Raw genomic sequence first — 72,089 nt, 5'->3', positions numbered from 1 at the left:
ATCACGGGGAAGCTCCAGGACATGGTTGGTGTCAAGATGAGGAGGAAGGAGATGAGCACAGTGGCCGGACCAAGCCAGAGCTTGCACTATGTGTGACGCCAGCGTGATCACCACGGGCACTAGTGCAAATGGCGTGTTCTGGCCGGGTCGACCATGTCCAGTAGATAGATCGTCGTGTCCTCAGTCAAGATGAGGAAATAAATTGGTCCAGGGGCAAAGAAGAGATTTGCACTTAGCTCCAAAGTAAATCAACAGGAAGGTGCTTGTAACTTGCTGTGGTGACACTAGCTTTGTAACGTGGTAAATAATTTTTCTGGTGATGATCACACACTAAGGTGATTTTGGTCACGAAAAATCAGACTAAGAGGAGGAGTTTAGATGAGGGTTGCTGTAGAAAGTGCAAAACTGGCCAGATTTGAACATTAGGAAGTGGCACTGACGTACTTGATTTTCATGAGCTGAAATTTGGCATGGAGGGGTTATATGATGATATGAAGCTGCTATAAAAGTTTCATGCCATTTGTAAATACCAAAGTGACACTTGCTTCACAAAGCTTCATTCTGGACAGAAAGTTGGAAAAATTGCACAGGGCAATTGGATTAACTAATTGAGCTAAAACTTGGTGGAAGGAGTTGATATAGGTAGAAGCATGTCCTGGTAAAGTTACAGCTCAATTGAAGCAATATAAAATATAGTTGCTTCACAAATTGAAAATCTGACCAGAAACTAAGATTTGGAGCTGGGATGTCATAAGTAATTTACATGCGCTCAAATTTGGTGGAGAGTCATGATTTTATCATATTAAGGACCTTGCAAAATTTCAACTCCTTTGGATATGCCTAGCTTGTACTTCCTTCACAATCACTTCCCTCAGACAGGAACTTTGAAAATTTGCTCAGGAATATTTACTAGGTAAATTGAGTTGAATTTTGGCATGAGGCAATTATTTGTACAAGAACATATGTACAAGAAGTTTGGGTTGAATTGGGCAAAGATAAATGGCACTTGCTTCACAAATTGCCATTCAGGTCAGAACAGAAAAGGAGTTAACTGAGCATGATGGGAAACATGGACAATGAAATATTTTGCCATATTTGAGGAAGATATGACCCAAACAATTTATGAGAATTATTTGGTAATTTTAGGAGTGACAGGAATATAGGTTGCTTCACAACTCAGGGTTTAAAAGGGTTATTCCTTTATGAGAAAAGGAATATTCCCAACAAAAAGAATTTTGGGTTAGGTCAAGGATGGAAATGACATGATCTTGGGATGATTATGAGGGTGACAAGCCACTATAAAACCTAGGAAGATATGATCTTCCCAAGTTTCAGAACCACATAGCCACGGAAAAGCAAATCAAATCTGGAAATCCAAGAAAATCAAAGGAAAAAAGAAAAGGGAAAAAGTCCAGGCTGTTACAAACCTTCCCCCCTTAAAGAAATCTCGCCCTCGAGATTCGGTTGCTCAGGGATAAATAATCTTTCTGAATCGAAGAAACCGTTTCCAACTCGGGTTTCTTTTATTCATTCTCATATAATATTTCCACTAAATTGGATCTGACTGTCTGTCTTGATCTGGGGTGGTTTGCTTCAGCGGATCTGACATACTGACAGGACTTACCTCATATATTCTTGTTCATCCTGACTCAAAATTTTCTTTCATATCTATTGGCTGAGCTAGGGTCCGAAAGGCCTCCTGACATACGTGTCCTTCTTGATATTTATCCTTGCTGAAAATGTTATTCTCGTACTGAGTACCGAGAATATTCCATGGAGTTGGGGAACATATCTTCCCATGGAACAAAGAATCTCTTCTATCTAGGCATTGGGTTCCTTGAATATATGCATGCCTTCTAGGTTCAAAAACAGTGAGGTGGATCATACCTATTTTGCTAACAGATTCTGACAACTTGTAGGAGTTTCTGACTTATCTTGACTGGCTTCACAGTCTTGAGTATCCAAGTTGTACCAAGGTTTGACTGTTGCTTGCCGTGACTGATAGGAAAAATGCACCATCTCCTAATGATAACATTTGCAGACTTGACTGGCAGTGATCTTGGCAAAGAATCCCATTCACACAGGATATTATTTTAATTGCTTCCCATATGCGAGAGATAACAATCCTCAAAGTATGTGTTCTCACACTAATTCTTCATCTTTGCCGGTATCCCCATGGGAATAACAGTCCGTGCGATGTCCATCGCGGGTGTTGAGGACAATATATTGAGTTGTCCTGGGTTTGGACTTGACAGACTCGGGCATTTAACGCTGACAGTGCCAGGTTTAATAGTATCACCTTGTCGGATATGCGGGGTTGATCTTGATAATCACTGCCAAGACTATTGCCTCAACATTGTCTTTCCTTCAAGACTTGTCGATTATTGCCTCACCCACTAGTTTTTTGTCTCTTGAATAACCGGTGGGGTTGTCGGATGCATGCCGTGAATTCTTCCTTATGCGAGGGACTTGCATGGACTTGGCAGCATACTCATTGTATGAACAAATAACTGATTCTCGAGGCATAACTTTGTTCTGACTGATTTTTGTTTTAGACCAAACTGTTGCAGACCTGCCACTTGGAACACTGCCACATGCTGACAATTCATAATTTAATGTCCTGTATTAGTACAGTACAGAAGAAGTCTGGGCAGCTTGCGTTCGGAAACAACCGGGGTATCACGCTGAGGAAGGTTGGATGATTTGTGCCCGAAGCCTTCGGTGGATATCTTATTGAGGAAAACGAGGTACCGTACCTCATAAGCTTCCCACCTTAAAGACTTTGCTAGGGAAGACTCGGTACCTTATGCCAAAAGATTTTGCAGTATTTTATTAAGAAGACTAAATATCTTGCATGGGAATCCATTCATTCCCTACCGATGCAGACTGGGAACCTTGTCTTTGTACACTTCACCAATAAAATGTGGAGAAGGACGGGACTGATTTTCTTGGTGAATGGAATGACATATATATTTTCTTGTTTGTCTGGTAGCTGATTATTTGTATGGCAAGAATTGTCTGACTATCCTTGTTGAATTCATTGCGTATTTGGACTGACCTCTGGGTGCCGCAGTGTTTTAATTGTGAATTGTGGCAGATTCAGTTATTGTGCATAGCCCATACCTTTGACTTGAAATGCACTGCTGATCCAATTTTGTCCTCTTTCTGATTTAATCTTTGCTGCGATAAAGGTGTATCTCTGACAGGTACTTGTTGTTGAAAGTTTGAGTAGAATATACTTGTATTCAGATCGGATGTCTGCAACACAATGCTGTCAACCGAAAACCTCGTTGCTTTTAACGGAATTCCTTGATGTATATCTGTACTGCTTACGGCTTATTCTAATCCGGTGTCGGTCGAGGATTAATTTCCATAAGGGGCTAACACCGAGGATTCAAAACAAAGAAGCACAAGAAAATGATTTATTGCAACAAAGCATACAACAAACAAGCTACAAAGCTGGTCCACACAGGCACACACAAGCATGATACTACAGCAGATGCACATGCACTACACGAAGGACTACACCCTACGCTTGAGCCAACGCTCGCGCATTGACGAGGAAGCTAAGGGAGTAGCGAGTGGAACTACTAACTTCGTAGCTCCGGATGGACGAGGCGGGGGGGGGTTGGAGAAGCTGGCGGAGGCTGAGGTAAAGCGACACCAAGCAATCTCCTGGCTCGAATGGCGTCTCGGACTAACTCAAAAATAAGTAGACACTCGGCTGTCATGTAACAAGACATGGCGAGGATAGCTGGGTTGTCTTGAGGGTTGATGGAGGGAAATTGGATCCACCTAGGATTCTCGACGATGTTGGGATAATATTGATAAGCACGGTTCTCTTGCACCATGCTCTCTTGATGACGAAGACCGGTGACTCCTGCCATTGCGGCAAGCTGAACGGCACGCTCGGGGGTAGCACCGTAACCACCATGGAAACTGTAGGTGCGCTTACTGACAGGAATCAGGGCTGATAGATGAATATGAGCAACATATTCCCGGATTCTTCCTCCAGCAGAAGACTGGAATACTTGATAATGAGGTGGATCTCCGAGGGGATAAATATTGCGCCACATGTCGCCAAGGAGGGCGACTAAGCTGAGAGGTGCAGGAGTGGGACTGAACTCAATAGGAACAGCGCCGGGAGCTATGGGGAGGGCACTGAACTCATGGAAGTTGACCGCCATCTACGCATGAAACAGGGATTAACGGTAACCGAAGTAAGACTATATGCAGCAAACATATGCAACAACCAAATGTAGCAAGCAAGGGCAACAACCAGACCCTATACTACCGTTTTCTAACATTCCAGCGGACTAGGACGCTCTACAGCCAGATTTGCTCTGATACCAAGCCTGTGGCACCCCGGCTCAGGGAAAACCGAAACGCCCTGTATTCCAGCCCGGAGATCGAGGTGAAGTCTTCTGGAATACGGCACTTCTTAGCATAGAACAAACCAGCTCTCTATTACAACACAAATATGAATACAAGAGGTTTCGATATTACACTGAATAACATCAGCACAGCGACACTACGCCATCCTCAGTTGCTCTATGCAAGCAGCGTAACGATCTGGGGCAGCGGAACAACTACTGGCAGCGGAACAACGAATGGCGATGATGGACTCCAATCCGCAGGGACTCTGGCTGGAACGTTTATCCTAGATCGCGAACACAGGAATAACACCAAACAAGCAAGCAATCCCGGCACGACCTACAAACTGGCATGACACGCCAGGTCAGTACATTTAATGTACTTGCAAGCTCGCAATAACCAGAAGCATTCAAGACAAACAACAGCATGGCAATTACAGGTTAAGCAGGAATTATCATGAGATCATTAGGATAACATGGCATGAACAATATGAACATAATATCGCTAGAACAATATGGGCATGGCATGAACATATAATTCTGATGATACTAGCATGCAACATGATGACACTATACGCACCACTTATTCTGCTCGGGTTGTCATATGCATCACTTACCAACCTCGGACATTACACGATCATCTCAGGATCAACTCAAGCTTGGTATAAACACTACCGTAGTAATCATTAAATGACCACAATGAGCTTGATCTTTACCCATGATTCTCGCACAACATCACGAATACTTATCAACTTGGTATCCTCGATACCATGATGATCATCTCACGATCACAAGTGGAACCATTCTTGGCTCAACGGGTTACTTTGTAACCACACGGTGATCATTCACGGATCATAGCACCAACTTATCTCATCATCGAACCGGGGTTGTTATTAAGCACATTATTATTATTATTACTGTTGAACCATAGTGTGACCGACACGAACTGGGCCCTTATCCACGGGCATGGCTATCGATAGATTTAATACACACTATGCAGAGGTTAGCACACTATACCCACACCACGGAACCCATGGCCTCACACTCCCATTCGGGCAGACCAATGACGTTCCGAAAAAATCGTCATACTGCCATGACTCTCTCCCGGCCACTCCGACCAACTCCCCTTTGGGCTAAGTCATGGCAAAACATAAACGGTCCCAAATGGGGACAAGCGTGCAAAACAACTCAGGCACACAAGGCTTATGCCATCCTACCTGATCAGGGTAGCGCCCACGCATAACCTTCCCTCGTTGGAGGCACCGGCGAGAGGTATGACTATAGACCCAGTTAGGACCTTCCCAATAGGTAAGCTTGGTTGCACTGGTTAGCTCGATATGGTGGCACCATGACTCAACCAACAGTTGTTCAAGTTCAATTTAATCAGGTTAAACTTGAATGCAATATGCCGAGCCATGATAAAAAAACATGATGCAAATTACAATGCATGAACATGATATCAACATAAACATGGAGGTGCAACATAACTATTAACCATATCGACAATGAATCATATCCAACTGAGCATGACATACTGACTAGCATGAACATCACAAGTACATACTTCTAAGAAACATAGCATGAACACTAGCATCACAATAAATATCATGTAAGCACATACCAACAATGCCATCAAGCATTTAACCAACTGGATGCAATGGTACATGCATAACAACGGTACTCGAGACAGACGACAGTCATGCACCAAAGACCATCACCAACATCAACATGTACTACTAGCAAGCATAAGCATATGAAAGGAATACCAGAAACTAGCAGGGCACAATAACCAGGTGCATATCAACATAGCAAGAAAGTAAGCACTAACCCAGAAGCATTACCGAAACAACGATAACCATATTTTAAACAAGCAAACAATTAATAAATATTCAAGTTGAAAACCATGGCTACTGCATGACTATCATGCAAGTGGGTATTGTGGCTTTCCTGGGGTGATGTAGACTCCAGGAAGAACTGTGGTGAAGCCGCGGAATGAAACGTCAGGCGGTTCTTTCTAAGAGGGGGCTGATTAGAGGCAAGGGCATACTGGTCATTTTCACTGTGAAAGCACCTTGTGTAAATGTTACCAAAAGATAGAGCTCGACGAGACGAAGAAGCGAGCGCTGGTTTCACCTCGGTCGGAGTTACAGTTGAAAATTTGTGAGGGGTTGAAGATTAGGGACTTTTCTGTAAAAGAATATTCACAGCCGGGTCCCTGAGTGGATAAGACAAACAGATTTGAGCAAATACACTTTCTGATTTAGAAAACGCACTTTGGAGAAAAGAAGAAGGAAATATGCTTTCGGGCAAATGAAAGCGTACTAAAGGAAATACGCCTTCAGAGAACTGAAAAGCACACTCACCCGAAACCGTTTCCACTTGCCACGTGGGATGAGGCACCTGGGCCACTAGCGCGTGGGGCCCAGGGGCAGGGGGAGGGGGTCGGGCGCACGTCGTCTTCCTCCCTCTGTTCGCTCATGCGAGGAACAGAGGAGGAACGAGGCCAGGCAGGGGCGCTCAGGCGAGGGGGCCGGCCGGCTCAGGCCATCACCAGCCGAGTCGAGGCCACCAGCCGAGTCGAGGCCACCAGCGGGTGCGGGAGGCCATGGCGCACCCGTTCAGAGGGTAAGGCGGTGCCGGGGAGGAGTGGAGAGGAGGGAAGATCGCGGTGATGGGAGACGCCAGGAGCTTCGGTCGGCGGTGGCTCTCGGCGATGCGGGCTCTCCGGCGACGAACGGAGGAGATGTAGAGGCTGGCGGAGATGTGGGGAGTGCCATGGTGGAGACGGGAGAGAGGGAGAAGCTCTGGACTGTCGAGACGGGGTGGTGGCCGAGAGGTGGAGGCGGTGGCCGAACATGGAAGCCGTGGCCACAGTGCACTCCGGTGAGGGGCGAGGTGGCGGAGCGGCTCAGTGGGACTAGGGGGACTCGGTGGACGTGGTAGGAGGAGGGGAGGAGGCTCGGGTTGGTCGGAACCAAGCCGAGGCCGAGGCGGCTATGGTGGACGGCGACGAACTCCGGCGAGATGAGGCGACTCCAGAGAACAAATGAGGCGGGGGAGGGATGAATGAGCTATGGAGGGGTTCGGGGGTCCTTAAATAGGCGCGGGTAAGAGCTCTAGAGCTCACGAGCGAGCTCCTGACCAAGCTTTAATGGCAGACAGAGGCTGGGCATGGCACGGGCATAGCATTTGCGACGCATTTAAGGCGAACCACGACGAGGAAGCGACGCTCCAAAGTAAATCAACACGAAGGTGCTTGTAACTTGTTGTGGTGACACTAGCTTGGTAACGTGGTAAATAATTTGTCTGGTGATGATCACACACTAAGGTGATTTTGACCACCAAAAATCAGACTAAGAGGAGGAGTTTAGATGAGGGTTGCTGTAGAAAGTGCAAAACTGGCTAGATTTGAACATTAGGAAGTGGCACTCACGTACTTGATTGTCATGAGCTGAAATTTGGCATAGAGGGGCTATATGATGATATGAAGCTGCTGTAAAAGTTTCATGCCATTTGGAAATACCAAAGTGACACTTGCTTCACAAAGCTTCATTCTGGACAGAAAGTTGGAAAAATTGCACAGGGCAATTGGATTAACTAATTGAGATAAAACTTGGTGGAAGGAGTTGATATAGGTAGAAGCATGTCCTGGTAAAGTTTTAGCTCAATTGAAGCAATATAAAATATAGTTGCTTCACAAACTGAAAATCTGACGAGAAACTAAGATTTGGAGCTGGGATCTCATAGATAATTTACATGAGCTAAACTTTGGTGGAGAGTCATGATTTTATCATATTAAGGACCGTGCAAAAATTTCAACTCCTTTGGATATGCCTAGCTTTTACTTCCTTCACAATCACTTCCCTCAGACAGGAACTTTGGAAATTTGCTCAGGAATATTTACTTGGCAAATTGAGTTGAATTTTGGCATGAGGCAATTATTTGGACAGGAAAAGATGTCCAAGAAGTTTGGGTTGAATTGGGCAAACATAAATGGCACTTGCTTCACAAACTGCCATTCAGGTCAGAACAGAAAAGGAATTAATTGAGCATGATGGGAAACATGGCCAATGAAATATTTTGCCATATTTGTGGAAGATATGACCCAAACAATTTATGATAATTATTTGGTAATTTTAGGAGTGACAGGAATATAGGTTGCTTCACAACTCAGGGTTTAAAAGGGTTATTCCTTTATCAGAAAAGGAATATTCCCAACAAAAAGAATTTTGGGTTAGGTCAAGGATGGAAATGACATGATTTTGGGATGATGATGAGTGTGACAAGCCACTATAAAACCTAGGAAGACATGATCTTCCCAAGTTTCAGAACCACATAGCCACGGAAAAGCAAATCAAATCACGAAATCCAAGAAAATCAAAGGAAAAAAGAAAACGTCTAAAATCCAGGCTGTTACAAATAATTGTATTACATATTTAGGAACATAATTAAAAAAAGCCACATGCGGCAACGCCCGAAATACAAAAGGGCAAAAGAAGAAGGAAGACAACGATCTAGCACCACTGATCTCTACTTTCTTGATGTTTTGCTGCAGGCCGCGGGAACTAGTCTCCGCGGGGAGCGGCGACGAGCTCTTTCTTGTCCTCAAGATGCTGCTTGAGAGCATCCACGGATTCCTCCACCAGCCTTCTGCGCTCGATGCGCAGCATGGCATTCTTGTCCATAAGTTCCTCGACTATGACGCCAGTCCTCTTTGATATGTCTCCGTTGTATCTATAATTTTTTATTGTTCCATGCCAATATTCTTCAACTTTCATACACTTTTGGCAACTTTTTATACTATTTTTGGGACTAACATATTGATCCAGTGCCCAGTGCCAGTTCCTGTTGGTTGCATGTTTTTTGTTTCGCAGAAAATCCATATCAAATGGAGTCCAAACGGGATAAAAATGGACGGAGAATGTTTTTTTGGAATATATGTGATTTTTGGGAAGTGAAATCAACATGAGACGATGCTCGAGGGGCCCATGAGGCAGGGGGCGCGCCCCAGGGGGGCAGGCGCGCCCCTGACCCTCGTGGCCACCCCATAAGGCGGTTGGTTCCCTTCTTTCGCCGCAAGAGAGATAATATCCGGATAGAGATCATGTTAAAATTTCAGCCCAATCGGAGTCATGGATCTCCGGGAATATAAGAAACGGTGAAAGGGTAGAATCTGAGAACGCAGAAACAGAGAGAGACAGAGAGACAGATCCAATCTCGGAGGGGCTCTCGCCCTCCCACGCCATGGAGGCCATGGACTAGAGGGGAAACCCTTCTCCCATCGAGGGAGGAGGTCAAGGAAGAAGAAGAAGGAGGAGGTGGGCTCTCTCCCCCTCGCTTTCGGTGGCATCGGAGTGCCACCGAGGGCCATCATCATCACCGCAATCTTCACCAACAACTTCACCGCCATCATCACCAACTCTTCCGCCCTCTATGAAGCGGTGTAACCTCTCTCTTACCCGATGTAATCTATACTTAAACATGGTGCTCAACGCTATATATTATTTCCCAATGATGTATGGCTATCCTATGATGTTTGAGTAGATATGTTTTGTCCTATGGGCTATTTGATGATCGTGATTGGTTTGAGTTGCATGTTTTATTATTGGTGCTGTCCTATGGTGCTCTCCGTGTCGTGCAAGCGTGAGGGATCCCCGCTGTAGGGTGTTGCAATACGTTCATGATTCGCTTATAGTGGGTTGCGTGAGTGACTGAAACACAAACCCGAGTAAGGGAGTTGTTGCGTATGGGATAAAGAGGACTTGATACTTTAATGCTATGGTTGGGTTTTACCTTAATGATCTTTAGTAGTTGCGGATGCTTGCTAGAGTTCCAATCATAAGTGCATATGATCCAAGTAGAGAAAGTATATTAGCTTATGCCTCTCCCTCATATAAAATTGCAATAATGATTACCGGTCTAGTTATCGATTGCCTAGGGACAAATAACTTTCTCGTGACAAAAAGCTCTTTACTAAAACTAACTTAGTTGTGTCTTTACCTAAACAGCCCCTACTTTTTATTTACGTAATCTTTATTATCTTGCAAACCTATCCAACAACACCTACAAAGTACTTCTAGTTTCATACTTGTTCTAGGTAAAGCGAACATCAAGCATGCATAGAGTTGTATCAGTGGTCGATAGAACTTGAGGGAATATTTGTTCTGCCTTTAGCTACTCGTTGGGTTCGACACTCTTACTTATCAAAAACTGTTGCGGTCCCCTATACTTGTGGGTTATCAAGACCTTTTTCTGGCGCCGTTGCCGGGGAGCAATAGCGTGGGGTGAATATTCTCGTGTGTGCTTGTTTGCTTTATCACTAAGTAATTTTTATTTGTTGTTCTTAGTTGTTTTATATCTTTAGTTATGGGTAGGAAACGCAAAATACCAAAAAAAATAGTTCTACCTACTAAACCAATGGTTGAAGAACCACTCTAAATCTATCACACTGCCGAAGCTTATTACTTGGATCATCTTCGATCCCTATGTGCTCGTGCTAAAACCCCAACTAGCTTAGTTGAGGGCAAATCTTTACATGAGCATGCTTTTTATGTGCGACACCGAATATCTGAAAAAGGGAAAATTTTACTGGGTCAAATTCATCGTTTGCAATGCTATGCTTGGAATTTATGTGAAATATATGATTTTACTTGTTGTTCTGAAAACCCTAAGAAACACCTTCCCTATCAATGTGAGTTTAGTGATAATGGAATCGTATCTTTGTATGCTAAGGGTGTTTATAGTTACTATGATGTTAAGAATGTGTTGCTTTTAAGGGTGCTTATGAAATTGCTTCTTTGATTGAAAAGTATGATGCTACTCTTTAAAAATCTGAAAATTTTGCCATACTTAAATATTGCTATGATAATTATGCTTCTAATGCCTATGTTTAACCATATATTGAGGACTACTCCGCTATCCCAGAAGAGACTAATATTTTGCAGGAGTCTATGGAAGAAGAAATTGATGAAACTCTGAGCTCATTGGATGAAAAAGATGAGGAGGAGAGCGAAGAACAAAAGGAGGAAGAGCGGATTAGCTACCCGTGCCCACCTTCTAATGAGAGTAACTCTTCAACTCATACATTGTTTAATTTCCCTTCGTGCTTACCGAAGGATGATTGCTATGATGATTGTTATGATCTCGTTGATTCTCTTGAAATATCCCTTTTTGATGATGCTTGCTATGCTTGTGGCCAAGATGCCAATATGAATTATGCTTATGGAGATGAACTTGCTATAGTTCCTTATGTAAAACATGAAATTGTTGCTATTGCACCCATGCATGATAGTCCTATTATCTTTTTGAATTCTCCCGACTACACTATATCGGAGAAGTTTGCACTTATTAAGGATTATATTGATGGGTTGTGTCTTACTATTACACATGATGATTTTGATGAATATAATATGCATGTGCTTGCTGCTCCTACTTGCAATTATTATGAGAGAGGAACTATATCTCCACCTCTCTATGTTTCCAATATGATAAAATTGCAAGAAACTGTTTATACTATGCATTGGCCTTTACTATGTGTGCATGAATTGTTCTTTTATGACATGCCGATGCATAGGAAGAGAGTTAGACTTTGTTGTTGCATGATATATGTTACTTTGTGCTCACTACTAAATTACAAATCATTGTTAATTAAAATTGGCTTTGATATACCTTGGGATCCGGGTGGATACATTACTTGAGCAATAGATGCATAGCTTAATGGCTTTAAAGAAAGTGCTGCCAGGGAGACAACCCAGAAGTTTTAGAGAGTCATTTATTTCTGTTGAGTGCTTTCATATAGTTTAAAAACAACAAAAATAAAGAGGGGAACCCAAAACTTTTTCAAAAAGGAAAGTGAAAGTGAGAAAGACAAGCATTGTTGAAGTGGGAGAGCTCCTTGAACTTCGTTCATGCTCACGGCAACTTTGTGAATCTTGATTACAGAAATTTTTCAACAAAAATAATTATCCCCTTGTACATTCCATTGTATTATAAAAATAATGTGCCAAGGTTTGCCTTTAGGATGTTTTGAGTGCTTGTTGGTTTGTACGGTGCAGGACAGAAACTTTGGCTGTAGTGCATGATTTTACATTTTTAGATGGAACTTCAAATGGTTCTGATTATTTTTGCACTGTCTTTCTGTACAAATTGTTTATTTTTCCTAAGTTTGGTAGAATTTTTCAAGTATCATAAGTATGGTGAATGTTCAGATTATTACAGACTGTTCTGTTTTAGACAGATTCTGTTTTTGATGCATAGTTTGCTTGTTTTGATGAAACTATCAATTTATATCAGTGGATTAAGCCTTGAAAAAGTTATATTACAGTAGACACAATGCAAAAACAAAATATGAATTGGTTTGCAACAGTACTTAGAGTAGTGATTTGCTTTATTATACTAACGGATCTTACCGAGTTTTCTGTTGAAGTTTTGTGTGGATGAAGTGTTCGAAGATCGAGGAGGTCTTGATGTGAGAAGAAGGAGGAGAGGCAAGAGCTCAAGCTTGGGGATTCCTGAGGCACCCCAAGTAAATATTCAAGGAGACTCAAGCGTCTAAGCTTGGGGATGCCCCAGAAGGCATCCCCTCTTTCTTCAACTAGTATCGGTATGTTTTCGGATTCGTTTCGTTCATGCAATATGTGCAATCTTGGAGCATCTTTTGCATTTAGTTTTCATTTTTCTTTTATGCACCATGCTGGTATGAGATAGTCCTTGGTTGATTTATAGAATGCTCTATGCACTTCACTTATATCTTTTGAGTATGGCTTTATAGAATGCTTCATGTGCTTCACTTATATCATTTGAAGTTTGGATTGCCTGTTTCTCTTTACATAGACAACCACCATGTGTAGAATGCTCTTTTGCTTCACTTATATTTGTTAGAGCACGGGCATATCTTTTGTAGAAAGAATTAAACTCTCTTGCTTCACTTATATCTATTTAGAGAGATGACAGGAATTAGTCATTCACATGGTTAGTCATAAAATCCTACATAAAACTTGTAGATCACTGAATATGATATGTTTGATTCCTTGCAATAGTTCTGCGATATAAAGATGGTGATATTAGAGTCATGCTAGTGGGTAGTTGCGGATTAGTAGAAATACTTGTGTTGAGGTTTGTGATTCCCGTAGCATGCACGTATGGTGAACCGTTATGTAACGAAGTCGGAGCATGAGGTATTTATTGATTGTCTTCCTTATGAGTCGCGGTCGGGGACAAGCGATGGTCTTTTCCTACCAATCTATCCCCCTAGGAGCATGCGTGTAGTAATTTGTTTCGATAGCTAATAGACTTTTGCAATAAGTATGTGAGTTCTTTATGACTAATGTTGAGTCCATGGATTATACGCACTCTCACCCTTCCACCATTGCTAGCCTCTCTAGTATCGCGCAAGTTTCGTCGGTACCTTAAACCCACCATATACCTTCCTCAAAACAGCCACCATACCTACTTATCATGGCATTTCCATAGCCATTCCGAGATATATTTCCATGCAACTTCCATCATCATCATATTCATGACTTGAGCATTCATTGTCATATTGCTTTGCATGATCGTAAGATAGCTAGCATGATGTTTCCATGGCTTGTCCGTTTTTTGATGTCATTGCTACGCTAGATCATTGCACATCCCGGTACACCGCCGGAGGCATTCATATGGAGTCATATCTTTGTTCTAGTATCGAGTTGTAAGTAAATAAAAGTGCGATGATCATCATTATTAGAGCATTGCCCCAGTGAGGAAAGGATGATGGAGACTATGATTCCCCCACAAGTAGGGATGAGACTCCGGACGAAAAAATAAAAAAATAAAAAAGAGAAAGGCCAAAAAAAGAGAAGGCCCCAAAAAAGAAGAAAAAAACAAAAAAATGAGAGAAAAAGAGAGAAGGGGCAATGTTACTATCCTTTTACCACACTTGTGCTTCAATGTAGCACCATGTTCTTCATATAGAGAGTCTCTTGAGTTATCACTTTCATATACTAGTGGGAATTTTTCATTATAGAACTTGGCTTGTATATTCCAATGATGGGCTTCCTCAAATGCCCTAGGTCTTCATGAGCAAGCAAGTTGGATGCACACCCACTTAGTTTCAGTTTGAGCTTTCATATACTTATAGCTCTATTGCATCCGTTGCATGGAAATCCCTACTCACTCACATTGATATCTATTGATGGGCATCTCCATAGCCCATTGATACGCCTAGTTGATGTGAGACTATCTTCTCCTTTTTGTCTTCTCCACAACCACCATTATATTCTACCTATAGAGCTATGTCCATGGCTCACGCTCATGTATTGCGTGAAAGTTGAAAAGGTTTGAGAACGTCAAAAGTATGAAACAATTGCTTGGCTTGTCATCGGGGTTGTGCATGATGTGAATATTTTGTGTGGTGAAGATGGAGCATCGCCAGACTATATGATTTTGTAGGGATAACTTTCTTTGGCCTTGTTATTTTGAAAAGACATGATTGCTTTATTAGTGGGCTTGAAGTATTATTGTTTTTATGTCAAATGATAGACTATTGCTTTGAATAACTCGTGTCTTAATATTCATGCCATTATTAGATATGTGATCAAGATTATGCTAGGTAGCGTTCCACATCAAAAATTATCTTTTTTATCATTAACCTACTCGAGGACGAGCAGGAATTAAGCTTGGGGATGCTAATACATCTTCGTCGTATCTATAATTCTTGATTGTTCCATGCCAATATTCTACAACTTTCATACACTTTTGGCAACTTTTTGTACTATTTTTGGGACTAACATATTGATCCAGTGCCCAGTGCCAGTTCCTGTTGGTTGCATGTTTTTTGTTTCACAGAAAATCCATATCTAACGGAGTCCAAATGGGATAAAAATGGACGGAGATTTTTTTTTGGAATATATGTGATTTTTGAGAAGTGAAATCAACGCGAGACGATGCTCGAGGGGCCCGCCCCTGACCCTCGTGGCCACCCTGTAAGGCGGTTGGTGCCCTTCTTTCCCTGCAATAAAGATAATATCCGGATAGAGATCGTGCTAAAATCTCAGCCCAATCGGACTTACGGATCTCCGGGAATATAAGAAACGGTGAAAGGGTAGAATCTGAGAACGCAGAAACAGAGAGAGACAGAGAGACAGATCCAATCTCGGAGGGGCACTCGCCCCTCCCACGCCATGGAGGCCATGGACCAGAGGGGAAACCCTTCTCCCATCTAGGGAGGAGGTCAAGGAAGAAGAACAAGGAGGGGGCTCTCTCCCCCTCGCTTCTGGTGGCACCGGAGTGCCACCGGGGGCCATCATCATCACCGCAATCTTCACCAACAACTTCACCGCCATCATCACCAACTCTTGCCCCCTCTATGCAGTGGTGTAACCTCTCTCTTACCCTATGTAATCTCTACTTAAACATGGTGCTCAACGCTATATATTATTTCCCAATGATGTATGGCTATCCTATGATGTTTGAGTAGATCTGTTTTGTCCTATGGGCTATTTGATGATCGTGATTGGTTTAGGTTGCATGTTTTATTATTAGTGCTGTCCTATGGTGCTCTCTGTGTCGCGCAAGCGTGAGGGATCTCTGCTATAGGGTGTTGCAATACGTTCATGATTCGCTTATAGTGGGTTGCGTGAGTGACTGAAACACAAAACCGAGTAAGGGAGTTGTTGCGCATGGGATAAAGAGGAGTTGATACTTTAATGCTATGGTTGGGTTTTACCTTAATGATCTTTAGTAGTTGCAGATGCTTGCTAGAGTTCCAATCATAAGTGCATATGATCCAAGTAGAGAAAGTATGTTAGCTTATGCCTCTCCCTCATATAAAATTGCAATAATGATTACCGGTCTAGTTATCGATTGCCTAGGGACAAATAACTTTCTCGTAACAAAAAGGTCTTTACTAAAACTAACTTAGTTGTGTCTTTACCTAAACAGCCCCTACTTTTTATTTACGTAATCTTTATTATCTTGCAAACCTATCCAACAACACCTAAAAAGTAATTCTAGTTTCATACTTGTTGTAGGTAAAGCGAACATCAAGCGTGCGTAGAATTGTATCGTTGGTCGCTAGAACTTGAGGGAATATTTGTTCTGCCTTTAGCTCCTCATCGGGTTCGACACTCTTACTTATCGAAAAATGTTGCGATCCCCTATACTTGTGGGTTATCAAGACTCTTCAATAAGGCAGTGGTCTGCTCCTGCTGCTCTGCACTTCCGACGATCTTCGCCCTCAGCAGATCGCGCTCGGCCCGGAGCTTCGCATTGCTCTCATTTAGTTGCCGGATGATGTCGGTAGACTATTCAAATGAGGCTTTCAGGTCATCCTGCAACCTCGCCCACCTAGAGATCTGATCCATCTGCCTAAGGACGAGGGCACGCATGCACCTATAAGAGTCCTCGCCAGCCCGCGAGACATTTTCCCATGCCGCCGTGGCGCGGGAGACATCTCTGCTACATTTGCGGCACGGCAGGACATCTATTCTGCTTCTGCGGCGCGATCGGACCAGTCTGCTGCATCGACGGCGCAGCGTGACCTCCGTGCTGCTTCAGCGGCGCGGCGGGACCTCTCTGCTGCTACGGCCGTGCGGTGGAACTTGTTGGCTACTTTCGCGATGAGGCAGGACATCTCTTGTGCTTCCGCTTCCAGGCTCGCCTCTCCCTGGTGGCAATCTCTCGACCCAGAACTCATGCTGGCCATGGTAGATGCAAGGTAACGATGATGAATGACTTGTTTGTTTTTGTGGATGAGGAGTTGAGGAGGAATGTGCAGTCATCTTGGAGTAGTAGTATTTATAACCGAGTAATAATACGCTCCTAAGTGGGAAACCGTTTAGGTTTTGATTGGTGTGAATAGGTTCGCAATTTGGAATATGACGGGACGCGGCCTCCCTGTTCTTCTAAAAAAATTGTGACGGGATGCATGCTAAAAATTTACTGACGGTTATAAGTGTGGCACTATTCCCAAAAGGCGTAACGTGGGCACATACGCCTTCTCGACCGCGTACGTGGCGTTTGCACCATAGGGTGCATCGCAATAGGGAATGTCAGCACATGTCTTGTTCCAACAACTGTGCGCGCTCGTTATTACCATCGCACAAGCTTCTTTTAATTAGAATGTGTGTGCCCGTCTAGCGCACACACGTTGATCCATCTAACTATTTCAGTTTGTTGTGGCTAATCGCAAATAGTTCATCCATGTGATGTGTATGCCATCAATCGCAGACACTTTGATCTGGCTGACCCGTTTCTGTTCTGTTGCCTAATTGCAAATAGTTAATCCTTCTGAAGCGTATGGTCTCAATCACACACACCTTGATCTGGCTGACCGTTTCTTTTGTGTTGCCTAATCACAAACAGTTCATCTGAGTGAACCGTATGCTCTATATCGCACATGCCTTCACCAGGCTGCCCGTTTCTTTTGTTCCGCCTCATCGCAAACAGTTCATTGGACTGAACCGTATGCCCTAGATCGCACATGCAACTTAAATCTGAACCGTGTTTGATGGCTCTGCCATCGCAAACGTTTTGCACCTTTTTGACGGTTCTTTTACACCACCATTTGTGATTATTGCATCGCACACAGTTTCGTCGAAGGGTCTCTGATCATAGTGTCGCGTTGGCAGCATCCTACAGTAGTGAACTCCAATTTCAAGCGATTCCATTTCCAAGATCCAATATCATCGCATAGCCTATACCATGCTAACGCTTTTCCCTTCAAATATAAAGAGAAAACCTTCTTCATAACTTCATCTACAGGTAAACCTGTAAGCTTGAACAATCCACAAATTTTTTCTACATATATCAAGTGCATATCAGGATGTTCGGTTTCATCTCCTGCATAAGGATTAGCTAGCACTTGTTCTATCATACCCGAAGGAATTTCATATTCAATATTTTCAGTAGGTGCAGTAGGTTGAGGGGTAGCTAATTGTGGTTCCGGTCGAGGTGAAGATACCCCGAACAAACCCCTCAAAGGATTGTTTTCCATATTAACAAGTGACAATAAATTTCAGCACACTATATAAATGTTTCCTTACCAAATTCCACTTACCAAAGGCGCTTCACTCCCCGGCAACGGCGCCAGAAAATAGCCTTGATGACCCACAAGTATAGGGGATCAATTGTAGCACTTTTCGATAAGTAAGAGTGTCGAACCCAACGAGGATCACAAGGAAATGACAAGTGGTTTTCGGCAAGGTAATGTCTGCAAGTGCTGAAATTGTAAGTAGCAGAGTAGTTTGATAGCAAGATAATTTGTAATGAGCAAGTAACGATAGTAGTAACAAAAGTCCAGCAAGGTAGCCCAATCCTTTTGAGGCAAAGGACAGGCCAAAATGGTCTCTTATGATAAGCAAAGCGTTCTTGTGGGTACACGGGAATTTCATCTAGTCACTTTCACCATGTTGGTTCGATTTGTGTTTGCTACTTCGATAATTTGATATGTGGGTGGACCGGTGCTTAGGTGATGTTATTACTTGAACAAACCTCCTACTTATGATTAACCCTCCCACAAGCATCCACAACTACGAGAAAAGTATTAAGAATAAATTCTAACCATAGCATTATACTTTTGGATCCAATCGGTCTCTTACAGAATAGCGCATAAACTGGGGTTTAAGCTAATGTCGCTCTCTCAACCCATCATCTAATTGCTACTCCACAATGCATTCCCTTAGGCCCAAATATGGTTAAGTGTCATGTAGTCGACGTTTAGATGACACCACTAAGGGAATCACAAATACATACTATCAAAATATCGAACACATATCAAGTTCATATGATTACTTGCAACATGATTTCTCCCGTGACCTCAAGAACAAAACTAACTACTCACAAATTATAATCATGCTCAAGATCAGAGGGGTATTAAATAGCATATTGGATCTGAACATATAATCTTCCACCAAATAAACCATATAGTAATCAACTACAAGATGTAATCAACACTACTAGTCACCCACAAGCACCAATCTATAGTTCCCATAACAAGATTAAACACAAGAGATGAACTAGGGTTTGAGATGAGATGGTGTTGTTGAAGATGTTGATGGAGATTGCCCTCCCCATGATGGGAGAGTTGTTGGTGATGATGATGACGATAATTTCCCCCTCCGGGAGGGAAGTTCCCCCGACGTAATCTCTCTGCTGGAGGGCAAAAGTGCTCCTGCCCAAGTTCCGCCTCGAGACGGCGACGCTCTGTCCTAAAATTCGTCTCATTATTATTTCTAGGTCAAAATGACTTAAATACCAGAAGATGGGCACCGGAGGTGGGCCTAGGTGAGCACAACCGACCAGGGTGCGCCCAGGTGGGTTGTGCCCACCTGGTGGCCCCCTCTGGTAGTTATTTGCTCCAATATTCATCATATAATTGATAAAAAATCTCCTTGAAGTTTCAACTTGTTTGGAGTTGTGCAAAATAGGTGGCCTGTGTAGCTTTTCCAGGTCCAGATTTCCAGCTGCCGGAATTCTCCCTCTTTGTGTATACTTTGCATATTATCAGAGAAAAGGCATTAGAATTACTCCAAAAAGCATTATTACGGATAAAAACATCATAAATAACAGTAAGAAAACATGATGCAAAATGGATGTATCAGAGTTCCAGAAAGCCACAGATGCCCTGTGCATTGACGGGGGTGCATCTTTGCACTCCTCTCACCGCAAACTTAAACAATGGGCGCATGAAATCAATGTTGTGGAGCCAGCGACAGATTCTCGGAAGCCGCTCAAGTGGTCCTGCATTCCCATCATCTTTGATGAAGAGGATCACCCTGGCCACAAGACCACAGTAGGGTGCTTGCTGTTGTTGGTCTTGATATGTCCATTTGCATCATGCTTTCATATTGATATTTATTGCATTATGGGCTGTTATTACACATTATATCACAATACGTATGCCTATTCTCCCTTATTTTACAAGGGTTACATGAAGAGGGAGAATGTCGGTTGTTGGAATTCTGGAGTGGAAAATGAGCAAATAGTAGAGACCTATTCTGCACAACTCCAAAAGTCCTAACTTCACAGAGCTTACTTTTTGAAATATATAAAAAATATTGGGCGAAGAAAGAACCAGAGGGGGGCCATCAGCAAACCACAAGGGTGGAGGGCACGCCCTACCCCCCTGGGCGCCCCTGACCTTGTGGGCTCCCTGGCAGGCCTTCGGTGCCCATCTTTTGCTATATGTTGTCTTTTACCCTAGAAAAAATAAAGAAGTTTTCATGACAAAGTGTCGCCATCCCGAGGCAGAACCTGGGCAGAACCAATCAAGGGCTTCGGCGGAGCTGTTCTGCCGGGGAAACATCCCTCCGGGAGGGGGAAATCATCGCCATCGTCATCACCATTGATCCTCTCATCGAGAGGGGGTCAATCTCCATCAACATCTTCACCAGCACCATCTCCTCTCAAACGCTAGTTCATCTCTTGTATTCGATCTCAGTCCCAAAACCTCATATTGGTACTTGTGGGTTGCTAGCAGTGTTGATTACTCCTTGTAGTTGATGCTAGTTAGTTTATCCGGTGGAAGATCATATGTTCAGATCCTTAATTATAATTAATACTCCTTTGATTATGATTATGAATATTCTTTGTGAGTAGTTATGTTTGTTCCCGAGGACATGGAAGAAGTCTTGTTATAAGTAATCATGTGAATTTGGTATTCGTTCGATATTTTGATGAGATGTATGTTGTCTCTCCTCTAGTGGTGTTATGTGAACATCGACTACATGACACTTCGCCATTATTTGGGCCTAGAGGAAGGCATTGGGAAGTAATAAGTAGATTATGGGTTGCTAGAGTGACAGAATCTTAAACCCTAGTTTATGCGTTGCTTCGTAAGGGGCTGATTTGGATCCATATGTTTCATGCTATGGTTAGGTTTACCTTAATTCTTCTTTCGTAGTTGCGGATGCTTGTGAGAGGGGTTAAGCATAAATGGGAGGTTTGTCCAACGAAGGGCAGCACCCAAGCACCGGTCCACCCACATATCAAATTATCAAAGTAACGAACGTGAATCATATGAGCATGATAAAAACTAGCTTGACAACAATTCCCATGTGTCCTCAGGAGCACTTTGCTTTATATAAGAGTTTGTCCAGGCTTGTCCTTTGCTACAAAAAGGATTGGGCCACCTTGCTGCACCTTAGTTACTTTATTTACTTGTTACCTATTACGATTTATCTTATCACAAAACTATTTGTTACCGATAATTTCAGTGCTCGCAGAGAATACCAAGCTGAAAACCGCTTGTCATTTCCTTCTACTCCTCGTTGGGTTGACACTCTTACTTATCAAAAGGACTATGATAGATCCCCTATACTTGTGGTTCATCAAGACTCTTTACTGGCGCCGTTGCCAGTGAGTGTAGCTCCTTTCGTAAGTGGAATTTGGTAACGAAACATTTATATAGTGTGCTGAAATTTACTGCCACTTGTTACTATGGAAAATAATCCTTTGAGGGGTTTGTTCGGGGTATCTTCACCTCGACCTGAACCACCATTAGTTGCTCCTCAACCTACTGCGCCTACTAAAAATATTTATTATGAAATTCCTTCGGGTATGATAGAGAAACTGCTAGCTAATCCTTATGCAGGCGATGGAACATTACATCACGATATGCACCTAATCTATGTGGATGAAGTTCGTGGATTATTTAAGCTTGCAGGTATGCCCGAGAATGTTGTCAATAAGAAGGTCTTCCCTTTATCTTTTAAGGGAAAGGCATTGACATGGTATAGGCTATTGGATGATGTTGGATCATGGAACTACAACCGATTGAAATTGGAATTTCATTAGAAGTTTTATCCTATGCATCTGGTTCATCGGGATCGGGATTATATTTATAATTTTTGGCCTCGTGAAGGAGAAAGTATCGCTCAAGCTTGGGGGAGGCTTAAGTCAATGTTATATCCATGCCCTAATCATGAGCTCTCCACAGAAATTATTACTCAAAATTTTTATGCTCGGCTTTCTCATAATGATCGATCCATGCTCGATACTTCTTGTACCGGTTCCTATATGAAGAAGGATATTGAATTTAAATGGGATTTATTGGAAAGAATTAAACGCAACTCTGAATATTGGGATCTCGACGAAGGTAAAGAATCGGGTATAAATCTTAAGTTCCATTATGTTAAATCTTTTATGGATACCAATGGTTTCCGTGATTTTAGCACTAAATATGGACTGGACTCTAAGATAGTAGCTTCTTTCTGTGAATCATTTGCTACTCATGTTGATCTCCCTAAGAATAAGTGGTTTAAATATCATCCTACCATTGAAGTTAAAGTAGTTGAACCTATTAAAGTTGAATAAGAAACTATTAATTACTTATAATGTTGATCCTATTGTTCCGACTGCTTATATCGAAAAACCAACTTTCCCTGTTAGAATAAGGGATCATGCTAAAGCTTCAACTGTGGTTAAAAAAGCAATATTAGAGCACCCAAACCTTTTGAAAAAATTAAAGTTGAACCTAGTATTCCTATGGTTAAAGATCTCTTGGTTGATAATATTGATGGGCATATTCTTTATTTCTGTGATGAAGCTGCTAGAATTGCTAAACCCAATACGGAAGGTAAACATAGACCTGTTGTTGGCATGCATGTTGTTTCTGTTAAAATAGGAGATCATTGTTATCATGGCTTATGTGATGTCGGTGCTAGTGTGAGTGCAAATCCTTATACCTTATATAAATAAATTATGAATGATATTGCACCCTATGAGATAGAAGAAATTGATGTTACTATTAAGCTCGCTAATAGTGATACTATATCACCAATTTGGATTGTTAGAGATGTTGAAGTCTTGTGTGGGAAAATAAAATACCCTACTGATTTTCTTGTTCTTGGTTCCCCACAAGATAATTTTTGTCCCATTATATTTGGTAGAACTTTCTTTAATACTGTTAATTCTAAGTTAGACTGCAAGAAATATATTGTTACTCTTGGTTTAGGGGATATGTCTCATGCTTTTAATTTCTCTAAATTTCATAGACAACCCCATGATAAATAATCACCTAGTAAGGATTAAATTATTGGTCTTGCTTCTATTGCCATGCCTCCTAATGATCCTTTAAAACAATATTTTTGCTAGACCATGAAAATGATATGTTTATGAATGAAAGAAGGGAAATAGATGAAGTATTCTTTAATGAGGGACCTAGTTTGAAACACAATTTGCCTGTTGAAATCCTTGGAGATCTTCCTCCACCTAAGGGTGATCCCGTGTTTGAGCTTAAGCCATTACCTGATACTTTGAAATATGCTTATCTTGATGAAAAGAAGATATATCCTGTTATTATTAGTGCTAACCTTTCACAGCATGAAGAAAAGAAATTATTGAAAACTCTGAAGAAGCATAGTGCCACTATTGGATATACTCTTGATGATCTTAAGGGAATTAGTCCCACTCTATGACAACATAAAATTAAATTGGAGAAAGATGCTAAACCAGTTGTTGATCATCAACGATGGTTAAATCCTAAGATGAAAGAAGTGGTACGAAATGAAATACTAAAGCTTCTGGAGGCAGGTACAATTTATCCTATTGCCGATAGTCAGTGGGTAAGTCATGTTCATTGTGTCCCTAAGAAAGGAGGTATTACTGTTGTTCCTAATGATAATAATGAATAGATTCCTCAAAGAATTGTTACAAGTTATAGAATGGTAATTGATTTCCTCAAATTAAATAAAGCTACTAGAAAAGATCATTACCCTCTGCCAGTTATTAATCAAATGCTAGAAAGATTATCCAAACATACACATTTTTGCTTTCTAGATGGTTATTTTGGTTTCTCTCAAATACCTGTGTCCAAAGAGGATCAAGAGAAAACCACTTTTACTTGCCCTTTCAATACCTTTGCTTATAGATGTATGCCTTTTGGTTTTTGCACCTGCTACTGTCGGTGTACAAAAGTAGGGGCCTTTGTGTACCCCTTTTACTTGTGCACGGGCGCTCGTAGCCACACCTGCGGCCACGCTTGGAGAGGAAGAAGAAGGAAAGGTACGAGACTGCCAAGGCAGCACTCAAGCCAGAGGCATGAAGAGCGAAGGGGCAAGATGGGCTTCCCCCGGCAACACCCTTGTCGGGTGATACGTCTCCAACGTATCTATAATTTTTTATTGTTCCATGCTATTATATTATCCATCTTGGATGTTTTATATGCATTTATATGATATTTTATATGATTTTTGGGACTATCCTATTAACCTAGAGCCCGGTGCCAGTTTCTGTTTTTTTTCCTTGTTTTTGAGTTTTATAGAAAATGAATACCAAACGGAGTCCAATTGACGTCCAATTTTTGATGATTTTTTATGGACCAAAAGAAGCCCCCGGAGTAAAAGAGTTGGGCCAAAATAGTCCCAAGCCATCCACGAGGGTGGGGCGCGCCCTACCCCTTGGGTGTCCCCCTATCTCGTGGATGACTCGGAGACCCCCTGACGTGAGACCTATGCCAAAAATTCCTATAAATACAGACCTCCGGAAAATAACCTAGATCGGGAGTTCCGCCGCCGCAAGCCTCTGTAGCCACCGAAAACCAATCAGGACCCTGTTCCGGCACCCTGCCGGAGGGGGGGTCCCTCACCGGTGGCCATCTTCATCATCCCGGCGCTCTCCATGACAAGGAGGGTGTAGTTCACCCTCGGGGCTGAGGGTATGTACCAGTAGCTATGTGTTTGATCTCTCTCTCTCTCTCTCTCTCTCTCTCTCGTGTTCTTGATTCAGCACGATCTTGATGTATCGCGAGCTTTGCTATTATAGTTGGATCTTATGATGTTTCTCCCCCTCTACTGTCTTGTAATGGATTGAGTTTTCCCTTCGAAGTTATCTTATCGGATTAAGTCTTTAAGGATTTGAGAACACTTAATGTATGTCTTGCATGTGCTTATCTATGGTGACAATGGGATATTCACGTGATCCACTTGATGTATGTTTTGGTGATCAACTTGCAAGTTTCGTGACCTTGTGAACTTATGCATAGGGGTTGGCACAAGTTTTCGTCTTGACTCTCCGGTAGAAACTTTGGCGCACTCTTTGAAGTTCTTTGTGTTGGTTGAATAGATGAATCTAAGATTGTGTGATGCATATCGTATAATCATACCTATGGATACTTAAGGTGACATTGGAGTATCTAGGTGACATTAGGGTTTTGGTTGATTTGTGTCTTAAGGTGTTATTCTAGTATGAACTCTAGGATAGATCGAACAGAAAGAATAGCTTCATGTTATTTTACTACGGACTCTTGAATAGATCAATGAGGAAGGATAACTTTGAGGTGGTTTCGTAACCTACAATAATCTCTTCGTTTGTTCTCCGCTATTAGTGACTTTGGAGTGACTCTTCATTGCATGTTGAGGTATAGTTATATGATCCAATTATGTTATTATTGTTGAGAGAACTTGCACTAGTGAAAGTATGAACCCTAGGCCTTGCTTCCTAGCATTGCAATACCGTTTGCGCTCACTTTTACCACTTGCTACCTTGCTGTTTTATATTTTCAGATTACAAAAACCTATATCTACCATCCATATTGCACTTGTATCACCATCTCTTCACCGAACTAGTGCACCTATACAATTTACCATTGTATTAAGTGTGTTGGGGACACAAGAGACTCTTTGTTATTTGGTTGCAGGGTAGTTTGCGAGAGACCATCTTCATCCTACGCCTCCTGGGGATCGATAAACCTTAGGTCAACCACTTGCGAAATTTGCTACTGTCCTACAAACCTCTGCACTTGGAGGCCCAACAACGTCTACAAGAAGAAGGTTGTGTAGTAGACATCAAGCTCTTTTCTGGCGCCGTTGCCAGGGAGGTGAGTGCTTGAAGGTATATCTTTAGATCTTGCAACTGAATCTTTTTGTTTCTTGTTTTATCACTAGTTTAGTCTATAAAAGAAAACTACAAAAACATGGAATTGAGGGTGCCTCATATGCTTCATCTTTTTAATATCTTTCATGAAAATAAGGATTCCGAAAATTGTGCCAAAATGATCGAAGAAGAATGCATTAAAATGTTTGGCACTAAATCTTTGAATGATGAGCATGATTGCAATATTGTTAGTACGAACTCTTTGAATATCCATAGTACTAATGATGATTGCACTAGTCATGATGAAAATGTCTCTTATAAGCATGTCAATTTTTATGGAGTGCATAGAGTTTGCAAGTACACACCAAATATGGAAGATAGATTTTGCAAGAGGCATAAGTATTTAGAAACTAAATGGTTGCAAGAAAGGCTAGATGTTTGTGCTGAAAATTTAAATTTTCTTAGCCATCCTTGTGAACTTTGCAATGAACGTGGTCATTTAAATATCCAATGCAAATTGTTTCATGATCGAAGCGTGTCCAAAAATTGTGATGACTTGATTTCCCTTGCATATCATAATGAACTTAGTTTGCTTGTGGGTTATGAAGAAATGAAACCTTCCAGAATCTGTCCTTGATAAAGTTCTTGATTTTGATCTAGAGGAAATTTATATGTATTGTGCGGCGAATTGCATTGAAAATCCTTATATTGCCAATTACATAAAGACTAGAAAACAAATAAAAGATGAAGAGAATACTAATGAAAGGGAAGAGACTTCCCAATATCCTCCTATTCTTTCTTACGATGAATCAGGTAACGAGTAGGAGCCTTCTATTCAACCAATCTCATTAATAAGGAGCTTAAAATAGGATTAAACTCACACATAATGTGCAGAAGAAAAACAAAAGACGGAGAAGCAAAGGTAAAAAGGTACCCCTCCCAAATGATGTTGCTCCTATTACTCATTTTGATGATGATAATTGCTATACTATTGGTGCTATCCATACTATTAAGGATGAGAGTGATTATGCTTATGATATGCAAAGGCCCAAGCTTGTCGGGGACGCCCACGAGACCCTGACAAGACCCTTGCTGGGGGCATCTGCGGGGCCATAGCTAGGCCCGCGCCCACAAATGTTTCGCTGCCCCGCGGCCGTTCCGACGTGGCAACTAGCTCGCCAATTAGGCAAGTACCTGCGTGGCGGCATGCAGCTTCTAAGCCAACTAGTCAAGCACCTGCGTGGTGGTGTGCAGATCTTTGTGAAGACCCTGTCACCGCACCAGCACAGCAACCAGCCAGCCAGCATGGCACTTCATGCCTCGTCAGCTTGGACGCGCGTCGAAGCATTAAATGCTTCTATCCTACGGTGTTAGAGGATAAACTTGTACACTGTAGATACTTTCCACCTCTTGTGTGCCACTTTGGCGACCCCTTTGACATATAAAAGGAGGCCTGAGGTTGTAACACCCCGGATGTAACTTGCCATATTTGTAACTCCGACTCTTGCCTTTTCCGGAGATGTGATTTGATATTCCCTTCGTGGTTGGGTTTTGTCTTTGTTTTGAATTTTGTTCATGTCATGCATTTCATATCATGTCATCATGTGCATCGCATTTTCATATGTGTTCATCTCATGCATCTGAGCATTTTCCCCGTTGTCTGTTTCGCAATCTGACACTCCTACATCCACCGGCACACCCCTCCTATCTCTTTTCGTGAGCGGGTGTTAAAAGTTCTCGGAATGGGTCGAGATTTGCCAAGTGGGCTTGGTACACCACCGGTAGACCTCATGTCAAATTTCGATCCATTTGGAGGCCGTTTGATGCTCCAACGGTTAACTGGGTAATCGCAAAAGCCCCTTGCGTGTTGCATCCCAACACCCCTCCAAAACAGCCCAATAACCCATCTAAACCATCTCCATGTCCTCCGTCGTCGGATCACGATCGTGTGGGCGAAAACTACACCTCATTTGGACACTCCAAACTCCCTCTACCTATAAATATGTGATCCCCTCCGAATTTTCGTGGATGAAACCTAACCTCCTCCACGCGTCCGGACGCGTCCGCGCCGCGCCGGACATGTCCGCCGCCCTCAGCCACGTCGCTTCGGCCAATCATGGAGCGCCATGTCATCCCCTCCGCCGCTCTCCTCCAACTGCGCGCCACGTGTTGCCGCCGTCCCCCTCCACCGCGTGGGCCCGCGAGCCTGGAGCAAGCCCGCCGAGCCCGGTCGTCGCCGCCTGCACCGCCCGGCTCCCCGTAGCCTTGGCGTCGCCCGAGCGTGCCTCGCTCCTCCCGCCGGTGAACCTCGCCACTGCCGCTGTCGACCCCAGCAGTCACCGCCGTCCAGAGATCTCGCCGCCATCTTTGACCCCGGGCGGATCCAGCCGCTTCCCGGTGCCCATGCCAAGATCTGCCGCCGCCATGGCGTTCGACCTCGCCCTCCGCCCCGGATCCCGTCGCGCTTGCTCTTCCGGCCGCCCTAGCCTTCGCCGGAGTGCCGCCCCGCCTTGCCGACGGTGCGCCGCCACCCCTGCCTCCCTTGATCCAGGCGGGATCGAGGAGGAGGACGACGTCCTCGCCCCTGGGCCTCTTCCTGCGTCCATGGGCCGGCCCAGCCCCAGATCCACCGGCCCACCGCACCGCTCCATGTTTTGGGCAGAGCCCACTGGGTGAGCTGCCCCTATGTCTCGCCCTGAGCACGTTCTCCAATTCCCCGCTCGTCTCTATTTTTTTTAAACGACTAAGTCCTCAGATCCTCATAATTTGTGCCCCTCTTCATCATGTCACATCTCCATGACCATAGTTCCAAATGATGCATATGATATGTCGAATTGTTCGTCTCATTGAGCTATGCATGCAAGAAGCATTTCCATGCATGTGCATGTTCATTATGATGCTATTTTCATTGATGCAATAGTGCTATAAAATGTTAGCTGCTGGTACTTATCCGATCATGAGGTTTTGTCATTTTTGTTGCATTTGATGTGTGCATCGTATAAGCTTTAGGTCTACATGTGTTTTGAACTACGTCATGCCATCTTTACAGTGGTGCTTGTATTGTATTTTTTTGGTCTATGTGGTAACTAGCACAAGCATGCAAACTAGGCTTCGTGATGTTGCTGTTTTCAAGGACTTAGGATTTTGCCAAGTCTTTTCCTGCTGTTATTTTAATGCCATGTAAACTTGATGCTACAATGAGATCCATGCTTATTTTGGGATACTTCATTAAGGGTGTTTTCAACATGTGGTTATGATATATCCATCCATGCCCATGTTTGCAATTATGGAGTTGTCTAGCATGTCCTTTTCTTGCTCTACTTTTGCTATAAAATGTTCCTGTCAGAATGTTAACATGTTAATCAATATTTCAATGGTTGTTGCTAGTGGTCCGTCCATCCTATGAACTTTATCTTGCCATGGTTAGCTTCACAAACATGTCATCTTGCATTTGGTATGCTTATTTTGTAATGCAATGATTTGTGGTGAGTGTCATGAGCTCGCAAAATTGCTATCGTGAATCTGTTTATGACATGCTCTGTTTTTCTGCTAAGTCTGAAACTATTAATACAACTTGCTATGTTTACGTGGGTGCCATCATATCTTGTGTGCCTTTTTAGCTCATGTTCAGGAAGGGACTTTTGATCTATGAATCTAGTAGAATCATGACATGCCTTTGTTTGCTATGTTATGTTCCTGTAGCATGTTGTTTTCTTGCTCGAAACATTGCTTCCTAATATTGTTTTTGACATGTTAGTATTTTCACCAAGTCTGTGATGCTGATATCTTTTGCACTTTTGCCATGCTTGTTTGAACCTGTTCTATTGTGATTTAGCCGTAGCTCAGTGTTCATGTTTTGTCAAGCATATCTTGTAAATCACTGCCATATGCTTTGTTGATATGTTGGAGTGCAGTAGCTTAGTTTCTTGTTGCATTCTAAGTGCCATCGTGCTGTTAATCGCAGTTTTGCTTCATCCTTGTTTTGCTTGCCATTTGCAAACCGTGCATCCGTTTTCGGTGATGTTTATATCGCTTTCGACCGAAATCATCCCATCTTTCCAGAGGCACACTTGATTTTCCAAGTTGATGCCTTGACCTTTCTTTCCCTTCCGGAGCACGCATATGCATTTCATATCATATCTTACATATCATGCCATGTATTGCATCATGTTGCTTGTGCATTGCACCATGATTGATTGTTGGTCCTTTGCTTGTGTTCTTGCTTTGCGTAGAGCCGGGAGGTGAGTACGTGAATGAGGAACTTGTTGAGGACGCTTACGAGGATCAAGCTTTCGACAACTCTGAGAACTTTGCAGGCAAGATGACCATACCCTCGAAATCACTTCTATCTTTGCTTGCTAGTTGTTCGTTCTATCGCTATATCGCGCTACCTACCACCTGTTATATCATGCCTCCCATATTGCCATGTCAAGCCTCTAACCCACCTTCCTAGCAAACCGTTGTTTGGCTATGTTACGCTTTTGCTCAGCCCCTCTTATAGCGTTGCTAGTTGCATGTGTAGATGAATCTTGTTCCATGTTGGAACATGGATTTTGTTGGGATGTCATTATTATAATCTTATTTAATTTAAAGCATCTATATACTTGGTAAAGGGTGGAAGGCTTGGCCTTATGCCTGGTGTTTTGTTCCACTCTTGCCGCCCTAGTTCCCGTCATACCGGTGTTATGTTCCTTGATTTTGCTTTCCCTACCATTGCATTGCTTCTCTTCTCACTCTCTTTTGCGTATGTTAGCCATCATATATGCTAGTGCTTGCTGCAGCTCCACCTCACTACCTTCTCCTACCCATAAACTTAAATAGTCTTGATCTCGCGGGTGTGAGAATAATGAGTCCTCGTGACTCACGGATACTTCTAAACAGTTGCAGGTGCCGAGGATACCAGTGCAGGTGACGGTACCGAACTCAAGTGGGAGTTCGATGAGGATACGGGCCCTTACTATGTTTCTTATCCGGATGATCAGTAGTGGTCCCAGTTGGGACGATGGGGATCTAGCATTTGGGGTTGTCTTCTTTTATTTTGGGTTCCGTAGTCGGACCTTTGATTGTACTTTGGATGATGTATGGATTATTTATGTATTGTGTGAAGTGGCGATTGTAAGCCAACTCTTTATCCCTTTCTTATTCAGTACATGGGATGTGTGAAGATTACCCCTCTTGCGAAAAGCCTACCATGTGGCTATGCCTCTAAGTCATGCCCCCACATGTGGGAGATATAGCCGCATTGTGGGTGTTACAAGTTAGTAATCAGAGCCATCCCCGACTTAGGAGCCCTCTGCTTGATCGAATCACTAATGTTGTTGAGTCTAGAACAAAATGTTTTGAGTCTTAGGATTATATATATCGGAGAGTAGGATTCTTTTTACTCCTCAGTCCCTTTGTCGCTCTGGTGAGGCCTCCTGACGTAGAAGTTTTGACTCTTCTTTCCTCAAATTTCACGATTTTTTTAGGATCACGCCGTATCTTGGAATCGTTCCAATGGTATTGTGACGAGAACATTGTTCTTGGTGCCTCCTGACATTTAGGGGTTGTGGCAGTATCCCGGAGAGTTGAGCTCCGAGGTGATGTCGTCACAATTTTATCGTTGCAGTTCTGGAATACCTGAGTTCGCCGACATCGAAAATATCTTTTATGCAGTTGTTAGTGAGATAACCTTGATGCCACCCAGTACTGGGGCGGGAGTTCGGGAGTATTGCCATAACTCGTATAACGGATACTTTTCAAAGGTTGAGGTACACGATTCCCGAAGGTTTCTTGGTTATGTGTCGAAGGATGGATACAACTGGATGTAGGGATTGTTAGTTTGGGTGAGATATTATGCTTCCCCTGTGTCCCCAACACCTGATTGCATAACCAAAAAGTTTTAGGAGTTTATAAGTGGGAATTCAAGTAGCTCCTAGAACAATCTTTCCAACAGACACATGATACGATATGGGATCTATCATATGTTTGTTTCCAGCTTATTTTGCAAGCCAATCCTTTGTTTTGTTTTGAGTTGTGGTATTCGAGTTGCTTCAATGTCAAGTGTTGATTCCATACCTATCCTAAGTGATGCTCTCATATTTCTATGAGAGTATTAATCCTTCTTGATCATCAAGGTTGTCATCTCAATTCTATTTTCCAACCGGTGTGCTTCTCTTCAAGTGGGTCCGGTCATTTTCAACATCTGCAAGATCAACTCTAAGTTTTTCCTCAACGGTGTTCGCTTCATCCGTCCCCAGTTGCCTTTGTTTTCCCGCCCTCACACCCTTTTCCTTCAAGGAATTAGATGTCTTAATCAAGTATCCATTTTATTCATGTGAAGTATCTTCATTCTTTTCAATCAATGTTCTTATCCGGTGATTCTCAGGAAGATGCTAACAGAGCTTCAAGTTCAACATTCTTCGTTCTCTTTCTTCTTCGGTGGATGCAATTCAAGTTTTTGGTGTTGATTATATCCCTTTCCTCATTTCAAATGTTTTCTCATGCCGGTGCACCTCTTAATCCTTCATCTCTCTCTATTTATATCCGAAGTGCTGAAGATATCTCAGAAGATTCAAGTTTCCATTCTCAATTCGCTCAAGTTCTTTTGAGGATGTTATCTCATTCAAGCCATTTAAATCAACTGGTGCAATCTCCCTTTCAAGCAATCGTTCGAAGGTGTTTCTTTTGAGTGGGACCTAACCCACAGGTCTTTTCCCAGGATCTTACCTGACTCTTCTATTTTTCCCGAAGCTATCCTCAAATTCTTTTCGAAATTTGACGTAAGAATGACTTATCATCAGTCATATGTCTTTCTCCAACATCTTTCAAATTGTTTCATCGTTGGCTCAACCTCTTCGCTTTTGATTCTCCCGGAGCATCTAAACAATTCTTAGTGGTGGTTTTCGTCATCATTTTCAACATTTGAAGACCGAAGAAGAGTTTCTCTACAATCATATCCGTTCTTCCAAAGATTCATGGTTCTAGCTTAATGCCATCCTCTCATAATTGTTTTCGATTGTGAGAATTCTTTCCACCCATACGGAGCAATTCAGGGGTCTTTTCAGTTTGATTCTCCGGAGCCCATCATCTCAGAATTATTCATTCTCATCTTGTAGCTATCATTCTTCAAATCTTACTGGTGCATCGTTCAAGTATTCTCTAGTCCGCTCGTGATATCGTCGTTCTCATGTATCCAAATCCCCTAAAGTTTCTTCATTCGTTTTCCAATTCTTCCCGGTGAATTGTGCCTTTGCTACTTCCATTTTCAATTCTTACGGTGGTTCGTTCAAGAGTTCTCTTCCATGGTTATCATATCAATTCATTCGTTCTTTCCAATCCTACCAGCGGATCGTTGAAGATTTTTCTCAAGTTTGTGCTATATCTATCTTAATCCTTTCTACGAGAATAAGTAGTATGCCAAATCCGTTGCTTGTCATCAATTTATATTGGTGAAGGAGGAGCATAACATAATTCTTATTCTTGTTTCATCCAAGGGATTAATTCCTTATTCCGGAGGCTCATCAAATTCTTGATTTCATTTGTTCATCTTTCTTTTTCGGAGCTCCAGGTTTTCCCCATTATCTCGTCGCGAAGCTCCATCTAAATCATCGCAGGCTTCACCTTGTGTTTTCAACTTCTCTTTCTTTTCGTTATCCTTTTTATTACCAGAGTAATTCAGGGAGGCTCTACATGATGGCTCGTCAAGGATTTAATTCCTTCTCGAAGTTTTCATCGAGATTCTTTTCAAAGGAGCTCAAGTATTCTTCATCTTGCATTCCGAAGTGCAATTTTTTCTATCTTATCTTTTTCAGGTGGTGTTATGTCATTCTTGACAATTTCCCTTCGTGTTTCATGATTCACAAGTTGTTAAGAATGAGATATTTAAACCCATCACTTTTTTCCTTGGAGTTATCTTGGTATAGATTTTACCTAAAGTCTTTGGGAATGTTGCTCTTTGTGATGATTACCTATGATCCAACTTTTCTTATCACCTCGGTGGTAGAACCTTTCTATCTTTTCTAGCTCTCAATCAAATCTTTTCCCCGTGAGTGGCAGGTTGTCACCTCATAATTTTGAGATGTATTCCATAAGCCCATATCAAGCTTATCCTTTCGTTGTTGATAATCCAACAACTCCGTTCTAGCATTTGATGTAAGCGTGCTCTCTCAAGATCTTGTCTCCCTCCGTTCATTCCATTCCATTCTTTCATTTCTTCCGGAGGCATAGTGATGTTGCTCCATTCTGTCATCATCTCGAGTTGTGAGGATCATGTTCTTTTCATGCTTATCCATTTAACCGGAGTGTTGTGTCCTCTGCTCAAGTTCTTTTCTTCTCATCTAGTCTTGCATCTCTTTTCAACTGCAGTGCTATCCGAATTTGTTCTTCCTTGTTCCTCTTTTCTAACGGAGTGTTTTCAACTTCGATCATCTCCGTTGTATTCTTTTCTCGAATTTTTTTAACCTGTCAAGGTTCTTTGGTTTCACTCGTTTGTCAAAGAAGCAACATAGTTTTACCTCTTCTCTTCCTCTTCTGTTTTTCCCTCCGGTGCCATCCTAGATCTCGGGACAAGATCCTCTCGTAGTGGTGGAGTGTTGTAACACCCCGGATGTAACTTGCCATATTTGTAACTCTGACTCTTGCCTTTTCCAGAGATGCGATTTGATATTCCCTACGTGGTTGGGTTTTGTCTTCGTTTTGCATTTTGTTCATGTCATGCATTTCATATCATGTCATCATGTGCATCTCATTTGCATATGTGTTCGTCTCATGCATCTGAGCATTTTCCCTGTTGTCCGTTTCGCAACCCGACACTCCTACTTGCACCGGCACACCCCACCTGTCTCTTTTCGTGAGCGGGTGCTAAACATTCTCAGAATGGACCGAGATTTTCCAAGTGGCCTTGGTACACCACAGGTAGTCCGCCTGTCAAATTTCGTTCCATTTGGAGGTCGTTTGATGCTCCAACGGTTAACCGGGTAACCGCAAAAGCCCCTTGTGTGTTGCAGCCCAACACCCATCCAAAATAGCCCAATAACCCATCTAAACCATCTCCATGTCCTCTGTCGTCAGATCATGATCGTGTGGGCGAAAACTACACCTCATTTGGACACTCCAAACTCCCTATCCCCTCCGAATTTTCGCGGATGAACCCTAACCTCCTCCTACTCTGCGCGTCCGGATGCGTCCGCACCGCGCCGGACATGTCCGCCGCCCTCAGCCACGTCGCTCCGACCAATCGTGGAGCGCCACGTCATCCCCGCCGCCGCTCTCCTCCAACCGTGCACCGCCACGTGTTGCAGCCGTCCCCCTCTACCGCGCGGGCCCGCGAACCCAGAGCAGGCCTGCCGAGCTTGGTCGACACCGCCCGCACCGCCCGGCTCCCCACAGCCTTCGTGCCGCCCGAGCGCGCCTCGCTCCTACCGCCGGCGAACCTCGCCACTGCCGCCGACGAGCCCAGCAGTCACCGCCGCCCGAAGAACTCACCGCCATCTTCGACCCCAGGTGGATCCAACCGCTTCCCGGCGCCCACGCCAAGATCCGCCGCCGCCATGGCGTTCGACCTCGCCCTCCGCCCCGGATCCCATCGCGCTTGCTCTTCCGTCCGCCCTGGCCTTCGCCGGAGTGCCGCCCCGCCTTGCCGAAGGTGCGTCGCCGCCCCTGCCTCCCTCGATCCAGGCAGGATCGAGGAGGAGGACGACGCCCTCGCCCCTGGGCCTCCTCCTGCGTCTGTGGGCCGGCCTAGCCCCAGATCCACCAGCCCACCGCACCGCTCCATGTTTTGGGACGAGCCCACTGGGTGAGCTGCCCCTAAGTCTCACCCTGAGCATGTTTTCCTATTCCCCACTCGTCTCTGTTTTTTCAAAAAAACAACTAAGTCCTCAGATCCTCATAATTTGTGCCCCTCTTCATCATGTCACATCTCCATGACCATAGGTCTAAATGATGCATATGATATGTCGAATTGTTTGTCTCGTTGAGCTATCCATGCTAGAAGCATTTCCATGCATGTTCATGTTCATTATGATGCCATTTTCATTGATGCAAGAGTGCTATAAAATCTTAGCTGCTGGTACTTATCAGATCATGAGGTTTTTTCATTTTTGTTGCATTTGATGTGTTCATCATATGAGCTTGAGGTCTACATGTGTTTTGAACTACATCACGCCATCTTTACAGAGGTGCTTGTCTTGTATTTTTATGATCTATTTGGTGACTAGCACAAGCATGCAAACTAGGCTTCGTGATGTTGATGTTTTCAGGGACTTCGGATTTTGCCAAGTCTTTTCCTGTTGTTATTTTGATGCCATGTAAACTTGATGCTACAGTGAGATTCATGCTTATTTTGGGATACTTAAGTAAGGGTGTTTTGAGCATGTGGTTATGCTCTATCCATCCATGCCCCTGTTTGAAAATGTTCCTGGCAGAATGTTAACATGTTAATCAATATGTCCATGGTTGTTGCTAGTGGTCCATGCTTCCTATGAACTTGCTCTTGCCATGGTTAGCTTCATGAACATGTCATCTTGCATTCGGTATGCTTATTTTGTCATGCAATGCTTTGTGGTGAGTGTCATGAGCTCGCAAAGTTGCTATCGTGAATCTGTAAATGACATGCTCTGTTTTTCTGCTAAGTCTGAAATTGTTAATAAAACTTGCTATGTTTACTTGGGTCCATCATATCTTCTGTGCCTTTTTAGCTCATGTTCTAGTGTGATTTAGCCATAGCTTAGTGTTCATGTTTAATCAAGCATCTCTTGTAAATCACTGTCATATGCTTTGTTGCTATGTTGGAGTGCAGTAGCTTAGTTTCTTGTTGCATTCTAAGTGCCATCATGCTGTTAATCACAGTTTTGCGTCATCCTTGTTTTGCTTGCCATTTGCAAACCGTGCATCCATTTCCGGTGATCTTTATATCGTTTTCGACCTAAATAATCTCATCTTTCCAGCGGCACACTTGATTTGCCAAGTTGATGCCTTGACCTTTCTTTCACTCCCGGAGCACGCATATGCATTGCATATCATGCCATGTGTCATGGAATTAACACGTCAGATGTCCTTAGTGTCAGGACTTAGTCGTGAGGCCAACGCATCTATGTGGTAGCTTGAGAGGGGTTGATCGGGACGAGAGACGCAACACACAAGACAAAGATTTAGATAGCTTCGGGCCCCGGGAAACATCATCCAGTAACAACCCTACATGCTGTTTGAGGCTAGATCTCATTATCATCACGAGGGAGTTGTCGTAAAGCGGCTCTCCTCTAATTGTGTCTAGCCCTAAAGATTTGCTGTTTGCTTGTCCCTCTTTGGGGAGCCCTGCCCCTCCTTATATAAGTTGAAGGGGCGGGTTACATGTAGAGTCCATCTCGGACTAAGATTTAAACTATTTTGACTTCCTTTCCTGGGCTTCTTAACGTCTGCCGGTTTAACATTGTCTGTCGGTTTAACATTGTATTGCATCATGTTGCTTGTGCATTGCACCGTGATTGATTTGTTGGTCCTTTGCTTGTGTTCTTGCTTTGGGTAGAGCCGGGAGAAGAGTACGTGAATGAGGAACCTGTTGAGTACGCTTACGAGGATCAAGCTTTTGACAACTCTGAGAACTATGCAGGCAAGATGACCATACCCTCGAAATCACTCCTATCTTTGCTTGCTAGTTGTTCGTTCTATCGCTATGTCGCGCTACCTACCACTTGCTATATCATGCATCCCATATTCCCATGTCAAGCCTCTAACCCACCTTCCTAGCAAACCGTTGTTTGGCTATGTTACCCGTTTTGCTCAGCCCCTCTTATAGCATTGCTAGTTGCACGTGTAGATGAATCTTGTTCCATGTTGGAACATGGATTTTGTTGGGATGTCATTATTATATCTTAATTAATTTAATGCATAGATATACTTGGTAAAGGGTGGAAGGCTTGGCCTTATGCCCGGTGTTTTGTTCCACTCTTGCCCCCCTATTTCCCGTCATATCGGTGTTATGTTCCTTGATTTTGCGTTCCTTACGCGGTTGGGTGTTATGGGAACCCCTTGACAGTTCGCCTTGAATAAAACTCCTCCAGCTAGGCCCAACATTGGTTTTACATTTGCCTACCTAAGCCTTTTCCCTTGGTGTCTGCAGACTCAAGGGTCATCTTTATTTTAACCCCCCCCCCCCCCCCCCGGGCCAGTGCTCCTTTGAGTGTTGGTCCGAACCGAGTAGACCACGGGGCCACCTCGGGGAAACTTGAGGGTTGGTTTTACTCGTAGGATGTCTCATCCGTGTTGCCTTGAGAACGAGATACGTGCGACTCCTATCAGGATTTGTCGGCACATCAGGCGGTTTGCTGGTCTTGTTTTACCATTGTCAAAATGTCTTATAACCGGGATTCTGAGACTGATCGGGTCTTCCCGGGAGAAGGAATATCCTTTGTTGACCGTGAGAGCTTGTGATGGGCTAAGTAGGGACACCCCTGCAGGGTATAAACTTTTGAGAGTTGTGCCCGCGGTTATGTGGCAGATGGGAATTTGTTAATATCTAGTTGTAGAGAACTTGACACTTAACTTAATTAAAATGAATCAACTGCGTGTGTAGCCGTGATGGTCTCTTTTCGGCGGAGTCTGGGAAGAGAACACAGTCTCGTGTTATGCTTGAACGTAAGTAGTTTCAGGACCTCTTCTTGATCACTTATAGCTTCTCGATCGTTGCGTTGCTTCTCTTCTCGCTCTCTTTTGCGTATGTTAGCCACCATATATGCTAGTGCTTGCTGCAGCTCCATCTCACTACCTTCTCCTACCCATAAACTTAAATAGTCTTGATCTCGCGGGTGTGAGATTTTTGAGTCCTCGTGACTCACGGATACATCCAAACAGTTGCAGGTGCCGAGGATACCAGTGCAGGAGACGATACCGAACTCAAGTGGGAGTTCAACGAGGATTCGGGCCGTTACTATGTTTGTTTTCCGGATGATCAGTAGTGGAGCCCAGTTGGGATGATTAGGGATCAAGCATTTGGGGTTGTCTTCTTTTTTTGGGGTTCCGTAGTCGGACCTTTGATTGTACTTTGGATGATGTATGAATTATTTATGTATTGTGTGAAGTGGCGATTGTAAGCCAACTCTTTATCCCTTTCTTATTCAGTACATGGGATGTGTGAAGATTACCCCTCTTGCGACAAGCTTACCATGTGGCTATGCCTCTAAGTTGTGCCCCGACACGTGGGAGATATAGCCGCATTGTGGGTGTTACAAGTTGGTAATCAGAGCCATCCCCGACTTAGGAGCCCCCTGCTTGATCGAATCACTGATGTTGTTGAGTCTAGAACAAAATGTTTTGAGTCTTAGGATTATATATATTGGAGAGTAGGATTATTTTTACTCCTCAGTCCCTTCGTTGCTCTGGTGAGGCCTCCTGACTTAGAAGTTTTGACTCTTCTCTCCTCAAATTTCACGATTTTTTTAGGATCACACGGGTATCTTGGAATCGTTCCGATGGTCTTGTGACGAGAACATTGTTCTCGGTGCCTCCTGACATTTAGGGGTTGTGGCAGTGTCCTGGGGAGTTGAGCTCCGAGGTGTTGTTGTCACAATTTTATCGTTGCAGTTCTGGAATACCTGAGCTCGCCAACATCGAAAATCTATTTTATGCAATTGTTGGTGAGATAACCTCAACGTAGTCCGTGCCCGAAGATCATTGTTTTTCTTGCCATTTGCAAACCGTGCATCCGTTTCCGATGATCTTTATATCATTTTCGACCGAAATCATCTCATCTTTCCAGCCGCACAATTGATTCGCCAAGTTGATGCCTTGACCTTTGAAAGTGCAACTATCCCCAGGTGGTTTTGGTAATTCATAACAACGTATAGCTCATTGAGCTAATGCTATTCCAAGATGATTATTTCAGGAAAGCTCAATGATTGGCATGGCATGGATGTGAAAGTGGAACCCTCAAAATGCTAAGGACAATGGATTGGCTCAAGCTCAAAAGCTCAAGACTCTTCATTTTATATTTTAGTGATCCAAGATCACATTGAGTCCATAGGAAAAGCCAATACTATTAAGGAGGGATGAGGTGTTGCTTAATGAACCTCTTGCTTCATGTGCTTAGTGATATGCTCCAAAAACCCTCAACTACTTTCCCATATCCACATATGACCTAAACTCTAAGCCAAACTCGGTCCTACCGATTCTTCCTATCCGGCGCCACCGAGTTTCACTTGTCATTAGCCACTGCCAAACCCTAGCAATTCGGTTCTACCGATAAGGATCTCGGTCCCACCGAGATGGGGTTGCAAACTCTCTGTTTCCCTTTCGTAACTTTTCGTCCCACCGAAAGAGCGAATCGGTCCCACCGAGATTGCAATGTAAACTCAGTGTTTCCCCTTTGTAACTTTTCGGTCTCACCGAGTTCCACTCGGTCTCACCGAAAGAGCAAATAGGTCCCACCGAGTTTGCCTGACCAACTCTCTGGTTAGCTAATTACCAAATTCGGTCCCACCGAGTTTGTGTAATCGGTCTCACCGAGATTACGTTATGCCCAAACCCTAACCGAATCGGTCCTACCGAGTTGCATGTCAGTCCCACCAAAATCTCTAACGGTCACTAGGTTTACATTTTCGGTCCGATCGAGTTTATTGATTCGGTCCCACCGAGATTGGAAAACTGTGTAACGGTTGGATTTTTTGTGGAGGCTATATATACCCCTCCACCTCCTTCCTCATTCGAAGAGAGAGCCATCAGAACACACACACCATTCCAACTCATATGTTCTGAGAGAGAACCACCTACTCATGTGTTGAGATCAAGACATTCCATTCCTACCATATGAATCTTGATCTCTAGCCTTCCCAAGTTGCTTTCCACTCAAATCTTCTTTCCACCAAATCCAAATCCTATGAGAGAGAGTTGAGTGTTGGGGAGACTATCATTTGAAGCACAAGAGCAAGGAGTTCATTACCTACACACCATTTGTTACTTCTTGGAGAGTGGTGTCTCCTAGATTGGCTAGGTGTCACTTGGGAGCCTCCGACAAGATTGTGGAGTTGAACCAAGGAGTTTGTAAGGGCAAGGAGATCGCCTACTTCGTGAAGATCTACCGCTAGTGAGGCAAGTCCTTCGTGGGTGATGGCCACGGCGGGATAGACAAGGTTGATTCTTTGTGGACCCTTTGTGGGTGGTTGCTTCTTCGTGGACCCTTCATGGGTGGAGCCCTGTGTGGACTCGCGCAACCGTTGCCCTTGGGTGGAGCCCTGTGTGGACTCACGCAACCGTTACCCTTCGTGGGTTGAAGTCTCCATCAACGTGGATGTAGGATAGCACCACCTATCCGAACCACGGGAAAAACATCCGTGTCTTCAATAGCGTTTGACTTCTCCAAACCCTTCCCTTTACATTCTCGCAAGTTGCATGCTTTACTTTCCGCTGCCCATAAACTCTTTGCATGCTTGCTTGAATTGTGTGATGATTGCTTGACTTGTCCTAAAATCTGCCAAGAACTAAAATTGGGAAAAGGTTAAGTTTTTATTTGGTCAAGTAGTCTAATCACCCCCCCCTCTAGACATACTTTCGATCCAACAAGTGGTATCAGAGCTTTGGTCTCCATTTGCTTGATCTCCATAGCTTTTGGTGGTCATAGCCTTGGTTTCACAACCTAGGAGAGTATGGCGTCTAGCGAGGGAAATTATCACCGTAGAGGTCCTTACTTCGATGGTACTAATTTTGCTAGTTGGAAGCATAAAATGAAAATGCATATTCTTGGACATAACCCCGCTGTTTGGGCTATTGTGTGTGTTGGTTTGCAAGGTGACTTCTTTGATGGGAGAGAACCAAATCGTGAAGCTACCGCGGATGAGTTGAAGATGTTGCAATACAATGCTCAAGCTTGTGATATTCTCTTCAACGGATTATGCCCCGAAGAATTCAACAAAATCAGCCGCCTTGAGAATGCAAAGGAAATTTGGGACACTTTGATTGATATGCACGAAGGTACCGACTCCGTCAAGGAATCCAAGTTGGATGTGCTTCAAAGCCAACTTGACAAGTTCAAGATGAAGGATGGTGAAGGTGTCGCTGAAATGTACTCTAGGCTTGCTCTCATCACAAATGAGATTGCCGGCTTAGGAAGTGAAGAGATGACCGATAGATTCATCATCAAGAAGATCCTAAGAGCCTTGGATGGAAAATATGATACCGTGTGCACATTAATCCAAATGATGCCCAATTACAAAGATCTCAAGCCAACGGAAGTGATTGGAAGAATTGTTGCTCATGAGATGTCACTTAAGGATAAAGAGGAACTTCACAACAAGTCAAGTGGTGCCTATAAAGCCTCATGTGAAGCCCCTACATCATCAAGTGAGAAACAAGACTTCAATGAAGAATTGAGCTTGATGGTGAAGAACTTCAACAAGTTCTACAAGAGTAGAAGCAAAGATAGAAGCTCCAAGTCAAGGTCCTACAATGACAAAAGATCTTCTAGTCGAGAGAGAAACTGTTACAATTGTGGAAGACCCAGACACTATTCCAACGAGTGTACGGCTCCCTACAAGAGAAGAGAAGATTCTCCAAAAAGAAGAAGCAAAGGATCACCACCAAGAGAGAGAAGGAGTAGAGATGATCGTTATGAACGAAGATACTCACGGAGAAGCAAGGATTCGGAAAGGAAGGAAAAATCATCAAGGAGCTACACAAGACGAAGACATCAAGCTCATGTTGGTGAATGGGTATCCGGCTCCGACTCCGATAGCCACTCCGAGAGAAGTTATCACTCCGACTCCGAAGATACTCAAGATGAAGGTGTTGCCGGTCTAGCACTTGTGTCAACCAACTCCTACGGCATATTTAACTCACCAAATGAAGGAATTGGAAGATGCTTCATGGCCAAAGGTCCTAAGGTAACACACCCCGAGTCTATTGATTTCAATAGTGATGAAGATGACTTGTTAGGTGATGATTTGCTTGGTGACAACTCTAGTGATGAATACTATGATGAAAGACCAAGTAATCATGCTAATCAAGATAAAACGAATGACAATGATAAGGAGAAGATTGAGGCTCTAACTAAAGAACTAAAAACTCTTAAGTTAGCTCATGACACTATCTTCGAAGATCATCGAGAACTTTTAAGAGCTCATGAGAAGCTACGCTTTGAAAAGCTCAATCTTGAGCAAGAGCATGAGTTCTTAAAGGCAATCAATGATGATCTCCGCAAGAAGAGTTCTTCTTACATTGCCAAGCGTTTACTCTTATCCACTTACATGCCTCAAGTCAAATCTAACAAGAAAGATTCTTCCGCTAGTAGTAACAATGATCATGCTAAATCCAATATTGTTGCTTCTAGTAGTTCTCTTGATTCCACTAATGATTCTCTTAGCCAAGTTACACTTGAGCAAGAAAATAGCTTATTGAAGGGAATTATAGAGAAAGGAGTGTACAAAAGCCTTGCCGGGAGTAAGCAATTCGAGGAAATTGTGCGCAAGCAAGGAATGCACCGGAAGAATCAAGGTATTGGTTTTGAACGAAAGTTCAATGCCAATGGAGTTGAATGGGAAGAAGATCAATACCCCAAGACAAAGTTTGTCCCTCAACAAGAGAAGTTTTTCAAGGGGACACAAGCTCAAGATGATCTTCCACCACAAGACTAGGAGCAAAAAGGCAAGAACAAGCTTCAAGAGGAAATTGATGCATTTGAAGAAGCTCCTAAGACCTTAGTCAAGTGGATTCCCAAGACTACTTCAAGTTCCACTTCATCAAGTACGACTACAACTCCAAGGATTCCCATCAAGATGATGTGGATCCAAAAGAAGAAGAACTAGAGAGTTCTTGAGGGTGACTCCGCCAACATACTTCACTCTTATCATTTTGGCAAGAACAAGTGCAATCAACTTCCACATCTTGCACTAGTTCAAGGAGTCACAAACCCTCTTGTTGGTAAGACAAGGGACAAGGTAACCTAAAAGTTTGCATGGACATCATCTTTTGTGTGCATCACTCTATGTCTATGGATATCCTTGTTTGTTCCTTGTGGGACTAACCCATGTAGGTATTGAAAGTGCAATTCACTCAAATGGATAGCTCCAAGAGATCTACATCAACATTGAGCATCCACATCTTCAATGTCTACATGAAGTCATCATCGACAAAACCCAAGGTTAGTTCATCCCTCTTAGGGGGGATATCACATCTAGGGGGAGCTTTACTCTAAGACTGAGCTAAAGCAACTCTAAAGATGTGAACAAAACAATGCTTTATGTAAAAGTGGTAACCCCACTTGAGCTTAAACGATGAGTATGACCTACGATCAAGTGTTCTCACTTGACTCCTAAGTCAATATACTCATATATAGATGACCTAGTCATCGCAAATTGCTTGATAGATGCTAGAATTGGTTGTGCATGCTTTGCCACATATTTCATTTGATATCTTATTGTGTGAGCATGCTGATTGCATATTTTACTCATTCGAGGACATCCACTTGTTGCTTTGATTGTTCGGCTTTATCTTCTTTTGCCAAGTGGATGGACAAGAATGCCTAAGAACCTCCTCTAGCTATCTATGCTTTTCTCGTCTCAAACTCTATTCATGTTGCATCACAAAATTTGATCAAGTCAGATTCGAACCACTCTGTGTGAGGAGCGCTCGGAGTCCCCGATTCGTCATAGACTTAAACTTCCAAAACCTCTTTATGATTCTCGGTCTGACCGATACTCCACTTTCGGTCCTACCAAGATCATTAAGTTGATCTAAGTTTTCAATCTCGGTGCAACCGATTTGAACCTTTCGGTCTCACCGAGTTTCAGTAACTGCACGCAGTTATGAATCTCAGTGCCACCGAGTTGTTCAACTCGGTCACACCGACAGGGTCGCGCTATATATAGTCACGGGCAAAATTTGGAAATTTCTCCGAACCCCTTCGCCCGCGCGATAGCCTGCTCTGCCCTTGAGGTCTCCGGATCGTCTTCTTGCCGCCAGCAGCCTCCAGTCGCTGGTCTCCGTCGCCGTCAACGGGATTTCTGCCCAGCTGTTGCCGCTGTAGCAAGTCCACGCCGAACTAGGGTATGGACTTGATCTTTGTGCTATTCCTCAATCTGATTCCTAGCACATTGTGATCACATTGTTTCTGGCCACGTTTGATAAACTTCTATCCAGTCAAAACGCTCATAGATTAGGTTTGATTCGAAAATTCTAGGTTTAGGTTTCCGCCGAAACCATCTCGGACCCACCGAGTTGAAAAACTCAGTCCCACCGATTTGGCTTATGCCATTGCACAGGTAAAACTCGGTCTGACCGAGAATTACTATCGGTGTGACCGATTTTTGAACTCAGTGAAACCCTAGCAGTCTCGGTGCCACCAAACTGTGACTCGGTCTGACCGAGTTCACTAGTTTAGGTTCCAAAACTGCTTCGGTATCACCGAGTTTGAAAATCGGTAGATCCGAGATGATTTCAGTGGGAAACTAAAACTAAGTTTTTGGATCATTCTTTTTGCAAAAATCTCTGCATTTTCTGATGCTCATCCACTCTATCTCCTCTATAATCTATTCACAGGGTCAGCAGTCAGTTTGCAACATGTCAGACCAGAGTGACAGCTAAAACTTGTCAGAGCAGCAAGTGCAGTTGAGTGAGGGCACTAGCCCCTCAAGTTCCTCAGATGATGGCAGCAGGAGCACACCCAGCAACCTGCCTAAAGCTGCCACGAGACAAAGGAAGAAGAAAACCTCAGATTCTGAAGATGAGGACTATGTGGCAGAGGAAGAGGCCACCTCCAAGAGAGTTGAGCCAGCTCAAGGCTCAAAGCCAGGCCTGAAAATCAAGAGGCCAGCAGGCAGGCAACCCATGTCAAAGGCTAGAGCCTCAACTGAGAAGCCTGCTCCCATTGAGCCTGTTGCAGCTGAGGGCAAGAAGAGGAAAGAAAGAGTGAAGAAGACTGTAGCCAGAGTGCTTGGGAAAGCCTCCATCATGGTAGAAGAGGGGGAGGAAGAAGAGGCAGCTGCACCAGCGCCCAAGGCAGCCAAACTTATGGGAGATGCCATAAGGTCAGGGGGAGCTGCATCCAAGCCCAAGGAAGCACCTAAGGCTGCATCTAAGCCTAAGAGTGCACCAAAGAGAAACACAAGAAGCATCCCAGCCATTGAGAAGAACAAGGCCCCACTACCCGAGACTGTTGTAGAGGAAGAGGAAGAGAGTGTCCTTCGGAAGCTCAAGCCCAAGATCCCAGACCACAAGGATGCTCATCCTGTGGCTGAGGATATGAAGCTTACGAGAGACTCAGGGCTCAGGAAGTGGAGAGAAGCAGATCCATATGCTTCTAGGAGAAGGACTGCAGTGGACTACAGATTTCATACCAAGGAGCAGCAAGATTTCTATGAGACAGTGCTACTTGATAAGAAGCTAATCGTATGTGACATGAGATGGGTCGACTGGACCTATATCAAGGACAATGAAGAGTACTACCCAGGAGTTCAGGACAGCTTCAAGGTGTGTGGAGTAGAGGACTTTGTTGGGCAGAAGCTCACAAAGTGGAACGAGGAACTCATCATGCAGTTCTACTCCACAGCTCACTTTTATCCAGATGGGAGGATTACATGGATGTCTGAGGGTACGAGGTACCACTCTACTGTTGAGGAATGGGCGAAGCTGATCAATGCCCCAGAGGAGCAAGCAGATGACTTGGACATTTATGCCAAGAAAAAGATGGACCACAACTCCATGTCCAACATGTACAAGGAGATTTCGAATGAAGCACTTGACACGTTCAAGTTTGGCTCAGTGCATTATCTGCTCTCAGGATTGCCTACGATCAACTGGATCCTTAGGCACACCCTTCTGCCCAAGTCTGGAGATCACAAGATGATCAGAGGTCACGCGATCAATTTGCTTTATGTTTTTGACGTGCCTCAAAAATTCAAAGTTATGAGCCTCATAGTGGAAACGATCAAAAGGACTGCGGCGGATCAGAAGAGGAGCTGTGGATATGCCCCTCAGATTCAGGAGCTCATCAACTCCAAGATGGGCACGGGCGTATATTTGTTGGATAAGGAACACCTTCCCATCCGTCCAGATTTCGAGAACAATGAAGTTGTGATGACAGAGAATGAACCATCATCTGCCCATGCACAAGCTCAGAAGGAGAAGGCGAAGAAGGAGAAAGCTGCCAAGATGCCCACTCAAGAGGAGGCATCTGAGTACTTCTTGAAGACCAAACAAGAGCAGCTTGGTTACTTGATTGCATCCACGCTGAGAATTGAGCAAAGTCTGGCCACCCTCACTAAGAATCAGCAGAGCCTAGAGAGGATCATGGAACAGAAGTTCTATGACTTGGACGTCAAGGTAACGGAAGTTCAGTCTGCCGTGGAGCAGCTCCAGGAGGACATGAATGAGAGGAGAGGCAGGACCACGACTCATGCTTTTTCTAGAGTGCCACGAGGCCCGAGGTCGTCTGCCGTGCCAGTCGCTGACACCAGAGCCACCACTTCAGCACCAGCTACAGCCTCAGCTCCAGCATCTACTTCAGCTCCAACTCCAGCGACTACTTCAACATCTACCGAAGGCTTTGTCTTTGGAGTGCTCCAAACTCCACCACCACCTGAAGATCAAGCCTGAGCGTCGATCTAGTGCTATGCATTTTCTAGGAACTTTTTGGTAACTTGTTGCCAAAGGGGGAGAAGATGTATAGATCATAGGCTTCGAGAGAGAGAGTGTTGCTTTTCTCTCTTGCTTTATTTGGTGGTTTTTCGAACTTGTTTGCTTTTGAGTGCTTGAGATACTATGCTTATGAGACATTGATGATCATGTGTTTGATCATAAGCTACACTTAATGCTTGCTTAATGCTATTATCCTATCTATCTTGTGTGATCATTTATTATTCTTGGTGATGAGTGCATGTATTTCATTCTTATCATTTTGAGCGCTCCACCAAGATGTATGTGACATGGAAGAGTAACCCATGACTCTAACTCTTTGTGCATTTGCAGTCCAAAGCAAATTTTAAATATGCACAAATTTAGGGGGAGCTCTTACTTATCACATACTTCTCAAAGCGACGATATATTTCATGCTTATTACCATTTGTCGAAGCTTTGATCTATATGTTGTCATCAATTACCAAAAAGGGGGAGATTGAAAGTGCAACTATCCCTAGGTGGTTTTGGTAATTCATAACAACGTATAGCTCATTGAGCTAATGCTATTCCAAGATGATTATTTCAGGAAAGCTCAATGATTGGCATGGCGTGGATGTGAAAGTGGAACCCTCAAAATGCTAAGGGCAATGGATTGGCTCAAGCTCAAAAGCTCAAGACTCTTCATTTTATATTTTAGTGATCCAAGATCACATTGAGTCCATAGGAAAAGCCAATACTATTAAGGAGGGATGAGGTGTTGCTTAATGAACCTCTTGCTTCATGTGCTTAGTGATATGCTCCAAAAACCCTCAACTACTTTCCCATATCCACATATGACCTAAACTCTAAGCCAAACTCGGTCCTACCGATTCTTCCTATCCGGCGCCACCGAGTTTCACTTGTCATTAGCCACTGCCAAACCCTAGCAATTCGGTTCTACCGATAAGGATCTCGGTCCCACCGAGATGGGGTTTCAAACTCTCTGTTTCCCTTTCGTAACTTTTCGTCCCACCGAAAGAGCGAATCGGTCCCACCGAGATTGCAATGTAAACTCAGTGTTTCCCCTTTGTAACTTTTCGGTCTCACCGAGTTCCACTCGGTCTCACCGAAAGAGCAAATCGGTCCCACCGAGTTTGCCTGACCAACTCTCTGGTTAGCTAATTACCAAATTCGGTCCCACCGAGTTTGTGTAATCGGTCTCACCGAGATTACGTTATGCCCAAACCCTAACCGAATCGGTCCTACCGAGTTGCATGTCAGTCCCACCAAAAATCTCTAACGGTCACTAGGTTTACATTTTCGGTCCGACCGAGTTTATTGATTCGGTCCCACCGAGATTGGAAAACTGTGTAACGGTTGGATTTTTTTTGGAGGCTATATATACCCCTCCACCTCCTTCCTCATTCGAAGAGAGAGCCATCAGAACACACACACCATTCCAACTCATATGTTCTGAGAGAGAACCACCTACTCATGTGTTGAGATCAAGACATTCCATTCCTACCATATGAATCTTGATCTCTAGCCTTCCCAAGTTGCTTTCCACTCAAATCTTCTTTCCACCAAATCCAAATCCTATGAGAGAGAGTTGAGTGTTGGGGAGACTATCATTTGAAGCACAAGAGCAAGGAGTTCATTACCTACACACCATTTGTTACTTCTTGGAGAGTGGTGTCTCCTAGATTGGCTAGGTGTCACTTGGGAGCCTCTGACAAGATTGTGGAGTTGAACCCAGGAGTTTGTAAGGGCAAGGAGATCGCCTACTTCGTGAAGATCTACCGCTAGTGAGGCAAGTCCTTCATGGGCGATGGCCATGGTGGGATAGACAAGGTTGCTTCTTCGTGGACCCTTTGTGGGTGGTTGCTTCTTCGTGGACCCTTCGTGGGTGGAGCCCTATGTGGACTCGCGCAACCGTTGCCCTTGGGTGGAGCCGTGTGTGGACTCGCGCAACCGTTACCCTTCGTGGGTTGAAGTCTCCATCAACGTGGATGTAGGATAGCACCACCTATCCGAACCACGGGAAAAACATCCGTGTCTTCAATAGCGTTTGACTTCTCCAAACCCTTCCCTTTACATTCTCGCAAGTTGCATGCTTTACTTTCTGCTGCCCATAAACTCTTTGCATGCTTGCTTGAATTGTGTGATGATTGCTTGACTTGTCCTAAAATCTGCCAACAACTAAAATTAGGAAAAGGTTAAGTTTTTATTTGGTCAAGTAGTCTAATCACCCCCCCTCTAGACATACTTTCAATCCTACAACCTTTCTTTCCCTTCCAGAGCACGCATATGCATTGCATATCATATCTTGCATATCATGCCATGTATTGCATCATGTTGCTTGTGCATTGCACCGTGATTGATTGTTGGTCCTTTGCTTGTGTTCTTGCTTTGGGTGGAGCCGGGATACGAGTATGTGAACGAGGAACTTGTTGAGTACGCTTACGAGGATCAAGCTTTCGACAACTCTGAGAACTTTGTAGGAAAGATGACCATACCCTTGAAATCACTTCTATCTTTCCTTGCTAGTTGTTCGTTCTATCGCTATGTCGCGCTACCCACCACTTTCTATATCATGCCTCCCGTATTGCCATGTCAAGCCTCTAACCCACCTTCCTAGCAAACCGTTGTTTGGCTATGTTACCGCTTTTGCTCAGCCCCTCTTATAGCGTTGCTAGTTGCAGGTGTAGATGAATCTTGTTCCATGTTGGAACATGGATTTTGTTGGGATATCATTATTATATCTTATTTAATTTAGTGCATCTATATACTTGGTAAAGGGTGGAAGGCTCGGCCTTATGCATGGTGTTTTCTTCCACTCTTGCCGCCCTAGTTCCCGACATACCGGTGTTATGTTCCTTGATTTTGCGTTCCTTACACGGTTGGGTGTTACGGGAACCCCTTGATAGTTCGCCTTGAATAAAACTCCTCCAGCAAGGCCCAACCTTGCTTTTACATTTGCCTACCTGAGCCTTTTCCCTTGGGTTCTGCAGACTCAAGGGTCATCTTTATTTTTAACCCTCTTGGGCCAGTGCTCCTCTGAGTGTTGGTCCGAACCGAGTAGACCGCGGGGCCACCTTGGGGAAACTTGAGGGTTGGTTTTACTCGTAGGATGTCTCATCCGGTGTTGCCTTGAGAACGAGATACGTGCGACTCCTATCGGGATTTGTCAGCACATCGGGCGGCTTTGCTGGTCTTGTTTTACCATTGTCGAAATATCTTGTAACCGGGATTCCGAGACTGGTCCGGTCTTCCCGGGAGAAGGAATATCCTTCGTTGACCGTGAGAGCATGTGATGGGCTAAGTTGGGACACCCCTGCAGGGTATAAACTTTCGAGATCCGTGCCCGCGGTTATCTGGCAGATGGTAATTTGTTAATGTCCAGTTGTAGAGAAGTTGACACTTAACTTAATTAAAATGAATCAACTGCGTGTGCAGCCGTGATGGTCTCTTTTCGGCAGAGTCTGGGAAGAGAACACGGTCTCGTGTTATGCTTGAACGTAAGTAGTTTCAGGATCTATTCTTGATCACTTATAGCTTCTCGACCGTTGCGTTGCTTCTCTTCTCGCTCTCTTTTGCGTATGTTAGCCACAATATATGCTAGTGCTTGCTGCAACTCCACCTCACTACCTTCTCCTAGCCACAAACTTAAATAGTCTTGATCTCGCGGGTGTGAGATTGCTGAGTCCTCGTGACTCACGAATACTTCCAAACAGTTTCAGGTGCCGAGGATACCAGTGCAGGAGACGATACCGAACTCAAGTGGGAGTTCGACGAGGATTCCGGCCGTTACTATGTTTCTTTTCCGGATGATCAGTAGTGGAGCCCAGTTGGGACAATCGGGGATCTAGCATTTGGGGTTGTCATCTTTTATTTTGGGTTCCTGATGTCTACTACACAACCTTCTTCTTGTAGACGTTGTTGGGCCTCCAAGTGCAGAGGTTTGTAGGACAATAGCAAATTTCCCTCAAGTGGATGACCTAAGGTGTATCAATGCATAGGAGGCATAGGATGAAGATGGTCTCTCTCAAACAACCCTGCAACCAAATAACAAAGAGTCTCTTGTGTCCCCAACATACCCAATACAATGGTAAATTGATGGTAATACAAGTGCAATATGGATAGTAGATAATAGTTTTTGTAATCTGAAAATATAAAAACAGCAAGGTAACTAATGATAAAAGTGAGCGTAAATGGTATTGCAATGCGTTGAAACAAGGCCTAGGGTTCATACTTTCACTAGTGCATGTCCTCTCAACATAATAACATAATTAGATCATATAATTATCCCTCAACATGCAACAAAGAGTCACTCCAAAGTCACTAATAGCGGAGAACAAACGAAGAGATTATGGTAGGGTACGAAACCACCTCAAAGTTATCCTTTCTGATCGATCTATTCAAGAGTCCGTAGTAAAATAACATAAAGCTATTCTTTCCGTTCAATCTATCCTAGAGTTCGTACTAGAATAACACCTTAAGACACAAATCAACCAAAACCCTAATGTCACCTAGATACTCCAATGTCACCTCAAGTATCCCTGGGTATGATTATACGATATGTATCACACAATCTTAGATTCATCTATTCAACCAACACAAAAGTACTTCAAAGAGTGCCCCAAAGTTTCTACCGGAGAGTCAAGACGAAAACGTGTGCCAACCCCTATGCATAGATTCCCAAGGTCACAGAACCCGCAAGTTGATCACCAAAACATACATCAAGTGGATCAATAGAATACCCCATTGTCACCACAGGTATCCCACACAAGACATACATCAAGTGTTCTCAAATCCTTAAAGACTCAACTCGATAAGATAACTTCAAAGGGAAAACTCAATCCATTACAAGAGAGTAGAGGGGGGAGAAACATCATAAGATCCAACTATAATAGCAAAGCTCGCGATACATCAAGATCGTACCACCTCAAGAAGACGAGAGAGAGAGAGAGATCAAACACATAGCTACTGGTACATACCCTCAGCCCCGAGGGAGAACTACTCCCTCCTCGTCATGGAGAGCACTGGGATGATGAAGATGGCCACCGGAGTGGGATTCCCCCCTCCGGCAGGGTGCCGAAACGGGTCTAGATTGGTTTTCGGTGGCTATGGAGGCTTCTAGCGGCGAAACTCCCGATCTATTGTGCTCCCCGAAGTTTTTAGGGTATATGGGTATATATGGGAGGAAGAAGTACGTCGGTGGACCTCCAGGCTGTCCACGAGGCAGGGGGCACCCAGGGGGGTAGGCACGCCCCCCACCCTCGTGGGCAGCTCGGGACTCTCCTGGTCCAACTCTGATACTCCGTGGGCTTCTGTGAAGTTTCAGGTCAATTGGACTCTGTTTGATTTTCCTTTTCTTCAATACTCTAAAACAAGGAAAAACATAAACTGACACTGGGATCTAGGTTAATAGGTTAGTCCCAAAAATCATATAAAATAGCATATAAATGCATATAAAACATCCAAGGTTGGTAATATAATAGCATGGAACAATAAAAAATTATAGATACGTTGGAGACGTATCAGCATCCCCAAGCTTAATTCCTGCTCGTCCTCGAGTAGGTAAATGATAAAAACAGAATTTTTGATGTGGAATGCTACCTAACATATTTATCCATGTAGTTCACTTTATTGTGGCAAGAATATTCAGATCCATAAGATTCAAGACACAAGTTTAATATTGACATAAAAATAATAATACTTCAAGCATACTAACCAAGTAATCATGTATTCTCAAAATAACATGGCCAAAGAAAGCTATGCCTACAAAATCATATATTCTAGCTATGCTCTACATTCACCACACAAAATATTTAAATCATGCACAACCCCGATAACAATCCAAGCAATTGTTTCATACTTTTGATGTTCTCAAACTTTTTCGATCTTCACGTAATACATGAGCGTGAGCCATGGACATAACACTATAGGTGGAATAGAATGGTGGTTGTGGAGAAGACAAAAAGGAGAAGATAGTCTCACATCAAATAGGCGTATCGACGGGCTATGGAGATGCCCATCAATAGATATCAATGTGAGTGAGTAGGGATTGCCATGCAACAGATGCACTAGAGCTATTAGTGTATGAAAGCTCAACAAAAGAACTAAGTGGGTGTGCATCCAACTTGCTTGCTCATGAAGACCTAGGGCAATTTTGAGGAAGCCCATCATTGGAATATACAAGCCAAGTTCTATAATGTAAAATTCCCACTAATATATGAAAGTGACAACATAGGAGACTCTCTATCATGAAGATCATGGTTCTACTTTGAAGCACAAGTGTGGTAAAAGGATAGTAGCATTGCCCCTTCTCTCTTTTTCTCTCATTTTTTTATTTGGGCCTTTTCTATCTTTTTTATGGCCTTTTTTTATTTGGGCATTTTCTCTTTTTTGGCCTCTTTTTTTAGTCCAGAGTCTCATCCCGACTTGTGGGGGAATCATGGTCTCCATCATCCTTTCCTCACTGGGACAATGCTCTAATAATGATGATCATCACACTTTTATTTACTTACAACTCAAGAATTACAACTCAATACTTACAACAAGATATGACTCTATATGAATGCATCCGGCGGTGTACCGGGATGTGCAATGACTCATGAGTGACATGTATGAAAGAATTATGAACGGTGGCTTTGCCACAAATACATTGTCAACTACATGATCATGCATAGCAATATGACAATGACAGAGCGTGTCATAATAACGGAACAGTGGAAAGTTGCATGGCAATATATCTTGGAATGGCTATGGAAATGTCATAATAGGTAGGTATGGTGGCTGTTTTGAGGAAGGTATATGGTGGGTTTATGGTACCGGTGAAAGTTGCGTGGTACTAGAGAGGCTAGCAATGGTGGAAGGGTGAGAGTGCGTATAATCCATGGACTCAACATTGGTCATAAAGAACTCACATACTTATTGCAAAAATCTATTAGTTATAAAAACAAAGTACTACGCGCATGCTCCTAGGGGGATAGATTGGTAGGAAAAGACCATCGCTCATCCCCGACCGCCACTCATAAGGAAGGCAATCAATAAATAAATCATGCTCAGACTTCATTACATAACGGTTCACCATACGTGCATGCTACGGGAATCACAAACTTCAACACAAGTATTTCTCAAATTCACAACTACTCACTAGCATGACTCTAATATCACCATCTTCATATCTCAAAACAATTATAAGGAATCAAACTTCTCATAATATTCAATGCACTTTATATGAAAGTTTTTATTATATCCCTCTTGGATGCCCATCATATTAGGACTAAATTCACAACCAAAGCAAATTACCATGCTGTTTAGGACTCTCAAAATAATATAAGTGAAGCATGAGAGATCAATTATTTCTATCTAATAAAACCACCACCATGCTCTAAAAGATATAAGTGAAACACTAGGGCAAATGACAAACTACTGCGAAAGATGTAAGTGAAGATCAATGAGTAGTCGAATAATTATGCAACTATGTGAAGACTCTCTAACATTTAATAATTTCAGATCTTGGTATTTTATTCAAACAGCAAGAAAAGAAAAATAAAAATGACATTCTAAGAATAGCAAACATCATGTGAAGAAGCAAAAACTTAGGATCAACCGAAACTTACCGATAGTTGTTGAAGAAGAAAGGTGGGATGCCAACCGGGGCATCCCCAAGCTTAGACGCTTGAGACTTCTTGAAATATTATCTTGGGATGCCTTGTTCATCCCCAAGCTTGAGCTTTTGTATCTCCTTAATTCCTCTCATATCACGGTCTCCCTAAATCTCAAAAGCTTCATCCACACAAAACTAAACAAGGACTCGTGAGATAAGTTAGTATAAACCAATGCAAAAAACCTTATCATACTCTACTGTAGCAAATCACTAAAATTATTAGTAAAAGTTTAATACTAAATGTCTCTGCATATTTAATAGTCCTATCAAATAAACTCATTAAAGAAGCAAACATATGCAAACAATGCAAACATAACAGCAATCTGCCTAAACAGGACAGTCTGTAAAGCATGCAGCAGGATCAATACTTCCCTACCTCCAAAAATTATGAAAGAAAATTCCCACTGTATTAAATTTATCATAGCTTATTATGCAAAAGGTTTCAACATTTTATCACATTCTGAATTTTCTAGAGAATTTTTGTAACAGCGGTAAACTTTCTGTTTTCAAACAGCGACATGTGGACTTGTAAAATAGGCATAGTAAAGGCTATCAATGCCACTTTTATTGAAATAAAAGATGCAAAACATTGTTCTAAATAACATCAATCAAATCCTAACAAAATAAATTGACGCTCCAAGCAAAACACATATCATGTGGTGAATAAAAATATAGCTCCAAGTAAAGTTACCGATGAACGAAGACGAAAGAGGGGATGCCTTCCGGGGCATCCCCAAGCTTAGGCTCTTGGTTGTCCTTGAATATTGCCTTGGGGTGCCTTGGGCATCCCCAAGATTAGGCTCTTGCCACTCCTTATTCCATAGTCCATCTAGTCTTTACCCAAAACATGTAAACTTCACAACACAAAACTTAACAGAAAACTCGTAAGCTCCGTTAATGTAAGAAAATAAAACCACCACTTAGGTACTGTTGTGAACTCATTCTAATTCATATTGGTGTAATATATACTGTATTACAACTTTTCTATGGTTCATAAACTCTATTACTAGCCATAGATTCATCAAAATAAGCAAACAACACACGAAAAACAGAATCTGTCAAAAACAGAACAGTCTGTAGTAATCTGTAGGTTTCGAATACTTCTGTGACTCCAAAAATCCTGAGAAATTAGGAAGTCCTAGGAAATTTGTTTATTGATATACTGCATGTGGAATTGGTATTTTATCTCTCTCTGGTAAGAAATGAAAATTATTATCGTGAGCGCATACTTTCTGTTTTTTACAGCAAGATCAAATAACAATCACCCTAGAAGATCCTAAAGGCTTTACTTGGCACAAACACTAATTAAAACATAAGAACACAATCATAATAGAGGATAGATAAATTATTTATTACTAAACAGGAACAAAAAGCAAGGAACAAAAATAAAGTTGGGTTGCCTCTCAACAAGCGCTATCGTTTAACGCCCCTAGCTAGGCATGATGATTTCAGTGATGCTCATATAAAAGATAATAATTGAAACATAAAGAGAGCATCATGAAGAATATTACTAGCACATTTAAGTCTAACTCACTTCCTATGCATAGGGATTTTTTGAGCAAACAATTTATGGGAACAATAATCAACTAGCATAGGAAGGCAAAACAAGCATAATTTCAAGATTTTCAACACATAGAGAGGAAACTTGATATTATTGCAATTCCTACAAGCATATATTCCTCCCTCATAATAAATTTCAGTAGCATCATGAATGAATTCAACAATATATCTATCACATAAAGCATTATTTTCATGATGCATAAGCGTAGAATTTTTATTACTCTCCACATAAGCAAATTTCTTCTCATGAATAGTAGTGGGAGCAAACTCAACAAAATAACTATCATGTGAGGCATAATCCAATTGAAAATTAAAATCAAGATGACAAGTTTCATGGTTATCATTATTCTTCATAGCATACAAGTCATCACAATAATCATCATAGATAGCAACTTTATTCACATAATCAATTGGAACCTCTTCCGAAATAGTGGATTCATCACTAAATAAAGTCATGACCTCTCCAAATCCACTTTCATAATTATAATAATCATAAATAGGAGGCATGCTATCATCATAATAAATTTGCTCATCAAAACTTGGGAGACTAAAAATATCATCTTCATTAAACATAGCTTCCCCAAGCTTGTGGCTTTGCATATCATTAGCATCATGGATACTCAAGGAATTCATACTAACAACATTGCAATCATGCTCATCATTCAAATATTTAGTGCCAAACATTCTAATGCATTCTTCTTCTAGCATTTGAGCACAATTATCAGAATCCTTATTCTCACCAAAGACATTAAAAAGATGAAGCATATGAGGCATCCTTAATTCCATTTTTTTGTAATTTTCTTTTATAAACTAAACTAGTGATAAAACAAGAAACTAAAATATTCGATTGCAAGATCTAAAGATATACCTTCAAGCACTCACCTCCCCGGCAACGGCGCCAGAAAAGAGCTTGATGTCTACTACACAACCTTCTTCTTGTAGACGTTGTTGGACCTCCAAGTGCAGAGGTTTGTAGGATAGTAGCAAATTTCCTTCAAGTGGATGACCTAAGGTTTATCAATTCGTAGGAGGCATAGGATGAAGATGGTCTCTCTCAAACAACCCTACAACCAAATAACAAAGAGTCTCTTGTGTCCCCAGCACACCCAATACAATGGTAAATTGTATAGGTGCACTAGTTTGGCGAAGAGATGGTGATACAAGTGCAATATGGATAGTAGATAATAGTTTTTGTAATCTGAAAATATAAAAACAGCAAGGTAACTAATGATAAAAGTGAGCGTAAATGGTATTGCAATGCGTTGAAACAAGGCCTAGGGTTCATACTTTCACTAGTGCAAGTCCTCTCAACAATAATAACATAATTGGATCACATAACTATCCCTCAACATGCAACAAAGAGTCACTCCAAAGTCACTAATAGCAGAGAACAAACGAAGAGATTATGGTAGGGTATGAAACCACCTCAAAGTTATCCTTTCTGATCGATCTATTCAAGAGTCCGTAGTAAAATAGCATGAAGCTATTATTTCTGTTCAATCTATCCTAGAGTTCGTACTAGAATAACACCTTAAGACACAAATCAACCAAAACCCTAATGTCACCCAGGTACTCCAATGTCACCTCAAGTATCCATGGGTATGATTATATGATATGTATCACACAATCTCAGATTCATCTATTCAACCAACACAAAAGTACTTCAAAGAGTGCCCCAAAGTTTCTACCGGAGAGTCAAGACGAAAATGTGTGCCAACCCCTATGCATAGATTCCCAAGGTCACGGAACTCGCAAGTTGATCACCAAAACATACATCAAGTGGATCAATAGAATACCCCATTGTCACCACAGGTATCCCACGCAAGACATACATCAAGTGTTCACGAATCCTTAAAGACTCAATCCAATAAGATAACTTCAAAGGGAAAACTCAATCCATTACAAGAGAGTAGAGGGGGAGAAACATCATATGATCCCACTATAATGGCAAAGCTCGCGATACATCAAGATCGTACCACCTTAAGAACACGAGAGAGAGAGAGAGAGATCAAACACATAGCTACTGGTACATACCCTCAGCCCCGAGGGAGAACTACTCCCTCCTCGTCATGGAGAGCACCGGGATGATGAAGATGGCCACCGGAGAGGGATTCCCCCCTCCGGCAGGGTGCCGGAACGGGTCTAGATTGGTTTTCGGTGGCTATGGAGGCTTCTGGCGGCGGAACTCCCGATCTATTGTGCTACCCGAAGTTTTTAGGGTCTATGGGTATATATGGGAGGAAGAAGTACGTCGGTGGACCTCCGGGCTGTCCATGAGGCAGGGGGCGTGCCCAGGGGGTGGGCGCACCCCCACCCTCATGGGCAGCCTGGGACTCTCCTGGTCCAATTCTGGTACTCCGTGGGCTTCTTCTGGTCCAAAAATAAGTTCCGTGAAGTTTCAGGTCAATTGGACTCCGTTTGATTTTCCTTTTCTGCGATCCCCCTGGGCACGCCCCCCACCCTCGTGGGCAGCCAGGGACTCTCCTGGTCCAACTCCGGTACTCCGTGGGCTTCTTCTGGTCCAAAAATAAGTTCCATGAAGTTTCAGGTCAATTGGACTCCGTTTGATTTTCCTTTTCTGCGATACTATAAAACAAGGAAAAAACAGAAACTGGCATGGGCTCTAGGTTAATAGTTTGTCCCAAAAATCATATAAAATAGCATATAAATGCATATAAAACATCCAAGGTTGATAATATAATTGCATTGAACAATAAAAAATTATAGATACATTGGAGACGTATCAGTTCCGTAGTCGAACCTTTGATTGTACTTTGGATGATGTATGAATTACTTATGTATTGTGTGAAGTGGCGATTGTAAGCCAACTTGTCGGTGTCAAAAGTGACGGATCTCGGGTAGGGGGTCCCGAACTGTGTGTCTAAGGCGGATGGTAATAGGAGGCAGGGGACACAATGTTTTACCCAGGTTCGGGCCCTCTTGATGGAGGTAAAACCCTATGTCCTGCTTGATTAATATTGAAGATATGGGTAGTACAAGAGTAGATCTACCACGAGATCGGAGAGGCTAAACCCTAGAAGCTAGCCTATGGTATGATTGTATATTGTCCTACGGACTAAAACCCTCCGGTTTATATAGACATCGGAGAGGTTAGGGTTACACAAGGTTGGTTACAAAGGAGGAGATACACATATCCGTATCACCTAGCTTGCCTTCCACGCCAAGTAGAGTCCCATCCGGACACGAGGCAAAGTCTTTAATCTTGTATCTTCATAGTCCAACAGTCCGGTTGTCTGAAGACCCCCTAATCCAGGACTCCTACAGTAGCCCTTGAACCAGGCTTTCAATGACGATGAGTCCGGCGCGCAGTATTGTCTTCGGCATTGCAAGGCGGGTTCCTCCTCCGAATATACCACGGAAGAATTTGAATATAAGGATAGTGTCCCACCCTGCAAAATAAGTTTCCACATACCACCGTAGAGAGAATAATATTTCCACAAATCCAATTTGCTGACTTATTTTGGCAACACAACATTATGTCACGGCCCGGTGATTATTCGAACCGTTTCCTTTAACTAGCCCCGCACATAACATGAGGCAGTTTTTTGACACGTCTTGTCAAAGCAGAGATCGTGTCCCCTTATCACGGGATTCTCATCAATACAGATGTGGGTAACCCAACCGCGCCATTGATTATGGCGCTTGGGGGACAAGCAAGTTTTACCAAGCTAGTGGGGGCGCATAGTTTCGTCTGCCCATATAAAGGGATAAGGATTTACCTTTTCATCCATGCCTTGTTCCTCCTTTGCTCATCCACCTTCGCACACTCGAGCTCTAGCGCCCCAGTTCGCATTTCCCACCTCGACCTTCTCAAACCATGTTCAGAGCGGGAGGCAGGTGGTGGTCTCCTCCGTCACGGAGGGACATGTCAAGAAGCTGAGGAGAGCCGGATACTTGCCCGACGGCATCGCGCACCGGCTCCCAGAGGAGGGGCAGCTCATCCCCACCCCCAGGCCCCATGAGAGGGTAGTGTTCCTCACCCATTTCCTCCGCGGACTGGGATTTCCTCTCCACCCATTTGTCCGGGGCTCATGTTCTACTACGGCCTGGGTTTCCACGATATGGCCCCAAACTTTATCCTCAATATCTCAGTGTTTATCGTCGTGTGCGAGGCTTTCCTCCGCATCAAGCCCCACTTCGGTTTATGGCTGAAGACTTTCAATGTCAAACTGAAGGTAGTGAGTGGCCGCCAGGCGGAGTGCGGAGGCGCCATGGTGGGCAAGATGCCCAACGTCACATGGCTCGAGGGCTCCTTCGTGGAGACCATAAAGGGGTGGCAATCGGGGTGGTTCTACATCATCGAGCCGCGTGACCCTACATGGGTAGCGGCCCCCGAGTTCTGATCTGGCTTCCCCACACGGCTCACCTCCTGGCAAGAGAAGGGCCTGTCCTGGGGTAGTCCGGGAGAGCTAACCGGACTCCAAACATGTATTCAAAACATGGTGAACAAGAAGCTCAAACTCGTCAACATAGTCCAGGTCATGCTCCACCGCCGGATCCTCTCGTGCAAATAACGGGACTTCAACTTGTGGGAGCTCGACCTGGTGCAGCACCGAACTCTGAACAGGCTCTTCGACACAACTCACGAAGATGCCTGGAGGGTGCTATTCAAGAGCACCGAGGTCCCCCTCCCATTACTGAGGATCGCGGATTCAACACGAAGCGCCAAGCCAGTGCGGTAAGCAGCTTTACCTCTCACAGGATACTTATTTTTTATAGATTGACTCCATGCGAGATCTAAACTCCCGTACCTTTGACAGGACTAGCAGGAGACGGCCAGACAGATCGACTGTCCGACTCCTTTGCCCGAAGGCCCAGCAGATGCTCTTCTGGCGAAGATGCTGACTCTGGCCCTTATACGGTGCCGGAGAAGACAAAGAAGGCCAAGGGAACCCGAAAGAGTTCCCGATGCCAGGAGTTGTCGGACTCACCGTCTGAGGACTCTACGACGCAATCCTCCCCCGAAGATGAGGAGGCAGAAGAAGATGCTCCCCCTCCAGACGGGGGAGACAAGAAAAGGAAGGCCGCCCCAACTGGGGAGGGCGAAGGGTCCAAGAAGGGTAGAACTCTCCTTCCAGATTGCTCTACCACCACCGCCGATGGCGAAGACGAGTGGCTGCCCAGGGCCAAACCCGTGGGGAAGTCGTAAGTATTCGGATACCAGAGTAAGTCATAGTATTCCTTTGTCACACTACTTCACCTAACGCCGAAATATGATTATGCAGGCCGCCCCGAGCCCGTATCGATGTATCATCGGACGGCTCCTTGGTTTCGTCGGATATGGATAGCGATCCAGTCCCGACCGCCACCTCCCCTCATCCTGCGGACGACGCCGAGGTGCTGTCTCACGAGGCACCGGGTCGAGGGGAGACAGTCCCGGAGGCGCCTCAAGGCGGCCTCCCAGACTCCGGGAGCCGAGGGGACAAGCCCCCTGAGAGCTCCGAGTTTGGCCCTCAGCCGAACACCGTGCCGGAACCTCCAGTGGTTCCAGACTCGGGCAGGCAGCCTCCTTCTAAGAGGGGAGAGACGCCTATACTGGTGACTGTTGGCGTTCTGGGAACGGGGGTCCCCAGACTTGCCTGCCTGCGGCCTGCGACGTGGCTCAAAGGGGGGCCCAGCACGGCCCATCTTCATCAACACAGACCCAAGACCCTCGCGAGGGGCCAAGCCTCGCGGGGCGGACGACACGGAACTTCCTCAGGCACGGCCTCATCAGGCTGGCTCGCGAGGAGGCGGAGAGATCAAGGCGGGGTACCTCACGAGGTGCCTGTGACGCAAGCCATGACGACCAAAGGCGCCAGGCGGGCGCCAGCCGCGCAGTGTCCTCCTTTCCTCTTTGGTGCAAAGGGAGCAAGCGCAGGCGAGAGCATCAAGCAAAGGCACCCGTTTCGGTGCAACGAGACCAAGACCAGTCCAATGGCAGGGAGGAAGTCATTGTGGAGCCCAAGCCAGCGTCACCACCAGAGCCTTTGGCAGGCGAGGACCAACTTTAGTCAGGATAAGTGTACCAGATGTTCCCCTTCAAAATGGCCAATTGTTGGCGCCCTTCCCGCTCAATATTTGGGAAGAGGCCCAGGGCCTTTGCCTATAAATAGGACTAGCCACCCCCAGGGTAGGGGGGCAATCAAGAAGGGAGAATCTAGAAGCCAAGAGAGAAACTAGCTAGGATCAGATCGAGTAGCATCACATAGAGAGAAAGAGAGAAGGGCGACTGAACTCCTCCTAGCAGTTCATCCCCCCAGCCAAGAACAGACCCTCGCGAGGCTGTTCTTCCTTGTATTGCTCATCGTCATCAACCCAAGAGGCAATCCACCACACCACACACTGGAGTAGGGTATTACACCACAACGGTGGCCCGAACCAGTATAAACCCTGTGTCTCTTGTGCTGTTCTTTCCATAGCTTAGATCTTAGCGAGGCGGAGGGGTGCAGGTAGGTAGAAGGCGAAATCTCCGCGCGCACCCCAGTGTTCGAACCTCAAGGGTCTGCCGGAACCCGAAATCCGGCATTTGGCGCGCCAGGTAGGGGTGCGCCGGAATTTGTCTTCCACCACCCCGTTCTCCTCCGACCATCGCGTCCATGTCTGACGCTCGTCGGGCCCGCGTCGAGCGCCGGGCCGCTCTCGCTTCCCGCGTCGCCCAGACGGCTCCTATCGGTGGGCGTCCTCGCCGTTCCCCGTCACCTGCCGTCAACGCCACCACCGGCCCAGCGGGGAACGAGCAGCAAGCGTCGTCTCAGCATCCATCCGTGCGGCAAGACAGCCGCACCGCTACTCCCTCGCTCACCCCAGCTGGTTCTTCGTCCCGCGCGCTCCGTGCACCCATGGGGGCTCGAGCTGCGCTCATCGCGGCAAACGAGCTCCTGCGCTACCGCCCCGTCGACAACGTCTATGAAGAATGGCTCGACCGCGTCGCCAAGCTCGTCTACGCCGCAGGGGGCTCTCCTGCGCCGTCTGTTCCGTTGCACCGCACCCCGCCCCGCATGGGCGACGAAGCTCCGGGGGCGCCCCAGCCGCCTCCTCCTCAAGAAGGCGCCATGGCTCCAAGGCGCGTGGCCCCTGGGCGGAATCCGCTCCGTCAGGTGCCAGCGCGGCAAGAGCAGAGCTGCCAAGAAGTCCCTCGCCCGCAAGAAGCTGCTCGGGCGCTCCCTGCTCCAGCACGTCGCGACCATGCTCCTGCTCCCGCACGTCAAGACCCCGCGCTGCTCCTAGCTGCAGCGCGTGGGGACATGCAAGACCAAGCTCTCCGTCACCCAAGGCCTCCCGTGGCCACAGCAGGCTGCCGTGCCTTCACCACTGAGCTACGCAGCGTCGCGTGGCCCGACAAGTTCAAACCAGACCTGCCTCCTTGTTATGACGGCACGGCCGACCTGCAGAGTTCCTCCAGCTCTGTGAGCTGGGCATCGAAGCTGCCAACGGAGACGAGAAGGTCATGGCGATCTGGTTTCCCATGGCGCTCAAGGACGGGGCCCGCACCTGGCTCCTGAACTTGGCTCCAGGCACGATCTCCTCCTGGGATGAGATGCGCACCCGCTTCATCGCCAACTTCCAAGGTACTCGCGACCGGCCACCCGCCGTGAGCGACATGCGCCGCATCAAGCAACAACCCGGAGAGACCCTGCAGAAGTACATAAAGCGCTTCAACAACGCACGCCTCAAGATTCCCAAGGTGACCGAGGAGGCCATCATCTCAGCCTTCTCCGACGGCGTGCGCGATGTCAAGATGAAGGAGGAGCTGGCGATGCATGAAGACCTGTGCACTTCCTTGGAGTTGTTCAACTTGGCAACCAAGTGCGCCAGGGCTGAGGAAGGGCGTCTCTCCCTCCTCGAGCTGCCTGCCGCAGACCCAGAAGAGAAGAAGCCCAAGGCCAAGGATGTGAAGCGCAAGGGGGCTGCCGTGCTCGCGGCAGAACCAGACACCAAGCGGGGTAGAGATCAGCCCGAATCTTCCAAGGGCAGTCGGTACTGTGTGTACCACGACCTCCACACCCACAACACCAATGAATGTCAAGAGCTCCAAGCTGTGCGAGAAGGAAGGATCGACCGTCGCCCCGACCACGGTGACCGGGGCTACGGTCGAGGAGGAGGAAGGAACGCAGGACGCTGGGAAGACCGCTGCCCGCACCAAGGGTGGCGCGATCGACCTCGCGAGGATCGCTGGCAAGACCTGCCTCGCGAGGGAGACTGGAGGGATCAGCCTCGCGAGGATCGCCCGCAAGGCAACGCAGGCCTCCCTCCGCTGCCGCCGCAGCCAAGGAGAAACGAGGACCGCCATCAGGACGAGGGGCTGGGGGCTTCCAGGAGCCGCGCGCGATCGCCTGCATCCTGGGCAGGGCTCAAGCCCCAGCCTCTCAACGCATCTTCAAGCAGTTCGCCCGCGAAGTGAATGCAGTCCTCCCCAAGCTCGAAGCCATGCGCCCTCTCAGGTGGTCGGCGTGCGCCATCACGTTCAGCTCAGCAGATCAGCTCAAGTGCGCGGCCACAGCCGGAGTCCTCCCGATGCTCTGTTCCCCAATCATCAGCAACGTGGTGGTCACCAGGACCCTCATCGATGGCGGGGCAGGGCTCAACGTCCTGTCCGTGGAAACATTCAACAATCTCCAAGTGCCCTACAACCAGCTTCAGCCAACCAAGCCTTTCTCCGGAGTCACCGACGGCTCCACGGTCCCGATTGGGCAGGTCCGCCTCCCTGTCACCTTCGGGGCACGCGACAACTACCGCACCGAGCTCATCGACTTCGACGTCGCTCACATTCGCCTGCCGTACAACGCCATCCTTGGGTACCCAGCGCTGGCCAAGTTCATGGCCGTAACTCACCACGGCTACAACGTCCTCAAGATGCCAGGAAGTGGCGGAGTCATCACGGTGCCCTGTGAAGAGAAGGACGCGGTGTGTTCCCTGGAACGAGCCTTTCAGGCCGCATCACTGGAAGACCCGGATCGCGGAAGCAGGAGGCTTCCCGAGACCACCCCCAAGAAGAAGAAGACATCGTCCGGCCCGGCCCCTCAGGAGGCAGGCCCCTCAGGGCCCGCGCCTGCCCAGGGGGAACCTCCTTCCATCGCATAGGAAAGCGCGCCCGGCGCCCTCCTCAGGCAGGGCTCGGGGGCTCTCCCCTGGAGGGCCACCGACCTGGCTAAGGTCACGAGGGAGGCGCTTGGGCACCACATGGAGGCGTGTTTCGAAGCACGTTTCCCTCAAGAAGGAGTAAGGCAAGGAGAGCCAGACCCTCAGGAGTTCGTCAGCAAGGCCATTCAGGAGCTACAGGAGTCAAGAGTCATGAAAGGCGGCCGCCGCCTACCAGCTGTGGCTCCCCATCCAGGCGAGGATGGTGGGCTGCGCGTCTGCATCGACATACCAGGGCTCAATCGAGTCGCCTCTCTGGAGCGCCTCTGGCCCTCGCGAGTGGGGCGCTGCGAAGGTCCACCCCACAGCTACGTTCGCATGCCTTACGGCTTGCCGAACGCGGCTGCCACGTACCAGCGCCTCATGAGGGGCATCATGGAGGCTCAAGAGGCCAGGCGTTCCGCAGCCCTGGCGGAGATGGAGATGGTCCGCGAGGAGCCACCAGCGCCTCCGGAGCCTCCCGAGGCCCCTGGGCCTGGGGGCTCGTGAGGATCGGCTTCCGCAGCCCACCGAGTCTGCTACACCAACACTCCTTCGTCCTCAACATCATCAGGTGACATCTTTCAAGTTTCATTTCCAGCTGGGAGCGCCCCCCAGGGCTGCATTATTCCCAGGCCGCGTGGGTCCGTCCCTGCGGCATGTATCCCTTTTATTTCATGTTGTTAGCTTACTTTGTTGGGGGCGCCCCACGGGCTGCATCATCCCCAAGTCGCTCGGGCCTGACCCAGTGATGTCCGCCTTCCCAGCATCTATTTGAATGAATCCACTCCTTCGCGGCTAATGTGTTTGACCTAGTTGCCCGCTCAACTGACGCCAACTGACGGAGCTGCTCCCAAACGGCACGACGCTTGCGCATGGGTCCGTCCCTGCAACGCCGACAAACCTGAATGGCTGAGCTCTGGCCGCGGCAGCCCCGCATGGCGCCACCTCGTCAAGCCTTCAGTGCCTCATCGCCCCTCGGAAGCAACCAACGGCTGACTGTCAATTGTCATGGCAACCCCTCGTTCTTTCTATGATGGGTCTACAGGATCTCCTAAAGGAGCTGCGTCAGGCGAGGCCCTTGCGGTGTCTCCTTCACTCTCATCCGCGCGAACCGCTTGCACGTTAAAGGGGGGTGCCTGAGCATCGCGACTCAGGGCTCCTACTGGCTCTCCAGCCCTCACCCTCTGGCCTTGTCCACGGCATCGCGACCTGGCATACCAGCGACGGCTGAGACTCGCTCGAGGGCCGGGACCCGAGGACGTAGAGCAGAAAGGGGAGCAAAGGCGAGAGGGGAGGGACACGCGAGGACCTCGCCGAGCAACCTCACGCCTGCCGATGCACGGACCCGGCGACACACCAGAGAGCGGTCCCTGATTCTCGAGATAAGTCACCACCCGGAAGCACCAGCTACCGTGGCACCATCCCCGCACCTAATGCAATCCCGTGTTAGCGACGCCGCTCTCCTTTCTCACTGAACGACGGCTGCTTGAGCGCCAAAGGGGACCTCCTGAGCATCGCGACTCAGGGGCTCTTACCGGACCCCGGGTCGCTCACCTCCTGGCCTTGACCACGGCATCGCGACCTGGCATACCAGCGACGGCTGAAGCCGCCTTGGGACTGGGACCTGTCGGCGCAGAGCACCAAGCCCTCGTGAGGTTCGAAAGGGAGAACTGAGCTAAGACGGAATGAGCAACTCGCACAATTCTACGACAAGGGTTATATTAACAAACAGGATCACAGGCACCTTACAAGCCCCCACGGGACGCGTCTTTGATTCCTCGCAGGGAACAGATCCTAAAAGGACGCTAACTACACGCGCCCCTGCAAAAGACGCCATCATCAACAGTGGGCCGTCAAGCACCGGCGCCAACCCCATCCAGATCAGAGTCGGCGACGGCCTGACGAGCCCGCCCTGCTCCAGGAGCGGTGCCGGCTCGGGGGCTCGTAGTTGTCGTCGCTCGTCTCCGGAGTCGCGAAGAGCTCGCCGGAGTCGCTGGACCTCCGACGCCTCCGCCGCCTGAGGAGCCGCCAAGGGAGCGGTCGGCGGGCCCAGTCCTCGCCGTAGCAGGGTCCCGACCACCTCTCCCGGGGCAGCACTCCAGCTGGTGCCCGTTTGCATCGAAGACCTTGAAGAACATCACCGAAGCACCGTCGTACTCCAAGTGGATCGCGAAGGTGCCTCTTGTCCTGCATACCCGGGCGATTTCGCTCCAGCCTCGAGTCATGAAGACCTCGCCCAAGGCAATGACCGCGGCCTCTGCCTCGGTCGTGAGGGTGCTGCAACCGGCGTGCTGCAGCCAAAGCTCCAGGAGTTCTCCCTGCGGGATGATGGAGGTGAAGAAGGGAGGAAGGCGAATCCAAGACTGAGGAGGCATGGCGGCGTGGAGCACGAACTCTCGGGAGGAGCCCTCGGTGTGGACCCCAGGGGGGACGACCCACACCTTCGTGACCCGTCGGCGCCGACGGCGGCGCCGCCCGTGGCGATCGGCATCGACTCCTTCAGAGCCCTCGATGTGGGCGTACAAGGGAAGCGGGAACCCCGGCGGTGGCCGCTCGCACCAGGGCCTCGACACCACCTGATGGGCCCCCTCGTCCCGGCCGCGGAGGGCGAGCCGTTTCTTCGGCGGGAGCGGGTCTGGTTCCTCTCGGGGAGCCTTTCCCTTCTCTGCCGTCGAGAACCGGCGGATCGGAGCCATCGCAGCAAGACGGAGCAAGGACCGGGAAGAAGGAGAAGCAAGAAGGGATGGACTGGAAGGGCGCACGCCGTTCCGTACTTATGGCCGGCGAAGGCCAACCGCCGACCTCCACGATCGCAGGTAATCATGACCCGCTTTGCATGCAGGGACTTGTCCAATCCGTGCAGTTGCCGAGGCGCCGTGGGGAAGTGGAGACGCCCACGTCCAATCAACCGCCACGCGGCGCCCAAGGCCGCAGGCTGTTAGGGCCCGCGGCGCTTCGCTCTTGCCCTTTCGCCTCCCTGCACGGCCAAGTCCGGGCGCGCCTTGGGCCCAGGGGCTACTGTCGGCGTTCTGGGAACGGGGGTCCCCAGACTTGCCTGCCTGCGGCCTGCGGCGTGGCTCAAAGGGGGGCCCAGCACGGCCCATCTTCATCAACACAGACCCAAGACCCTCGCGAGGGGCCAAGCCTCGCGGGGCGGACGACACGGAGCTTCCTCAGGCACGGCCTCATCAGGCTGGCTCGCGAGGAGGCGGAGAGATCAAGGCGGGGTACCTCACGAGGTGCCCGTGACGCAAGCCATGACGACCAAGGCGCCAGGCGGGCGCCAGCCGCGCAGTGTCCTCCTTTCCTCTTTGGTGCAAAGGGAGCAAGCGCAGGCGAGAGCATCAAGCAAAGGCACCCGTTTCGGTGCAACAAGACCAAGACCAGTCCAACGGCAGGGAGGAAGTCATTGTGGAGCCCAAGCCAGCGTCACCACCAGAGCCTTTGGCAGGCGAGGACCAACTTTAGTCAGGATAAGTGTACCAGATGTTCCCCTTCAAAATGGCCAATTGTTGGCGCCCTTCCCGCTCAATATTTGGGAAGAGGCCCAGGGCCTTTGCCTATAAATAGGACTAGCCACCCCCAGGGTAGGGGGGCAATGAAGAAGGGAGAATCTAGAAGCCAAGAGAGAAACTAGCTAGGATCGGATCGAGTAGCATCACACAGAGAGAAAGAGAGAAGGGCGACTGAACTCCTCCTAGCAGTTCATCCCCCCAGCCAAGAACAGACCCTCGCGAGGCTGTTCTTCCTTGTATTGCTCATCATCATCAGGCCAAGAGGCAATCCACCACACCACACACTGGAGTAGGGTATTACACCACAACGGTGGCCCGAACCAGTATAAACCCTGTGTCTCTTGTGCTGTTCTTTCCATAGCTTAGATCTTAGCGAGGCGGAGGGGTGCAGGTAGGTAGAAGGTGAAATCTCCGCGCGCACCCCAGTGTTCGAACCTCAAGGGTCTGCCGGAACCCGAAATCCGACAGTGACATCTGTCCATCCAGAGGCGCTGGACAATCTGCTGGAAGCGCTTTGCAGCGCTTCCATCGACGAGGAGCACCGCACTATCATGAGTGCGGTGATCCAGAAGGTTCAGTCCGCCAAGAGCGGATTGACTGAAGCCTGTGCAGCCTTCTGACAGGCTTTGAGGCAAGTGTTTAAAATATAGGAAAATATTACCGCATAGACAGTAGCCCCTGATGCTCTGTTCGGTGTTCACAAAGAAAAGCCGAACAGAGGATCAAACAATATCGTAGGAGTCTAATATGAGTATGTCAATATGCATATGCAGGCTTCGCTGCTGGCATCCGCCGCACTAACTGTGGAGGTCGCCGTACTGAAGCAGGACCTTAAAGGGTCACAGGACGAGCTCGGCCTTGCCAAGAGGCAGCTCGAGGAGAACAAAGGTAAGCAGTACCTAGTCTGTGGATATGTATAAAAAGAGTGTGATTGCAAAATGACAGGATCATCATGAATGTGCCAGGGGCCACGACCGAAGTGGCGACCCTAAAGCAAGTGCTGTCTGAGGCCGAAGATAAAGCGGCCAAGGAGCGCACCGAGCGAGAAAAGCAAGAGGCTCGGGTGGGCGAGGTGCAGCAAGAGCTCCAGGCTCTCGTGATGAAGCACGAGGCGTGGGAGCTTGACTCGAAGATGCGAGAGTCTGAGCTTGCCGCGACCCTCGAGAACGCAAAAAGTGCCAAGGCCGAAGCCCAAAAGGCCCTCCAGGAGATCGACGCAATGAAGAAGATAGCGGCGGGTAAGGCATTCTATATGCAGAGCAAGCATGTAAAAGTAAATTACCGATTACTTACCCGAACTCGGAGCTCTCCAGGAGCATTCGCAGATTTGCCCCGCAGCGTGTCGGATGTCGCGCAGTTTTACCAGGCCGAGGAGGGAAGCTCAACGGAGAAGTTGTTCTGGTCTTAGTATACTGGGACCGAACACCCGATGCCTCTGAGCGACCAGCTAAAGCAGCTGGTCGAGCTGCACAAGGCGTCCGAACAGGCCATGAAGGGCCTTATAGTCCGGCTGTGGCCTGGCGTCGCCCTTCCGAACAGCTACTTCGGCCTGGTGAGGAAGCTTGTGGATGCCTGCCCACGGCTGGAGGTCATCAAGCGGTCCGTCTGCATTGAAGGTGCACGCCGGGCTTTCGCCCGTGTGAAGGTGCAGTGGGCCAAGCTAGACGCCATGAAGCTGATCAAGGAAGGGCCGCCGCAGGGCAAGGAGCATCGCACCCCCAAAATTTATTATGAGGGTGTCCTGAAGGGTGCCCGTCTTGTAGCGGACGAATGTTCAAAGGATGTAATATTTGAGTAAACTTGCTCGTGTGATCCTGTATGATGAAAACTTGTTTCATATGCGCTATGCAACTCTTGTGTGAATTTAAAATATTACCTTCTGTTTGGCTGTTTATCCAATCTGAGAGATTGCTAGTCCTCGGCTTCTGCCCCCATGCCACGTGTGCTGGGGTGTTCGGGATAAACCTGAGCACTCTTGTTCCCATGTTTGGGTCCTTCGAGGGAGGTGCTCAGCACAACGAACAAGGCAACCAGACTAATAATGCTTTATCACTCTCACTTAGCCATAGAATTCTATAATTTTAAATTTCGGCGAAGCCCCTGGTATTCGGAAGGCCGAATTCGGGGCGCGATACACGCCTTTAAGCCGGACAGGGCCGACCCTTCGCTCTAAGCGGCATAAGTCTTTAGGGACTCGAAAACCTCACCGAATAGCGACCAGTCTCTCGCCTTATCATGATAGTCAGTTTTAGCTTTCTCTACTGAGGTGCTTAGCCCAGCAGAACCGGGGCACAATCGCAGTAGTTCTCCTAGCGCTACCTTAGCCGATAGAGCGGAACGTAAGGTACCAAAACATAGGAGCCGGGCAAACCCAACATTTGACCAAATACATGATTCGGAGCTGATGCATATAATGCTATAAGTTCGGGGTGCCGCACTTGTGAAAGTGTTCGGACTTTTCGCACCATATTGTGGGGTACGTGAGCCCCTGGTGTA

Source organism: Triticum aestivum, chromosome 4A (assembly GCF_018294505.1).
Source record: "Triticum aestivum cultivar Chinese Spring chromosome 4A, IWGSC CS RefSeq v2.1, whole genome shotgun sequence".
NCBI classification, from domain to species: Eukaryota; Viridiplantae; Streptophyta; class Magnoliopsida; order Poales; family Poaceae; genus Triticum; species Triticum aestivum.
The sequence above is the reverse complement of the archived record's forward strand: the minus strand, read 5'-3'. Positions refer to the sequence as shown.